The 72,089-nt window shown below is 37.7% G+C and overlaps 2 protein-coding genes across 2 annotated transcripts; both read left to right on the top strand.

The window, feature by feature from the left end:
- Positions 1-35,547: 35,547 nt before the first annotated feature.
- On the top strand, positions 35,548-57,165 carry NT5C1B (5'-nucleotidase, cytosolic IB). The gene is made up of 10 exons (XM_012932931.2): positions 35,548-35,580; positions 37,575-37,664; positions 37,995-38,177; positions 38,986-39,123; positions 40,413-40,910; positions 41,413-41,580; positions 42,750-42,879; positions 47,261-47,383; positions 48,003-48,184; positions 56,845-57,165. The coding sequence occupies exons 1-10, from the start codon at positions 35,548-35,550 to the stop codon at positions 57,163-57,165; spliced, it is 1,866 nt and encodes a 621-aa protein (XP_012788385.1).
- A 3,598-nt stretch (positions 57,166-60,763) lies between these two features.
- On the top strand, positions 60,764-66,180 carry RDH14 (retinol dehydrogenase 14). The gene is made up of 2 exons (XM_004609341.2): positions 60,764-61,269; positions 65,086-66,180. Exons 1-2 carry the CDS (start codon positions 60,877-60,879, stop codon positions 65,701-65,703), a joined length of 1,011 nt encoding a protein of 336 aa, XP_004609398.2. The 5' UTR covers positions 60,764-60,876; the 3' UTR covers positions 65,704-66,180.
- Positions 66,181-72,089: the final 5,909 nt, after the last annotated feature.

Genomic DNA, 72,089 nt, shown 5'->3' with positions numbered 1-72,089 from the left:
ATTGCATTACATAAAATACATAAAATAGACTGTTAAAATTTTAGGAAACATTTCAGTTTTAAATGCATAGCCCACTTTTCTTGGACATCAGGAATGACTGCCTTGAATTTAGCAGTGAAGCACTGTCATCCTGTTGTTCATCAATTTGTTCAAGTGGGAACCAGTAACAGTAACGTCTCCATTGTGAGACTTTTTAATGTTTTTGTCATATCAAAAATGCCATGAGTAGCTTGCCAGGCTCTGCTGTGCGGGTGGGAAACTCTCGGTAGCTTAGCGGGTAGCTTAGCGGGCTCTCTGAAAGGGACAGAGGAATTGAACCCAGGTTGGCAGTGTGCAAGGCAAACACCCTGCCCACTGTTCTATAGTGGCTGACCCTTTAATTTAAGAGAAATAAATTATTTTATATTTCTTCCATAGTTCTGAGACTTAAGATAGTCTTAATAAGATAAAAGTGTATCACATATTTAATTATTAAGGTAAAATATAGGAAAAGGTATGCAGGCTTACTCTCAATATTTATAATTCCATAAAACTATTTTATTCAGCAATGGTATTTCTTAAAAACATCAATGGTATATTTTCAGTCCACCACAAAAAAAGAAGAGTGGAGGGGTACTGAGAGAAGCTGATAGAACATAAGAACAGTTAAAGGGTTTTGTGTGCTTTTGTGGTGGTGAGATAACTATACACATCGAACTATGAGTATTACGATGCTTTAAAACATGTGAATCAAACTCTAACAATTATATATTAAGGAATAAAATTAGCAATGGGAACTACTGGATATACATATGTTATGCCAGTCTTGATATCATTGGAGTCCTCCAAATAGGAGAATTGATGAACAGGAATTATCTGTACTTTTAGATATGTTCAAAGATTTATAGTATTATTATTAAAATAACAAAACAAATTAGTAAAACAAATATTAGCCCTGTCTTCAAGACCCCCTAGTTCATAAAATTAATAAACAATAAATTTACTTCAATTTATTTTACATGGCAAAGGAGTGAGTGATTTTAGGATCATAATAAATGCCTACTTTTGGTTATAGTGAACAAAAGTTCTACTACAACTCATTCACCTCTCTCTAAGCACCAACTGGGTATTACAATAGAATTCACAAAATATTTTTCCTACTGATTCTATAATAACTTTTTATTAATAATACTTTAACATTAATAGTTACTATTTATGATATAATGACTATACTAGAAACTACTGAACACCATATACATACGCACAATCCTCTAAATAAATAGAGAGGTGATAGATAGATAGATAGATAGATAGATAGATAGATAGATAGATAACTATGATAACATAGATAACTATGTCCTTAATCCTCTAGCCACTAAAAAATTGTGGCTAATATCTCCATCTTACTTGATAGGCCCCTTCAATGGTTCACCGCCTCATTGTGGCAAGGGGGTGGCAACAGTGCCAATTGGCAAAGAGCGAACCAATAGGTGCTGCCCAGAGACACAGGCAGGTGCAGGGCTATCCTCCTTGCATCTACTGTGTGATTTGGCCAGTACTTACTGAACATGAGCAGCACATCCATGCATAAGTTGTATGGCATGTTTGTCAGTGTACAAGTCGTTACAACGTGCCAGTCGACCAAAAGCTTGCAATTGATATACTGAGAGCACCTGTAACGGTGATTTGAGGCCACCCCAAAAGCCTCCGTTGCTTTCGGAGACCCAACAAGCTACTCAGGGCATCCCATCTGGATGGTAGAGCCTGGCAAGCTACCCATGGTGTATTCAATATGCAAAAAACCATAACAAAAAATGGGGTTCTTTCCCCTGACCCTGGAAGAGCACCCAGTACGGCAGCAATAAAAGGATGAGCAAGGAGAAGCTGCTAAAAATCTCAGGGCCGAAATAAGTTGCCAAGACGAAGAAGGACTGAAATGACTGCCTTCGCTTTTAACGCACGTACGCTGGCACAGGAAGCATCCATCAAGGACCTGAGGGTGCAAGCACAGAACATCAAGTACAATGTCACTGGGCTAACCAAGACAAGAAGGCATCGATCACATCACGCCATTTTTGACACTGGAGAAGAACTGTTACTTGGAACATGTGACAGTAGAAGTGTCAGTGGTGTTGGTATCCTCATCAACAAGAACTTGGCCATGAGAATCGATTCATTTGAATTCCAAACAACCCAAATTGCATGCTTACATTTGAATAGCTGTGGCTCATTGCCAGGAGTTTCTATCTTCATCTTCTATACACCAACCTCAAACTACGACGAAGAAGAAATTGAGCAGTTCTACCTGTAGCTGGAGAAGTTCTATAAAGAATACAACACCTTCTACAAGGTCATTGTCAGTGATTTTAACGCTAAGATAGGATCAAGAAGATCGCCGAAAGAACTCCACATCGGGACCCATGGCCTAGAATGGAATGAACAGGGTGAGAAACTGTCTGAGTTCATCATGTTGACCAAGACCATTCATGGTAACTCACAGTTCCAGAAGACTGACTCTAAATGGTGGGCATGGGAGTCTCCCGGTGGACAGTTCCACCATGAAAGTGACCACATCATATTCAATCAGTGATTTTGCTTGACCGACGGAGAGCCTGGCAAGCTACTGAGAGTATTGGAGCCTGCTTAACAGAGCCTGGCAAGCTACCCATGCATATTGGATATGCCAAAAACAGTAACAATAAGTTTCTCAATGAGAGATGTTACTGGTGCCCGCTCGAACAAATCGATGAGCAACAGGATGTTGCAGTTGTCCCAAAATTCCAAACGGGATCAGACTACTGTTTACTTCTTGCCGTTTCCTTCAAGGAGTGGGGAGAAAGGTCTGCAAAGTTTAAGAAGAGATCTCCCAGTTCGACCACCAACTGGGAGCTCTTTGGCACTATTGAGGCAACATGGGAAGATACCATCATTGACAACATTGACAAGGAATATGATTGACTGATTCAGCACTTCCATGACTGTGCGAGGAGCGATGAAAGAAAGGCACAAAAAGATGCCTGTCTTCAGAAACTCTCGAGCTCATTCAACAACATGGTTTGGCACGAACCTTAGGCAATCATAAGCCAACATACAAGCTCACAAAGCTGTGTAGAGAAATGATAAAGGAAGATTTCTAAAAGAGAAGAGCAGCAGTGTTGGCCAATGTGGCAGAAGCCAGGAAAAGTATTTGCAACACCCGCCTGTCCTTCACCAACATAAGACTAGATGACTGCCCTCTGACGTCCTGATGAATATATCACATCTTCCAGAAGGGCAATGGAAAAGGTAATCCACGACTTCTACCCGGATCTCTTTGATAACCACCTGTCCACATACCTAGGTCAAGAACACAACATGACAAATAACCTGGCACCTGAACTGCGCAGAAAGAAGAGAACACTATGGAACACCTTCAAGAACATCAAAGAAGTTGTTAAGAGGACAAAGAACCACTGGGTCCAGGCACATCTTTTCGACTCCACCGTTCTTTCTGCACTAACATACGCCTCAGAGACCTGGGCCCTACAAAAACAGGATAAGAACGCTATTCTGGTATCCCAAAGAGGAATCCAGAGTTCCAACCTCTGTCAATGATCAAGAAACAGGGACACTGCCTCATTTGCCAAGGTGTTGAAAATCAGATGGGTGGGCCGGACACACAATGCGATTTGGAGACGACCACTGGACTAAAGCTGTTACCGACTGGATTCCACAGGACGTCAAAAAGAATGTCTGGCCACCCACCTATGAGATGGTCAGACTTATTCCTCACGACCCTGAATGAACAGTTTGATGCTCTTTGTGCTCCTGGAACAAGCAGATGCCATTGGGCTACACTAGCATGCCACAGGGATGAATGGAGATGTTACTGATGTTACTCCAACAAATTGATGAGCAACAGGATTACAAGTGATACAAGTGACACTTGATAGAAAATTGAGATAAAGTTTGTTTCAAAGCCATACAGCTAATAAGCAGAATATCTGGCTCTTAAATTTTGGCTCAACAGAAATTTGAGTCTTATGTTCACTCCCAACTACATACTGCCAATATTATTTAGTGGATAAGAAAATTTTTACAAAGAAATAAAGCACACAGAAAATGGATTCTTTTCATACTTTAGTTTAAATAGAATTATTTCCATTATTTTTCTTGGGTTTAACAAAAGTATACAGCAAAATCTCTAGCCTAGATAATGAAAAATCTGCATTTGTCATTGAAAATATAACTATGATGTTGTGTGTCTTTTAAACATCCATTTCACCTTTTTAAACTTAAGTCTTGAGATCCTTAAAGTAATAGAAGTAGGTTTTACTACATCTAATGTGATTCTCAATTCACCACTGAGATTCTGAGAGCAGTTGACTTGTTAAAAAAAAAAATTGTCTTTGTAAAACAGTATTCTTTATTTAAAGTGTTGGATTGATTTCTAACTTGATAGGATCTTGTAAAATGAGCATCATTTTGGAAAAAATGTGTCATAGTTGATAAAAATGACCATATAAACTATCTATAAAAATAGGAAATTCCAGACACTATTTTTTTCACTAAATCTATATAAATTATTATATATATTCTTTATTTCCATTATACAAAAAGTAAAAAATGCTCTCTAAGAATAAGGGTCCCATCCAAAGTTGTGTAATTCTGAGATATAATTCTTATTTCTTATTCTGTTATGCAGAAAAAGATAAAGGACAGAGAACTAAGGGTTTTATTCAAAGTTATGTAGCTAGAAGGTGCACAAAAGTAATTCATACCCAGATGTTTCCTTGGCATAAACAGAAGTGAGCTGGAAAGTCAAATAGCCTTGACAGTTTGCATAAAACTCATCCTAAAATTGATAGATTGGGACTGAGAGAGCAGAGTTGGTAAGGTGCTTCCCCTGAATGGCTCAAACCTAGATTCCATCTGTGGCACCAGATATTCGCTGAGCATCAACATGGGTGATCTTTGAACGCAAAGTCAGGAGTAAGTACTGGCTACAGTAAAGTGTGACCCATAAACTAAAACAAAGAGTAGCACTGTAGCACTGTCATCGCATTGTTCATCGATTTCCTCGAGCGGGCACCAGTAATGTCTCCATTGTGAGACATGTTGTTACTGTTTTTTGGCATATCAAATACGCCAAGGGTAGCTTGCCAAGGGTGGCGTGCAGGCAGTATACTCTAGGTAGCTTGCTGGGCTCTCAGAGAGGGACGGAGGAATCAAACCAGGGTTGGTCGCGTGCAAGGCAAACGCCCTACCCGCTGTGCTATTGGTCCAAGGAGTAAGTTGAAATAATTTTTTTTTAAATCTATGGTTAATATAATGACTGGCAGGCCTAGCCATGGAAACTGCTAAGTTGAATCATGATACTGAACAGTTATGTGACAAGATATTGACTTTAAATTCAATAAACTCAGTTCCTACTTCTATCAAATTTGATACAGTATCAATTTCATAGTATTAATTTAAATACAAAAATGAGCCATGCTAAACTTCTGAGCAAAATATCTGACTTATACTTGAAAGTGGAAAATTGTTCTTATTTCTCAATGAACATGAAGCACATGAAACTACAGCCACTACATAGTGCTAATGTCCAAGGATTCATCCTGCTCTAACATTATGCTACAAAGACAGTGTGTGTTCATGGTTCAGTAATTGGTCTAAATGGTTTATGCTGTTATTCTAGGTCTGAGAACTAACTGCATAAACAGCAAAGTCTCTAGAACCAGCAAATATATTCATACCATCCCTAGCCCCCCCACTATAGAATTTCTGGAGCTCAATAGACACTATGTCTGACAGAAGGCATCACAGATTAACTAGTAACTTAAACAAACTCTATTCTAAAGTGATCAACTGAGACTAGGAGATATAGTTCAGCAGGTAAGGTACTAGCCTTGTGTGTGCTGATTTCAGTTCCTGGGTTCAAGAGTGATTCTTGAGCACAGAGTCCAAAGTAAGTCATGAGCACAGCCAGGTGTGGCCCATAAACAAATAAAATAAAGTGAAATTTAGAAAATTAAGAGAGAAGGAAATATCACAAGCTGAAAGAGTAGGTTCTTCCACCTCAGTTGTCAACAGATTCTTAGCGAAAGAGCTCTGCCTACAGCTTGTAGCACGGATGATTTATATTAGAAGAGATTTTCTGAAACAATGATTCTTGTTTACATGAAACTTTTATAGGACCTTCCTTGGAAAACATGAATGTTGACAAAATACAATTCAAGTTCTTTCAAGAAATAATTCTAATGAGTAGTATTAAAACTACAATAAAGTTGGCAAGATCTGGCATCATCAGGGAACAATGACAGTATTCAGAAAAAGGATAAATGGCAAGGGGACAATAAGCTGAGATGGATGGAAGTGCGCGGGGGGGGGGGGGATTTCTCTGGGGCGTTGGGTTTCCAACTCTTACCAAGAAGAGCAACTTATTCTGCCCATCCAATCTACTCTGTCATCTCTGCTATTCAACCTCAAATTATGAGTGCCAGGAAGGTGGAGACTACAGCTTTCATCTGTTTGTCTTGAGAACAGGAACTCAGTAAATTCTTGCTAAATGAATGACTGAAATCTGAATAACTCCTGCAGTTAAAAAAAAAAATCTAGATCCATAAATTATACTTTCCTGCTTTTTAAGTTCTATAATTATCATGTCCTACATGTTAATATGGATGAGTGTTGTAGTTTAAACATATGAAAAATATACTAACACATTTCTAGTTATTCAGAGTGGGAGACTGTAGAACCAAATTCTATGTTAATACTGGTCTCACTGCCTCTCGTTCAATATATGATCCTTCTTAATATCAACTGACTCTCCTGTAGAAAAAACCCACAAATGTTAATCTAATTTATAGAATACATGACTATATCATTTCAATGTAAAAAGGCTGTTAAGCTCTAAGAAATATTGGTTTGACTTATTAAACTATGAAACTTGCCCTTGCAAAAACATATACCTGCCATTATTTTGGGTAATACAGGAAAGCAGTCTGGCCCAGACTACAAACAAATATTACAGAAAAAGTAAGATATATTTAAAAAGGTCTCAGAAGTGGAAATTCATCCATGTTCTGGTTATGCCCAACTTGAACTTGAAATGTGAAGTTGAACTTATTTGTCTTTAAAAAAAAAAAACAACGTTGGTAGTGGGAATGTGCACTGGTGGAGAGATGGGCGTTTGATCGTTGTGTGATTGTAACTCAAACATGAAAGCTTGTAATTATCTCACAGTGATTCAATGAAAAATTTAAAAAATTGTTGACATCGTGATGGATCAAGCAATCCTAAAATTCATATGGAACAACAAACGCCCACGGATAGCTAAAACAATTCTTGGGAAAAAGATGATGGGAGGCATCACCCTCCCCAACCTCAAACTTTACTACAAAGCAGTAACAATTAAAACAGCATGGTACTGGAACAAAGGCAGAGCCATAGACCAATGGAACAGGGTGGAATATCCCTACACACAACCCCAAATATATGATCATCTAATCTTTGATAAGGGAGCAAGAGATGTGAAGTGGAACAAGGAAAGTCTCTTCAACAAATGGTGCTGGAACAACTGGACAACTACATGCAAAAAAATGGGCTTAGACCTTGACCTGACACCATGCACAAAAGTCAGATCAAAATGGATTAAAGACCTCAACATTCGACCACAAACCATAAGGTACATTGAAGACAAGGTCGGCAAAACCCTCCACGATATTGAAGATAAAGGTATCTTCAAAGGTGACACGGAACTAAGCAATCTAGTAAAAACAGAGATCAACAAATGGGACTACATTAAACTAAAAAGCTTCTGCACCGCAAAAGATACAGTGACCAGAATCCAAAGACTATCCACAGAATGGGAAAGGATATTTACACAATACCCATCAGATAAGGGGTTGATATCAATGGTATATAAAGCACTGGTTGAACTCTACAAGAAGAAAACATCCAACCCCATCAAAAAATGGGGCGAAGAAATGAACAGAAACTTTACCAAGGAAGAAATACGAATGGCCAAAAGGCACATGAAAAAGTGCTCTACATCACTAATCATCAGGGAGATGCAGATCAAAACAACCACGAGATACCACCTCACACCTCAGAGACTAGCACACATCCAAAAGAATAAAAGCAACCGCTGTTGGAGAGGATGTGGGGAGAAAGGGACCCTTCTACACTGCTGGTGGGAATGCCAACTGGTTCAGCCATTCTGGAAAACAATATGGACGATTCTCAAAAAATTAGATATTGAGCTCCCATTTGACCCAGCAATACCACTGCTGGGAATATATCTCAGAGAGGCAAGAAAGTATAATCGAAACAACATCTGCACATGTATGTTCATCGCAGCACTATTTACAATAGCCAGAATCTGGAAAAAACCCGAATGCCCTAGAACAGATGACTGGTTGAGGAAACTTTGGTACATCTATACAATGGAATACTATGCAGCTGTCAGAAAAAAGGAGGTCATGAATTTTGTATTTAAGTGGATGGGCATGAAAAGCTTCATGCTGAGTGAAATGAGTCAGAAAGAGAGAGACAGACATAGAAAGATTGCACTCATCTAGGGTATATAGAATAACAGAGTGGGAGACTAACACCCAAGAATTGTAAAAATAAGTACTAGGAGGTTGACTCCATGGCTTGGAGGCTGGCCTCACATTCTGGGGAAAGGGCAACTCAGAGAAGGGATCACCAACTATAATGTAGTCGAAGGCCATGTCGGGGAAGGGAGTTGCGGGCTGAATGAGGGCTAGAGACTGAGCACAGTGGCCACTCAACACCTTTACTGCAAACCACAACAGCTAATTAGAGAGAGAGAACAGAAGGGAATGCCCTGCCACAGTGGCAGGGCAGGGTGGGGGGAGATGGGATCGGGGAGGGTGGGAGGGATGCTGGGTTTACTGGTGGTGGAGAATGGGCACTGGTGAAGGGATGGGTTCCCGAACTTTGTATGAGGGAAGCATAAGCACAAAAGTGTATAAATCTGTAAATGTGCCCTCAAGGTGATTCACTAATTAAAAATAAATTAATTAATTTAAAAAATAAAATAATAATAAAAAGCAAGACCAAATTAAATTATTCTAATATTAAAATATTATATATTTTCCCCCAAATCTACTGATTTTTGTGAATATTCAATAATCAACCTCATAGATTTAATCTATCTCAAGCCTAGACATCTAATCATCATGTACACTGCTACAAAATAATTTGCAGACTAATTTTGAACTTCCGTTTAATTATAAAGTGAGCAATAGTATCACTCTATTGAAAATAAGAAAAATAAAGCATAATATCTCAAAAAAATTGTTGACATCGTGGATTATAAAATTACAAAGATATTGACGATTGAGTTTCAGACATACATTATGCCAACATCAATCCCTTTACCAGTGTTCACTACCTTCCACCAATGTATGCTATTGGACTTCTTTATTGCCACCAGTAGGTGGGATGGATTAGTACAGGATAACCTTGAAATATTCTCACATGCCTAAAGCTGAAAAAGTCTGGTATTGTAATTTAATATAAAACCAAATTTGTAGCATCCACATGTGCATTGCTCTTGAATAGAAAAGCACAGAATGTGTGATGTTTATAGTGAATAACTATTAAAAAGAAAGATTTTTAACATTTACAAATGCTCAAAGATATGCCTAACTAAGTAACTTTACCACAAAAAAAAATGAATTTGGATCAAGATATAAATGAGAAAAGATCTTGATAACGGTCCAAAGTAATTTTCTCAACTTTTAAGCCAAACTGTTGAATGAAAATTTAGTAATGTTTATTCAAGATAAAAACTACATGATTTGAACAAGTTGTTCAAATATTAATATCAAATGGAGACTGAAAATTGAAATTATTGCACTTACTCTGAAGAAGACGAAGTAATCAAAAAAATTATAACTTCAAGCACAACAGTGAAAAATAAGTTACATAAGTGTTTTAGTCATTAACAACTGAGAAACTGATAATCAAATACACAAACACAACTACTTCTTACAAAATGGTCTGAAAAATGAAAAATACTTTATCCTTCCCTCTAGAAACACATACAAATAGTTCTATAATGTTGTTAGTGAAATGCACATTCAATATTGGACTTCAATTATCTTAAATATCTAGTCAACCTTCACATAATACTGAATCCATGGAGCAATGTTTTAGTTTCAGAATAGAAAACAATTTCAAGTGTCATGCCAAATTGTGGCTCAGTTTGAAGTTGAGCAGTGTAAACATCAGAATAGAAATTCATAGAAGTGATTTACTTAGAGCATAAAAACACTTATATCTTCTAAAGTCCTTAGGGTCACAAACCTCACACATCCTACTCCATCTCTAGGCAAAACAGGTAAAATTTAAAACTGGAAAGCCTGTACAACTTTTAAAAAACATTTATTTATTTATTTATTTGCTTTTTGGGTCACACCTGGAGATGCACAGAGGTTACTCCTGGCTCTGCACTCAGGAACTAACCCTAAAGGTGCTCAGCGGGGCACACGGGATGCTGGGAATCGAGCCTGGGCTGGTCATGTGCAAAGCAAATGTCCTACCTGCTGTGCTATTGCTCCAGCCTGTACATTTTTGTTTTAGTTCTAAACCACTTTCTTAGACCCCTTTTCTATAAGTTATTCTATCTTCCTCCCCACATCAGTCTAACAATGTGTTATGCACTTTAATCCTTACTGTTACTTTTGTTACTTCAAAATCTATTTACTTTAATAATTTGTTGCATAATTTGTTTTAATTTACCACTGTTCTTTTTTTAAATGTGACTCCTTTAGCATTGAGTGTACCCTTGAGAAGGACATCTGTCCCCCAAAGATACTCTAGAGTATTCCAAAAATGATGGGAGGTATTATTAGCTTCATATGGCACATCAGACCCTACAAGACCGGCATTTTTATAATATCCTAAGAGATGAGATACATTCATGGGTTAATAGCGCTAACTGTTAAAAATGACACATCAGTTTCAGATTACATTAAATATTATCCTATTGACCATGTAGAAATAATAACACATTAATTTGACAATATCATAAATGAGGGTTCATTTAGGCAATAATTGCCAAACATCTACTATATATCAAGCACTATGCCAGGCATTGAAAATTAGAGTACAAAGATATGTGAGAAAAAAAAAAAACTAAAGCAGAGAACTAAGCAATGCTTCTATACAGAATGCCATAAATTGCCACCAATATAACAGAATCTAAGCCATAACTGACTAAGTCACATCCAGTAGCAATACACTTGCCAAAACCTAGATCTCAGAGTTTGTTTCTAGAACTGTGAATTTCCAGAAAATCCTATTTACAGCTTTCAGTTTCTCACACTTAGGCCAGACCTAACAAGCAACTGAACTGCTCACTTACCCAGCTTGTTGTTACCCTATCTGAAAATACTTTCTCTTGTGGCCCCTTTAAATCTCATTCTTATCTTCTCACTATTGATACGCAGAGAATAATACTTTGTTCCTTCCCTTAGAAAAACCATGACCCTCACACATTTACATAGATCTACAGTCTTATGTGTCTTATCTGGTGCTATAAGTTCCTGGGAGGCAAGGACCAAAAGCTTTTATTTTTCATAGTCAATGACTTCATTCTTGAAACTTAACACATTACCTGGAGTATAGTGTTAAGAGATTCAAAGCCTGCTATTGAGAAGTGACACAAAGTGAAAAAAAAATGTACAAAGAGAAGTCTATGAGAATATGTTATGAGTCGATAATTCATAAGCATTATTTTCTTCCATTTGGAAAGCTAACTTGCAGCTCAATTATTTGGCACCTACTCTCTGGCAAAGGTTGAGAGAGGCCCCATTTGATGCAAAGATGAATCAGACCGTCTGTGAGTTAAATAATCAGTCTGTGAGTTATATGTTTAAATAAACAGTCTCAATCTAATGTGTCAAGAAGTAGGTTAGAACTAAATTAGGTTAATTCTATGGAAATTTCAAAGAGGAAGTACTTGAATCCAGGGATCTAGAATCAGGGGTGTGTGGAAAATAGTGGGTTATGAGGAAGGGTGACAGCAATAGCTGGGAACAAAAAGACAAGGCCTCTCACTCTATTTTAGAGGTGACTGTGAACACACAAGCCTATACTGTTAATCTTGGCTCTCCTGGCCATGTTTATTTGAACAATTCAGCATTTCTCTGAGTAGCAGGTGATTAAGCATAAATTTACTGAGGAGAAATCAGTAGGTGGCACAGTTAAGAAACAGCCACCGCCTGTAGTTGGTGGTTACCCCTACCAGGGATGATATCTGAAAAAGCAGCAGGAGGGATGTTTATAATGAGTTTGCAACAGATGGGAATGCAAGTTGTGAGAATGCAAGATAGAAGACAATGGGCTGCCATTAGAAATTGCTCAGAAGGAACTGACCCACTTCTCTGGAAAGGGCTCCTCACGACACTGTTTTGAAAACTCCCAACACACAGGATCCTTCCCTCAAGTCTAAAATTTTGGAGCCTCATTAAGCTGAGCACGAATCATATGTGAAGCAATGGTTCCTTTGCCCACCTCTATTCCATCTGTTAGTGAGGCTTCTTTAGCAAAGCACCATATACTACGTGGACTAAGCTATACCAAAAGAAGGAATGAGCAAAATTGGGAAGAGACAATTTTGGACAGAGTACTTCATCACCGAGCCACAGTGAGAACTGATTTCATCTGAAAACAATGGCAACAAATAGGGCATGTCTTACAAAGGTTGTGATCTTCAGACTAAGTTACTACACTTTCTGAAATACATTCAAAGAGAATAAACAGTGATAGAGATAGTTGTATATCATTAGGGTAAAAGAAAAAAATCAAAAACATAAGTAATGTTTATTAAAAACTTTAAAGTAATAGACCTTTATGTTTTTAAACAACAAAACCAAACTATACGGCTAGGTATATTTCAAATATTTTATAAAAACTATATTTTGGGCTGGAGCATAGCACAGCGGTAGGGCATTTGCTTTTCACGTGGCCAACCCGGGGTTTGATTTTTCCGCCCCTCTCAGAGAGCCTGGCAAGCTACCAAGAGTATCGCGCCCACACAGGAGTGCCTGGCAAGCTACCCATACATATTGGATATGCCCAAAACAGTAACAATAAGTCTCTCAATGAGAGACATTACTGGTGCCTGCTCGAACAAATCAATGAGCAACAGGATGACAGTGACAGATATTTTAATAATACAATCAGAAACTTTTTGGTAGAGTGAGGAATTAAACCCAGAGTCTCGCACAGGTAAGTGTGTGAGACTTACCTGTGTGAGACTTACCTCTACTGCTTAGCTCTATTTTCAGCTTCAGAAATATTTTGGTGTGTGTGAGTCTAAACTTAGTGATGACCATAGGGGCCACACGGGTCACATGATGGGAGAATGGGGATATAAAATGCAAGAAACTGAACCCAGAGACTCATATATGATAGAAATGTGCTCAACTACTACCTGAACTACCCAACCTAAGATAATCAGGGGATAATAACTTTTTACACTTTTCCAGAACACCCAATCCATAAATTTTATGATACTGACTTATTTTATAAACTAAAATATAAAATATAATTTATATTTAAAAATCTATCTCTAATTATCTTTAATCCAAAAATACCAACACTGCTCATCTTATTTCTTTACAAATAAATAAATGTACACACATGTATAGACATTCTTATATTCCCATATATACACTATAAAAGATTAAGTGCACAATTTATCCTACTGATAGAATATATCCAAATACCGGGCAATTATAAAATATATCTATTGGGTTCACTCAAACTAATTGAGAATCAAATTAATTACATTTTAAATGATAAAGTAATATCAACTTTTAGTTATTTATAAATAGTGTTTAGTTAAATAAATACAACATGCTTAATGAAATTTTAACATCATGTGAATAAATTTTCATTGTATGTCCTTTACAGCATTTGAAATGTTCCATGTAATATTTGAAACATTCCTTTACCAAGAATTATTCATTGTTTTTCAGAAATACAAATTTAATTGGCCACCCTGAATTTTTACTTGCTCAATCTGGCAATCTTATTTATGATGTCATTCACAAAGCCACATTCTCTGTTCTAAATTTCTATTGCTCAAATTCCAACATGGGCTAGAACAGTTGAATTAACTAGACATCAGTTCATCAGGCAGGAACTTAACCTTTCTACTTTAGAGCAAAACACTCCCAGAAAGAACATTTGAAGAGATCCCATGCTTATAGAACTCGGTGTATACAACCGCACTTTAATTACCGTTGCAGACCTCTTCTTGTCCCCATTCTTCTTACACAGCCTCAGATAACACAAGAGCAACAGGGGATCCAAGCGTCCTCATTTCTAAATTAATCCTAAATAAATTTGTAGGAATCTCATGGTCCTTTTACCAGTCTCAGAGCTAACCCAGGTGTACCACTGCTCTATTCACAGCTGAAGAAGGTGCAACGGATTGGTTCCTCTCTATAGCACAGAAAGCAGAAAAGTCAAGAACTTCCAGCAGTATAAGTGTTACAGGTGGAAGGAAAGCAGGAAGGGGTCATCTGAATTCCTTCTTGTTAAAGAAGGTTATCTTACACTACAATATATGGAGAATGGTCAAGAAGGACCTTTGGATATTTGATGTTCTACTGTCCTGTAACTGACATGTCATCCTATTATTCCATTACAACTATACATATATGTGTGTATATGTATGTATATATACGCATATATATATATATATTATGAACCAAAGATTCAGACAAAAGATTTTTCAGATTCAGAGCAGAAGTATTCACACCTTCCATCTCACCTATAGATGAGGGCGCTCTGCAAGATAACGTCTTTTGCAGGAGAGTGTCTGGATTTTTATTAAATACTAATCCCAAACTTAAAATAATGCATACTCAATATTTTGTACATTACTTCCAGGAAAGTTGTTTTAGAGTAAGACCAGTAACAATCCTACCCTGTTAATTAGATCAGTGGGAATTTGAAGAAATGGAGCAGAAGATCTCAATGGAGAACATATCAGGAGCCAGAGAGATAATGTGGGTTTGGCCTTGCATGCAGCCAACCATGGTTCAATCTCTGACCCTATATATGGTGCTCTAAGTACCTCCAGGAGTCATTATTGAAAGCTCTGATCACTTCCATGTATGTCCCATCACCTGTCCACTGTGGGGAATAAAAAGTAAAAGTTTTAAAAAAAATAAGGACACTTTTGATATCTCTATAGAAATTATTTAAATGCACAGATAAGGAAGAGGGTATGCAAAAAATAGGAAAATAAAAATAAATATGTATTAGGAGGAAACTAAGATAGAACATCAGAAAGACAGAACAATCATTTCTAAGAAATTATCCAAGGAAGAAGTGAACATGTGTCAAATGCTTCAACTACACAGAATAAAAAAGACTCAAGTATTGTCCAGAACTAGTCCAGTAAAAAATGTTCTCTTTTAGCTGGAGGGAACTTAATTTCTTCATGCATTCAACAAATTTCCTCTCAGGTATACTATGTGACAAGTCTGCACTAGGAACAAAGGGTTAAATATATCCCTTTTCCCACAATCTTGCCAATATTACTTGATTAGTCTTTTTGACATCATACTGTTGGTGAAAAAGTAAATTGGTGTGGTCTCTGTGTAAAACAGCATAGAGAGTTGTTGAAATTCTAAATATATAAATACCACATGATCCAGAAATTCCAGTCCTAAGATTCTATCCAATTAATATAAAAACACTCATTCAGAAACATATATATGCACTCCTGCATTTACTGCAGTAATGTTTACAATAGCCAAGTTATGGAAACAACCCAAAAGTCCAACGACAGTTGAGTGGATAAAGAAGATGTGGTATACCACAACAAAATACTATTGTTATAAAAGAGATGAAATCTTGTTATTTACAATAATGTGAATGGAGTTGAAAGGTGAAATGCTAAGAAAAATGCATCGGAAAGAGTGGCCCAGGGGATAGTCCAAACATTCGGGCATTTCCCTTGAATGTGATCAGCTCCTCCGGCACCACATACATGTTCCCCAAGTAACAGATGGCCTCTGAGCCCAGAGTCAGAAATAATCCCTTAGAACTGTCAGATGTACAACCAATAATAAGTAAATGTCATAAAGTGAAATCAAATATTGTACTACCTCATCCAATAGTGAAATATGAAAAAAATATCAAATCAAGAGTCAAAACCAATCCAAAAGATCAACATTTGGATTCAGACAACAGAACTGAGGTTGGTGGGTTATGGAAAGAAGAGTGACTCGTATGGGGCATACAAGGCGGAAACATCCAATAACTGGCAATGGGAAAATTTCAGTACTTCGATGATGGATAATGTTTAAAAACCTCCTTTCAAGGTTCCAAGGATGACACCTGGAAAACGCATGTATGACAAGAGTTCTACCACTGAACCACAGCTCTGATTCCTGAAGATTTACTTTTAAAGAGTTTTGAGGAAGCAAATTAATCAGTTACATAAATTTTAAAAATGTGACTATGGGATTTTTTTTGGAACAACTTGGATCTGTTGGATATTAAGCCTAAGTGTTTAGGCTTCATCAGTGAATTGTCCCTTTTCATCCCAGAGAAACTTACAGTGCTCTTGTGAGCACTTCTAATCCTCTGAGTTTATCTTTAACTTTCCCTTTGCGCTTTACCTCTCACTGTTATATTCCCTAAGTCAGTCTTGGTTACTTATAAGCCAAAACTTTCTGGTAATTCTGGACTTTGTATTTATGGTGAATTACTTGCTTTTCTATTTCCCCTATAGCCTTTTCATATGTTCCCATAGGGCAATGTTCTTTGCTTAAAAACAGAAATATTTGGGAGTTGATTAAAATATATCTACTTCTGAGCATCTGTCATAATTGCTTGAGCCAGGCTTTGGTTTCTATAGTTCCTAACACCCCACAAAGGGAGGTCCCATTGTGGGACAGAGATCGACCCAGGGCGAGAAGTAAAGCTGCCTGCCCTGGCATTGAAATGGGACAGTCTTGAAAGCATAAAAACATGGTCTTTGATGCAAGCTGTTATGACTTAAGTGACAGGACCCCGACAGGGAATGGCAAGCTGAACTTGCCTGAGGACCTAGTCTGGGATTTACAGTAGAAGTCTAGCAGTCTTACCTTCAGAGCCTGGAGAACTAAGTTTTGGAACCTATATCTCTTACTGTGTTTATCCAAATAACTGCAAATATTAACAAGAAGTAAACTTAGCTGCTTAATATGTACAACCGAAGGGAAAGAGAAAAGAAATATAGATGTCTCTGGGAGACAGAGCATCTCCTTGAGTTAATTCCCCCAAGAGAATTGACTCTGCTGAAATGCTTTAGCTCTGTAAATGATCAATCACACCTACACGCAGTCCTATACCTCGAACCTCTTCACATGTTCTATAAATATGCTAACAGCTCTGCATTAAACTGGCCATTTTTACCATCAGTCTGTGGTTCCCCATCACTTTGTCTCTCTGCTGGGGAGGCTGGGAGGCAGTTCTTGACCCCTGAATGCACGTGTTGCTCACAGACACTTATTGAACTTACAGGATGGAGCTCATGGTGATTATGCTAAGCAGAATGAGTCAAAGAGCGAAAGAGCTGCTGGGTGGTTCCACTCATGTAGAGACCTTTAATAAATAAACTAAACAAACTACTAAAACACTACAAAATAATTCTCAGACTGGTAAAGTTGCTTGCTAGAAGGGGAGAGATAGAAGGTATTGAAGGAGAGAGGGGAAGAAAGATAAATTGATAGTGGTGATGGGCAGGAGGACTTTAGTAATAGGTGAAAGGGGGCATATACACATAACCAGGTATAAAGCTATGTTCAGAAAATATTTATAATGTTAACTACCAGTAAACCAATACATTAATTATAAACAATCAAATAAAAATACCTTCAATATGATAGCTCAATTCACCTTCTTGAAAATAAAGGGGGAAACTGAGGTCAGAAAAATAGTCTTATCCTAGGAAGTTTTTAAAATTTAGTGGTGAGACATTCAAAAGAACAAAAACAACTGATGTTGGTGAGTATGTAGGAAGAAAGTGACCCTTCTACACTGCTGGTTGGAATGCTGACTGGTTCAGCCCTTCTGGAAAACAATATGGACACTTCTCAAAAAATTTGAAATTGAGCTCCCATTCGACCCAGCAATACCACTGCTGGGAATATATCCCTGAGAAGCAAAAAAGTATAGTCGAAATGACATCTGCACTTATATGTTCATCACGGGACTGTTTACAATAGCCAGAATCCTAAAAAAAAAACCCGAGTGCCTGAGAACAGATGACTGGTTAAAGAAATGTTGCTACATCTATACAATGGAATACTATGCAGCTGTTAGAAAAGATGAAGTCATGAACTTTACATATAAGTGGATCAACATGGAAAGCATCATGCTAAGTGAAATGAGTCAGAAAGAGAGAGACAGACATAGAAAGATTGCACTCACCTGTGGAATATAAAATAACAGAGTAGGAGACAAGCACCCAAGAATAGTAGAAATAAGTACCAGGAGGTTGGCTCCATGGCTTGGAAGCTGGCCTCACATGCTGGGGAAAAGGCAGCTCAGATAGAGAAGGGAACACCAAGTAAAATGTGGTTGGAGACCACGCGCGGGAAGGGAGATTTATGCTGAAAGTAGACTTGAGACTGAACACGATGGCCATTAAATACCCCTATTGCAAACCATAACATACATGTACCAACGTTTCTTTAACCGGTCATCTGTTCTTGGGCACTTGGTTTTTTTCCAGATTCTGGCTATTGTAAACAGTGCTGCGATAAACATATAAGTGCAGATGTCATTTTGACTATACTTTTTTGCTTCTCTCTCTCCAAAAGGAGATGGAATTGGGGGGTGGGAGGGATACTGGGTTCATTGGTGGAGAATGGGCACTGGAGGAGGGATGGGTTCTCTAACATTGTATGAGGGAAACACAAGTACAAAAATGTGTGTTAATCTGTAACTGTACCCTCACGGTGATCAGTAATTAAAAAATAAATAAATTTAAAAATACATTAGTGGTGAGAGTGATAGACAGTATTAGCATTGTTAAGTCCTGCTCTTAAATCATTTCAGATTCATGGTAATAAGTTCATATTTTTATCCTACAAATACATACTTGTTCACCCTGCATAGGTCCTGTTCATTTGCAACAAATAAGCATGACTGCTCAGCAATTTTAAATCTACAATAGCAATTTTAGTTCTAGTACTACTTCAATACAAACCAGAAATATAAATCACATTTTGATTGTTTTCTACTTACATATAATGTGTCCCCCCAAAACTATATAGATACTAAACAGTATAAACATTTTAGTTCTATACTGTTTCCAAAAGCGTATTCTTAGTATGCTGCCACTTAAAAGTATGTGAAGACTCTCTTTGTATTCTTCTTCACTCACTGTGGATTCTCAGTTGTTTAACCTCTTTAAACTGATTATCTCAAAATATATGAATTCAAGTTTTCATTTATCCTTCTCTACAGTTTACCTAGTTCTTAACCTATGGGTTATGAGGTCGGTTGTATCTGAGGAGGTACAAATGAATGGAGGTGGTGATATTTTTTTGTTTTAAATTTATTACTTGCAGTCAGTAAAAAATATTAAAAATAAATAAATTGTAAGCAGAGATCTGCGCTAAAGAGACTATAGTGGGAAAGGCACTTACCTTGCATAGTGCCAACCTGGGTTCGATGTATGGGATTCCATATGTTTCCTGGAGACACCCTCTTCCCACCCCCAATGATCCCAAAGTGCACAGCTAGGAGTAGACCTGAGCACTGCTGAGTGGGACCCCCAAATAAACAAACAAACAAAAAGCAATGATCTGAAAGAAATATTTTACAGATATCAGGAATAAGTTCTAATTCTCATATCTTTTCTATTTTGTACTGTTTGCAAAAAATTCATTCCCTATTAAAAATGACAACCAATATCTACAATAACACACTCTTCTGACAAAAATTTTCAAATAAAAATATGATCTTAGAGAACCTAATAGTATGGGCTCTTCATTGATACAACCATTGATATAACAATTGACTATCCATTGTACATTGTACAGTGTGTCTCTTCTTTGCTATATAGCAAAGTGATTCTCAGGTGGGAATGGATTTTTTTCATTTATCTTGACTATTCCTCTGCCGTATGACAAAACAGCATCTGAAGCAAGTTCACTAATGCATCACATAACTGAAAGATAATATATGGTCTGTTCATCAGGACAGTAAATCTCTATTTTAGGACATCCTGAAACATCACCTCGATCCTGAGGCTAGAGATGGGGTACAATGGTTAAGAGTCAGAAAGTCCGGTTGAGTCCCTAGGTATCCAACTGCCAAAGGATTCTTGGGAACAGCCTAGTGTGCATGTCAGATTCCTCATATTAAAAACAGGGATGAAATGCAATTTATATCCCAGGCCTAGAGTAGGAAACGAATGAAATAAAGTATACAAAAACGTTCTACAAATTATTAATGGACTCCATAAAAGAAGCTTACAAAATGTGAGTTCCAGCCACAGAAGACAGTCTGTCTCTTGGATTCCAGTCAACAACGAAATAACTATGATTTTTAAAATAATCATTTTATTTTAATATAAGTGATATAAAACAATATAGACGTAGAAATAGGTATAGATCTTCACAAAACAGGTATTTAATTGAAAAGAAACAGCACACTAGTATTTTCAGTTTGTTTATATTATACCACTCTCAAATAATAATGCAGTTCTCTTTCTATGAAAGTCCTTCCTGACCAATAATACGTTTAACCACAACTTTAAAGAGGATTTTAAATTATCACGATTCTCGAGTTCCTTCTTCCCAAGGAAGAACCACAGAGAAACTTTCTACATATAGCTTTTGTCTGGACCAAATCAAGTTGAAATGCCAGAAATATATTAATACATAGTTGCATTATAAGACAGTGTCATCATAACAAACTGGTGAAAACCAGAGCAGTTTTTATTAACAACAGCAGAACCTAATTTCATTGGTTTTAATTTACCATTTTTACATTTTACTATGACATTATCCAGATATAAATTGTTATGATGAGAAGTCATTCACTAGGGAAAAAAAGTTATAACTCTGCTTTTTAAAAAAGACTTTGCATATATCAGTGAAGGACACACTAATAAAGATTGGTCTGGAACATTTCTCTTTATGACGATTGACTTATCAGCAATAGTTACCACAGCAGAGCTGAAAATTACATAATTGCCAGAAACTATAGATATTTGACTTGGCAAGAACCTTTGGTTTATCTGATTTATTTTTGTAAGAATCTGGCCCGTGCATATTTAGAAATGTTTAACAAAAGAACAGTAGAATACAAATGGAACAAGTAAAGATCCTCTTTTCAAAGACTCCATTTAACTTGATTGTCATTGTTGTGATAAAATAAATAAACCAAACACAAACCTTTGGTGATGTTGTTGGGCAAAAATCCTTGTCTAAATTAAACATGAGCTACTCACATCTGGACATTTTCTCCTGCTTCATTATCATTCTCGCCTACTCTCTGCTTACTATTTATCAATGGACAACGCACCGCATGGCAGTGAGCCTTGGAACATATATACCATAACAAGTAGCATACAACAAGTAGCATGACTAAGGGTCTTACTCAGGGACAGGCACATTACAACCTCTTTCTGCACTGGAAAAGGAAAACTTGAGAAGACAGATAATTAGAGAAGGAATGAAGTGAAGAAAGGGGGAGAAGAGGGCAGAGAAGGAGAGGAAGAGTTAAAGAGGGAGAGAGAAAACTAGGAAGAAGGAATGAGGAGGGGAAAAGAAGAAAGAAGGGAAAAGAGGAGAAAGGGACATTATATTACTTTTTGAATATTTTTCTAAGGGAATGGAGTGAAAAATACAAAGAAAGGCAGGGAGAAAAGACTAAAATAGGTAAGAAAAATAAGTATAATATATGGTTTGGGATTTTATCCTAAGCAGTAAATAGAACAACTATAAAGAAAATTATTTTGAGACAAATTGCAAACATGGGCCTATACCATGGGTTAGATAATAGTAAATTAATGGTATTTATTTTTTTAAAATTTTTATTAGTGAATCACCTTGAGGTACATTTACAGACTTACAAACTACCGTGCTTGCATTTCAGTCATATAATGGTCAAGTATCCATCCTCCACCAGTGCCCACCCCCACCACCAATGGTCCCAGTATCCCTCCCACCATCTCCACCCCGTTCCCCTCCCCCCATTCCACCTCGTGGCAGGGCATTCCCTTTTGTTCTCTCTCTCCTTTTGGGTGTTGTGGTTTGCAATAGAGGTACTAAGTGACCATCATGCTCGGTCCCCCATCCTGAGCGGATCGTCCTAGCACCATTTACTTGGTGATCCCTTCTGTAACTGAACTGCCTTTTCCCACAGTATGTGAGGTATTTCTTGACCATGATAACTAAACCACACACTATTTTTACTATACACAAATCTATAGTAAATGAGTCTATCTTAGATAATGCACACTGAAATGTTGGTATGTACAAGGCATACAGTATCTCCACATTTCAATTTTTTAAAATAAAAATCATCTGTAACCTATTTATCTAACACTTTATTCCTGTTCCTGGAGCAAGCAGATATCATTGGGCTGCACTAGCACATGACAGGGACAAATGGCAACGTTACTAGCACCGGCTCGAGCAAATCGAAGATCAACGGGACAACAAGTGATACAAGTAAAGTGAACCTATTTATCTAGGAAGAGAATTGAATGGATAAAGTATAAACCATCAGTGAATAAAAGATATAAAGGTAACCCAAGAAATTCCCTTGGAATTTTTCTTGCGAAGTTCAAGAAATTTTTTTATTTTTTCCCAAAAGGAAATTTTAACTATTTGCTTTTATAATTTATATTTTTCTATTTACTTCTTAATATGGCTCTAATTACATTATATAAACTATAGCACTCATTTACTCAATTAACAAAATCCTTTTTCTCATTCAGTTTGTGGTGTATTAGGATGATCTAAACAATTCCATGTAGCTCATTGCATTTGGAATTTGAATTGATCATAGTGTCATTCCCAAACAAAAATGGGTCACCTTGGCTTGGGAACTCTGGTGAACTTCATTCAGAAGTTACCAGAAGTGATAAAAACATGCTAACAATGAGGAATTCTAAAAATGCTGTAAGTTGTCAAAGAAGTTAAATCAGCAGAAACTCTAGTCAAATGAATGTTGCTATATTGGTGTTAGGAGAAGCTATGAAGACAAAAACATTCTAGAGAAAAAGTATCTTCAGTTTTGACACATCAAACTGTAGATGTCCAAAGTTTGCAGCACTGACCTGTGTTTAAAGAAAATAATCTGTAAAGTTATCAAATACTAATTACTGAGGACATTTGACTAAATTTGGAACAACTCAAATAGCCATAGTTTCATTCTTGTGTTCTTAGAAAATGGTCTAATTTTAAGGTCATAGAAGTTGTCTTATCAATTCCTAGTCTATCTTCTGTCATAAAAATTCTATCCAACTGGGGACATGATATTGTACATGCACTCTCTTTTTTCATTTAGAAAAAAATTACTTCAAACAGTGGATGATATACTTTGTGATTTGCTTCAAACAGTGCAGAACATATACAAAGAGATAACCCTACATGCCCAGTGCAGTGGTGCAGTCCATGGCAACCAGAACAGAGAGAAAAAATGTGGAAGAAAGACGTGAGCAATGACGGGAACTGCTCAGAGAAAAGTGCTCCCAAAGCCAAACATGAGAAAACTGAAAAATGTCACAGAAGTCTAGTTTTTCCATAGGCATCACCCAAAGTACAGAGTCCAAAGGGGACTAAAACTCATGATCTTCCATGCACCTTCCTTATTGCACTGAAGGACATACATCACCAACCTATAATTTGCAGCAAGCATGGGGTAACTTACCTCCACAAGCAATCTCAAATAGCAGATAAACATGTTATCTTATCACTAATGGAATTTTGAGAAAGTCACATAGACCCAATTTTTTAAAAAAAATCATATATAAAGACAACAAACCAAAAGAAAATAAAAGACAGGGGGCTGGAGCGATAGCACAGTGGGTAGGGTGTTTGCCTTGCACGCGACCAACCCAGATTCGATTCCCAGCATCCCATATGGTCCCCTGAGCACTGCCAGGGATAGTTCCTGAGTGCGGAGCCAAGAGTAACCCCTGTGCAGAGCCAGGTGTGACCCAAAAAGCAAAAAGAATTAAAAAAATAAAAATTAAAAAAAAAGAAAATGAAAGACAAAGAATCCTAGTCTCTTTTTTTATGGGGTACAAAAGTTCAGGGCAATGTCCTCCCTAGGTGGTCACAGGGTCCAGAAAAAGTCCTCCCCAGGGTCCATGAATTTTGTTTATGCAGGTGAACCAGGAGGCGGGAGACTTGGGAAAAGTGTGATTTCTTTTTACCTGTTCTGTGCCTGGAGCAATAGCACAGCAGACAGGGCATTTGCCTTGCCCATGGCCGACCTGGGTTCGATTCCTCCACCGCTCCCGGCAAGGCACCAAGAGTATCTTGCCCACACAGCAGAGCCTGGCAAGCTACTGGTGGTGTATTCGATATGCCAGAAACAGTAACAAATCTCACAATGGAGACGTTACTGGTGCCCACTTAAGCAAATCAATGAGCAATGGGATGAAAGGGATACAGTGATGCAGTGTTCTGTGCCAAGCAATGTGCTTCACCCATCATTGTGTTTCCTTTCTGTCTGTGAGGTTGGTTTTATCACCCCTATCATACAAGTAAGGAAACAGGCCATGAGGTTAACCAACTCACAGAGACTTGTGAGAAGTGTAGCACTAATATTCAACTAGGCCACACAGGACCAGGAGATACATCTGCAACCCTTTGGCATTCTAAGGTGAGCATGCTCCCGGGGAGCTCTGATGCCTGGAAGGGAAGAAGTGAAGTTCTACAAGAGCCACTTCTGCCAAGATGGTTCAGACACTGCAGTGATATTGGAAATGTGTGTGTGTGTGTGTGTGTGTGTGTGTGTGTTGATGTCAGTGCTCTCATTTATTTGTTTGGTTTCTCTTTGAAAATGCCTAATAAAATTCCTTATCAGTCCCACTCAGATTTAAAGTTCTTCAAGTAGGGGCTGGAGTGATAACACAGCAGGTAGGGCATTTGTCTTGCATGCGGCCAACCCAGGTTCGATTCCCAGCATCCCATATGGTCCCCTGAGCACTGCCAGGGGTAATTCCTGAGTGTAGAGCCAGAAGTGACCTTTGTGCATCGCCAGGTAGATCCAAAAAGCAAAAAAAAAAAAAAATCAATAAAGTTCTTCAAGTAGATTCAGAGACTGCTAAAGGTGCCAAGCTATAACGTCCTTTCCTGCTTTGTCGAAGTCTATTTCCAAGGTTGGGCCTTAGAGAGCAAAAGTACCAGATTCCAGAGTCAGTTTAAAGATAGCCTCTGAAATGTGGGACACATCCTTCCTACTGCACGGTAGTTTCAGATGTAACAGCTTGTCCCCGTACCATGAACATGGGGAGTATACACATTTAAGTACTGCTTAGCACTTGTTCATCTGGCTGGCATGCAGCAGGAAACAGTAATATTTTTTTCCCTATGGATGAGGCATAGCAGCCTGATTAATGATGTGAGGGAGAGTGGGCTAAGGAGGGGAGTTCTACAAATGTTTCTTTTCCCAGAGCCACAGCAGGCACAGGGAAAGAAAGGTGCGCATTGTAAGGGGGTGGCAAGCAGTACTGGGCTAATTAGGGTTTGGTTAAAGCTGGTGAGTGTCGAACATTCCTGCTGATGGCTGTTACTAATGGGAGAAATGGGATCATTTGTTAACTTAACTCATGAAAGTGAGTGTTGAAGGCAGGATGGAGGGGGAAAAGGGTGAACATGGGCCATTTCGGTTAAGGAAAATGAAAAGTGGAAAAAACTTCTCATGTTTTTTAATTTGTATAAAGCAAGTCCAGTCCGTATGCTAGTAAGTTTCGAACTGGGTCCAAGTTCTCTTGCTTTTATGAGAAAGTGATCACCAATTTCTATTTAACCTTTTTTTTTTTTTTTTGGTTTTCAAACAGCTTGTCAACCTTCCAATTAGCTGATCTTTAGCTGCTGTTTAACATGCACCTGAAAAAAATAATGGAAGTTATCTTAGAGGAATGTGTTACTAAGAACTTACTGTGAACTGTGCTCTGTGCTTTTATTCACATCATTCAAATTTTGCCAAAAATATGTCATAGGCATATATATGCATTTAATTCCCATTTTAAAGATCAAAACATTGAAGTCAAGCCCTAGTCTATAGCAAGTGAAACTTAAAATTTCTCAAGCAATTGTACCTTACAAAGCATATTTAACTTGACCTAAAACAATTTTAACATATTCTAGAGAACAAATAATTTGCATTTTAAAAGTTCTTTCCTGATCCTTTAAAATTATCCCATTCTAGGGTTTAATAGATTGCACTGAACTGGATAGTACAGTACTTTCCTTGAAATACACTAAACTTGGTTAGATTTCCCGGACTGAAGATGGTCCTCTAGAACTTAACTATTCCTGAACACAGAACCAGGAGTTAGTAACTCCCAAAGCAAAACAAAACAATACATCAAAATTGCATTGGCATCCTCTGCCCCCCTGAGAGCACAGAAATGTCTGAGTTATGTGTATATTCTAAATAATAAGGACTGGACTTATCTCTCAACCCAAACAAGATACCCAACATGAATATTCCTAAGAATCAATTAAACAACTTTCCTAACATATAGCAATACAAAGCCAAATACATCATTTTGTATTAGTGTTTGAGCCACACTTAGTTGTGTTGGGGCTTATTGCAGACTCTGTACTCAGGGATCACTCCTGACAGGACCTGAGGTACCATACAAGCACCTTAACTGCTATATTATCTCTCTGGGCCCAGAATCTTTTATGAGTCTAAGTTCTTCAAAGAAAGCTAATGAGGTACAAACTACCCCCAAAACAGTAGAACACACACATGCATACACACACACACTCACACACACACATACACACACACAAACACTCACACACACATACACACACACGCACACTAAGGCAAAGAGTAACATTTAGCCTTGGTGTTTTGTGTAGTAATAAGCAACCCGTCTGGCATATGATTTCTCTGGGATGGCATAATGAACAACTACACAAACTTAGTGGAGTACTGTGCCACTGGTAAGTGCTAGGCATGTACCACCCATAGAAACATATGCCAATATCTGGAACCATGTACAGAAACTACAAATTAGGAATCCAAGACCAGAGGGCCACATTCAGTTCCTGTTGCTGAGTGCAATGATTCTTGACAACAGACAAGAAAGTTGCCAGATCAGATAAATACCTTCAAATTCCTCCCATGAATGCTTAAAACCATGGTCAGGCTCTCTTCAGAACTACTAAGACATGCTTTCCTGGACTGTAAAACTTGCAATAAATGCCACCCAAATTTCTCTCTGGATCTGTGTCAGTTTTTATTTATGCTGGAAACCAATCAACCCTGGGATCTATGACAGATGGAATTATTTAAAAATATAAATTTCAAATATAATTTATACTACATTGGAAAATGCTTAATGATATACTATTAAGTATAAATCTTCCCAGAAGTTGTACTTTGCAAAGTTAATTTATACAATCAACACTCTGTTCTAACTACCACCTAGGCTGACCCCCTTATATGCAAACTGTCCTCTGGTCAATAATTTGGACAAGGGACTCCCACTTATCAGCTTTTGGCAAGAGCAATCTACCTATGCACCACTAAAAAGGGTGATAAGATATTATTCAATTGTGCTCTGATGCTTGTAGAAATATGGCCTCATAGACAAGGCTCATCGTATGGATATGGATAGGCTCTTATTTAAAACTATGAAGGCACATCTAAACAGTTACTTAAATTATACAATTAGTAGCATAATATTTCAGGTAGACTAGTTCATCTGGGTGTGTTCTGTAGGCCCCAATCTTTGACACTGCATTATTCCCTGAGCACTCTTGGCGCGACCCCCAGAGCATAGTCTAGTGTACCCTCAGAGCACCACCAGCTGTGGCCCTCCAATCAAGACAACAAACAAGAGAGCATAAATTATTTTTATCATTTGTCTTGCATGAGGCTGACCGGGGTTTGATTCCTCCGCCCCTTTCGGAGAGCCCGGCAAGCTACCAAGTGTATCTCGCCTGCACTGCAGAGCCTGGCAAGCTACTCGTGGCATATTCAATATGCCAAAAGCAGTAACAACAAATCTCACAATGGAGACATTACTGGTGCCCGCCCGAGCAAAATCGATGAGCAAAGGAACAACAGTGATACAGTGATATGGTGATGAAACATCAAAACTGCATTCTCTGGTGCCCTGAGGGTACAGAAAAAAAATGAGACTAACACACTGAGATTGCTATACACAACTTAAGGCTCACTTTTGGATGAAACTTAACACAAACTGCTGTATATCATGTATCAATGTACTAAGCAAAGATATAATCCTGTAAGTTTTAGATGCAGATATTACTGAATTAGAATCCTTATTCTACCAACTACCAATTTTGTTACTTTGGATTTAACTTGCTTCACTCTACCTAGCTCAAAGGTTAAAAGTAGTAAATTGTAAAAAATATGTGAAATATCACAATGATCATTAACAATGAATTACTTTGAATAGTCAATCTCCATTTGTAGGAAACTAAGAAACAAATCAATCTATCTTCACATTAAGTTCAAGATTATGCCAGTGAAAAATTACTATTTCTAAAAAAATCTAAATAGACCTACCAAGATGCTCCAGGTATGTATTGTCCCTGTCTCAATAATCACAGACTCAGAATGCTACAGGAATATGTACGCTCCTCAAAAAAATTGTAAACATTTATCAAAAGGATTTACAAACAACCTCAAGAATCTTACTATATTACTTTCACAAACCATACTCTGACTACTCTCCATGTGTTGGCTCTCTCTGTCTCTCTCTCTCTCTCTCATATGTATACACATATATGTATACACATATATTATATATACGTGTGCATATCATATATATGTACATATGGAAGCATTTATTAGCACTCACTTCCTAATGGAGATAATGGTATTCACCAACTTGCAAGATGAAATTTTAGTTACTTTTTTAAAATTTCCCAAAAGAAGGTCAGTTAAAAGGGTATGGGATGAAAAACTATAAAATGACCTCTGACAAAATACAGATGAGCCTTAAAACTATTGTTAACTAACTATATATATTTTTTTAAAATATCGTATATGACTGAAACTCAACTGTTAATTTCTTTGTGAATCAAAGGCCTTAATAAGGCAAGCCCACCTCCCACAGCTACCGCCATGCTGACACACACCGGCCTTGCTCCACTGATCTCCGACTAAGTCGTCCAGGCGATGCTTGCCAAGAAGTTCAGCTTTATGGAATCACTGGTCCCCACAGCTTAAAGCTCTAGACCGTCCACAGGAGGCAGGCAGGCCAAGAACCCACCAAGACAAAGCACTAGCATCAGCACCTCACCCTACCACTACAGCTACACCAAGGGCTCGACTTCACCACTTCATGAATATGCTCTGCAGAAACACCATCTGTGAGTAATTTTAGGTACCCGGTACCCAGGCTGAAAACTCTGGTGTTTTTTCATGTTGGGGCAGTGGGGACTAGCCTTTCCCCAACACCCAATTCCTCCAAAGATCTGACAACCATGTTCCCACAGCCGCCTCCCCAGATCAATGCATTGGTTTGACCATAGATCCTGAAATCTCTGGACCTTCTAAGAAACAAAAAGCTTAATAAATTTTAGACAAGGATTTAAGAACCATGAAGATCAACAACAACAACAAAACTAAAAGCCCCACCAAAAAAGTGGGAAGAGCACATGAACAGACACTTCTCTGAGGAAAACCATGAAGATAATAATATTGCAGCTTTCTTATCAAATCAATTTTAATTCTTTATCATCAGTTGCATTTTTTTCTAAATATTTTTTAATTAAAAATAAATTGAAAGAAAAAGAGAAGCAATATTGCAATAACCAGATAAAGGAGAAGTACAAGTACAAGAATATTGGAAATTTTAATTGAGGTCCAAGTTTGCAAGAACGATGCTATCTGACCTTTCAGAGTTTGAAAATTAGACTAGAAAAATTGTGTTTGGGGTATGGAGAGCTTCGTTTGGGTATCTTAAAAATTCTTAGAGTTTGCTGAATCCATAAAGTACATTGAGGGAAGTATAGGCAGAACACTCCAAGACCTAGGACTTAAAGGAGTCTTCAATCATATGATGCCATTGACAAAGGTGACAGAATCAAAACTAAACAAGAACGTTAAAGGTTTCTGCATAGCAAATGAAAAAAGTGGCAAGAGCAAATGAACAGACACTTCTCTGAGGAAAACCAAGAGGCACATAAAAAATTGGTTGTCATCAGAAATTATTAGGGAAATCCAAATAGAGATGACAATGAGATATCATCTTACCTCAGTGAGAATGGCACATATGAAAAATACTGGGAACAATTTCTGTTGGCAGGGATATGGTAAATAAAGAACCTCTCACCCACTGCTGCTTAATAATCACAGACCTCAGAATGCTACAGGAATATGTCCACTCCTATAAAAAATTATCAAATATTTATCAAAGGGATTTAAAAACAAGCTGCTCATAGGAATGTTGTCTAATTTGACCTCTATGGAAAAATAGTATGGAGGGTACTCAGTAAACTCATTGAGCTTCCATTCCACTTTTGGGTATCTATCACCAGGACAGAAAAACATCCATTCAAAAGAACACTATTATTCACTGAATCACTCAGTATTATAGTTATGATTTGGAATCAATCTCGATATCCAATGACATGTAAGTGGGTCATAAAGATGTGGTATGTACACAATGAAATACTATGCAGCTGTAAGAAATGATGAAATTATTCAATTTTCAGCATGATGTGCAGAACTGGAAGTCATTATGTTAAAAGAAGTAAGCCAGAAGAACAAGGGTAGACACAGGGTAATGTTACTTATATGTGGTATTTAGAATAACTGGATAAGGGAATTTCATGGTTTAAAGGGAGGGGGTTACCTAGACTACCCTTGGCCCCACAATATAGGGAGGATAAGGAAAGAAAGAGTGGAGAGGAAAAGACGAGATAGATGAGAAGCCATAGCAGCCAGACTGGGGAATTCAGGTACAAATTTGTTATGGAATGACAAAGCCAAATATTCAAACCACAGAGTCAACAACATTGAAATGAATGATCCAAACGTTAACAACAAAACTAAGAAATGTGCCTGTCCATAAGGTAAGCGGGGAGAGAACCTGGGAACACTGGTGAGGGCAGTTGACACTGATAGTGGGATTGACGCTACAATATTACATGTCTAAAACTCAATTATGAATAACCTTGTAAATCAGAGAGCTAGCACAGAAGTAAAGTACTTGCCTTGCCTGTAGCCAACCTGGTTCAATCTCCTGGTTTGAGAACCACATTAAGAAGTAGTTCCTGAGAACATAGTCAGGAGTAAGTTCTGAGCAGAGCCAAGTGTGCCCCCAAACAAACAAAAACAGGATAAAATAAAGAGGAAAAACTAGAAAGAAAGAAATTCCAATTTTAAAAAATCCAGTCAATCATAGTTGGCTCTGATGAACTGAGTTCAGACCACACCACAAGTGTGTGTGATGGGTGCTTTCAACTATACTTTTAAGTGCCCTAGTCATTTTGAGGAAAATAGTATTGTACTGAGGAGAATATTTATAATTAAAAACTAGAGATAACCCCAATGTCCAAGAGGATTCAAACCAAGCAATGGCATGAAAATAATTGGATTTAATGTTAGTTATGAAAAATCAGTACCAGTATATTGTTTTATATATCATATAAGTCATTTTTAAAGAAATAAAAGTGACACTGTAGTCAAATGGATAAAAAAATTGAAGACTATGACTAGCTTAAGATAGTGAGTTTATATATGTATGTTTTTCTGTCACTGCCATCCCGTTGCTCATCGATTTGTTCGAGCAGGCACCAGTAACGTCTTTCATTGAGAGACTTATTGTTACTGTTTTTGGCATATCCAATACGCACGGGTAGCTTGCCAGGCTCTGCTGCGTGGGCTCGATGCTCTCGGTAGCTTGTGGGGCTCTCCAAGAGGGGCGGAGGAATCGAACACGGGTCGGCCACGAGAAAGGCGAACGCCCAACCACTGTGCTATTGCTCCAGCCTTTCTATGCTTTTCTAACTTCCATTAAATTCATTTTCTTTGACCTGTTTACACATAAAAAATTATACGCATTAGTAAAATTAATTGATATTTTGACATGATAATTAATTTTCTATTTTAAAAAATCAGAGAACAAAATTTTTGAAGGTAATAAAACCACTTCCCAGTGGTTCTAAATTTCTAAATATCAGAACAAAGCTGGTGCTGCTGGTATTTGTGAAAATGGATATTTGGAGTCTTTTCAGATAACTAGTGCCAAGTTTTATTGTTCAATATATGCTGTGTGTTTAAAAAAATAATAGCTAAGGGGGGCTCAAATAGTGTCTGCAAAAACTCTTGAATAACATCACAAATTCCCAAGAAAATAATAAATACCAGAACATGCAAGCAGGAGTGACATAACCCAAATCAGTCAACAATATCTTTTTAGCAGTTTCAAGAAGATAGGAATATTCATGTGGGTAATTGTAATAATAACATGAATATTTGGAAAAGTAGATGAAGAGAATATACTTAGCTCATCTTGTGGAATTCCAAAATATTTAAAGCTATCTAAAAATTTATACACAACTAGAACTGATAATCACAATTTCATTCATCAAATCCAAATTTCACTAATTTGGGAAGGCCATAAGACAACATCATAGCTTTAATATCATTTTGGTTTTATTATCAATGTTCAAGTCACTGATTAATCAAAGCTAAATAATAGGTAAGTGGCTATGATGATTAATTTTATATATCACAGTATTGAGCTAAAATATGTCCATGAAGTTGATAAATCATTAATGCTAGATGTGTATGTGAATTCTGGAAAGATTAGCACTTGAATCAAAGATGAGTAAGGAGAGGCTGCTAAAATCTCAGGGCTGGGATGAATGGAGATGTCACTGGTCCCCGCTCAAGTGAATCAATTAACAACAGGAAGACATTGATACAGTGATCATTTATTTATCAATAGAAGATTCACTACTAATGTGGCATTATCCAGATAGACCAACAGAGTAGAAAAGATGAAGCCAGGGTAAACTATGCAACTAGAATACCAATCTTATCCTCTTTTATTCGAATATCAAAACTCCTGGTATCTTAGCTTTTGGATTACAGAACATAAACCCAGGTTGTCAAATCATTGACTTTAGACTGGTAGTTAAAGCATCAATATTCCTATTTCAGAATTTTCAGAATTTCTATGAGGACTTAATAATATCACTAATTTTTCTCAGTTATGTAGCTTGAAATGATATATTGTGGAACTTCTTTATCTCCATATCACATGAGCCAATTGCCACATATACATTATATATGTATATAAGTACTACATATAATGTATATATCCTATGTCTTATTGATTTCGTTCTTTTGTAGACACTTGATTAATATAGCTGCTTATATTATATATATAGTTTTCTATATTTAACAACTAGGTTAAGAATTAGAAAATGATAAAGGACAAAAAATCAAGAAATCTGAAGGGAAATAATAGTAATAATTCAATATACCCCTCAGCACTTTAATGACACAATCTTTCCTATGGGCTAGAAGAACCAGTCAGAAGTCAGACTCATTCTCCTATATTTAAAAGAAAACAAATCTCAGTACTTTTCTTTTCTTTTCTTTATTTCTTTTTTTTGGGGGGTCACACCCAGCAATGCTCAGGGGTTCTTCCTGGCTCTGCACTCAGAAATCACTCCTGGCGGTGCATGGGGGACCATAAGGGATGCGGGGGATTGAACCTGGGTTGGCCACATGCAAAGCAAATGCCTTACCTACTGTGCTATTGCTCCGGCCCCAGAACTTTTATTTTGAACCACTACTCTAATATCTGCCACTTTTCAGCTTGATCTCTTTTAATTTGTCTGCATCGCCAAGAATAATTTTGGCATCACACTGTCACACACAGATAGCACAGCGGTTGGGCGTTTGCCTTTCACGCAGCCTCCCCGAGTTCGATTCCTCTGCCCCTCTCAGAGAGCCCGGCAAGCTACTGAGATTATCACGCCTGTGGGGCAGAGCCTGGTAAACTACCCATGCGTATTGGATATGCCAAAAACAGTAACAATAAGTCTCACAATGAGAGATGTTACTGGTGCCCGCTCGAACAAATTGATGAATTTTGGCATATGAAAAAAAAAAGCCAAATTAACACTATATTGGTTACACATGTATGTTGTACTTTTAAACTTCTGTTCCTACAACAAAATTGTAAATTGGGAACTAGACAAGAGATTTCTCTATTTCTCTCTGTAGTACAGCTAAGAAAAGTTATGAATAAAAATAGTAACACTAATCACTTATGAATGTTGGTCATTTCACAAATTTGTTTAATAGGACAACATCACAACTATCAAATGATATCGGTGCCATTATGATGTACTTCCTATAAATGAAGAAATTGAGATTTAGGAAAATTAAACAATTTGCTCAAATCACAGTGAGACCTGGGAGATGGGGGATATAAAATAAAATAGTCAAATCCAGATAGTCAAACTTCAAACCTAAATGTTTTATTCTCTAGAGGATTTCTGAAAAACTTAAAGTTGCCAAAAGCTTCTTCAAATATTTAAGTTAAGTGATTGACTTTGACACAAAATCAGAAATCTGTTTTGATCCATAATAATTTCACCAACTGTGGCTGGCATAACATACATATATGTAACCTAGTGTTTGGGTGAAGATAAAAGCCAGGAGTGTACAATAAAGAACTATAAACCACAGGTAGGATCTTGATTTAACATAGTGTCTGTATATATACAAAATGGGCACATAATGTGCCTTAATATTTAAGAATGAGGTAAGCAGCTTTAAATAGAGGGTAATTATCAATTATCAGTTTGACTGTGGAAAACAAATGACCTCACTATTGGGAAAGAAACACTAAACACTATAGCTAAGCTCGAAAAAACAATATAACTGTCAAACTGGACTTATCATCACTTCTTCTCCAGTCTATACAGAAGAACGATAACAACTGGAGCTACAAAATAGTTTTATATTCATTTTAATTTTTCCAGAAATCATAACAGCAATGGGATTTATCCAGTTGTGACATAGTCACGCTTCATAATATTTAAAAAAGAAAGAAGTAATATTGATATTTTACAGATTAAACACTTAAACTATGATTTACACACCAATTCCTAATAAACCATATAATGGTTATGAATGAATGTACTCGAGTACACAGAAATAGTACTGTTTATTTTTAGTCACATTCAGAGAGTCAGTTTGTTACTATGGAATCACATATGATGTCATGAATTTGAGATTTCACCACTTCAAGCCTGGACTCAGCTGCAGAAACAGCAGGAAATGGAGCTGGGGAAACAAAAACCTGCTTAACAACAAAATAAGTTCGAAGAAATGAGTCAAACATCTTTGAAACCTAAAAAGAAGGTAAGTGAATTGAAGATTTAAGAATCTTGCCAAAGGACGTCAAAGAATTTTCCTCACAAGTGAGAACTATGAAGTGAAAACACAGACTGCTTTTTTGATGACAAGTTTTGATGACTATTTTTGATGACAGCATAGTAAGGAAGAAGATATAGAAAAAAAAAGATACAGTTCAGTACTCAATAAAAATATATACCAAAGAAATAGAAAACACAAACTCATATTTAAAACTATGGATATCTCTCAAGTGACACCAAACTTGGTTTTGAATAACAATGAGGGAAGAGAATTTTGCAAGGAGATATGGGTTGTATGTAGGAAAATACAAGGCATTTTGCATAAGGAAAATAGAGTTAAGGTGTTGAGTAGAGTGCAAGCAAGTTTGGAGGTAGGAAGGGTACATCATGAGACCCTGATCTTTCTGACCAAATGAATGAAGACTGAATCCATAAACAAAGCATAACTAGACTTCAGTTTTATAAATATCACTCTAGATAAATGAGATCACAAATTGGGAAGAGTTGAAGCCATTACACTTTTTTCAATGCTCTTATAAAGAAGGTCTATGAGGGTCCACGGCTTTGAACGATGCAATGAGAAATAGGGAGGATGAAAAATTGTATTTACAATATCTTTTGGAGTTAGAAGATACAGGATTTTGTGGTGATTGGTGGGATGTTGATGGATTTTAGGATTAGTTCTGGGACCACAGGTTGCCGATCTCTGTAATCACTATCTCAGTCAACTAATACTGATCATATTTTTCCTGGGAGGAGGCACAGAACATTAAATGAGGAATATATGCCCCAAGACAACTTGGTCAAAGACAAACACTGATGACCTAAAGATATAAACACTAAACATGATTGCATTATTAAAGCTATTTTTGTAATTAACAGAGTTAGCAAAAAAATCCACATATGTAGCACCAATACAGTAATATTTATTGCAATTGGAACTAGAACAAACAATTGAATAAGTTTCTGTGAAGTGAGTTATCTTGCGCTCTCCTTCATGGTCTTTGCTATATTTAATAATAAGTATTTTTTCCCACTATATATGAGTAAAATTAAGTAACACAAGGAACATGACAGAAGACAGATATGTATAGGAGTAAGGGATTTTAATTAATTTTTATTTTTAAAAAGTATGATTTATTCTTTACATTTTTTTATGAAGTTGTTCATGATTGCATTTCAGTCATGCAATGTTCCAGCACCCATCCCTCCAAGTGTAATTTCCCAGTCCCAGTGTCCCCAGTTTCCCTACCACCCATCAAGGCACCCCCACATCCCCACCTGCCTCTATGGTAGACACCTCTCCTCTCTCTCTTTCTCTTTCTCTTTCTCTCTCATTTTAGGAATGATGGCTTGCAATACAGATGCTGAAAGGTTATCATATATATCCTTTTACCTACTATCAACACTCAGGTCTTGTCCAGAGTGTTCATTTCCAAGTAATGTTGTCATAATGGATCCTCCTCTATCTTAACTACCTTCTATTCCCCCACACCCTTGTGGTAATTCCCTAAATAAGGTATTTATTATAAAAATTAAACTAACTTTGTGAGACTTAAGTTGACACAAAATTGGAGCTGTAGTTTATTAACATAAATTTCAAATATGTATGGCAAAAGAAAAAGTTTCATTAAATAATAATGGAGAAAAAATACTTTATAGTCATTCTATGGGAGCAAATACATATTTTCATCTAAATATTTGAGCCCTAGAAAATTCTACCAAAGAATTTCCATATAATCAGTTTTTAACACTTCTTGCCTTAAATCTATAGACCAATGAACATCTACAGAAACTTTTTTCTAATATTATTTTACTCATGCTTGTCAAAGGGACTATATTTTAAAATCTATATGCTTTTGATAATTTGTGAACATTGACAGAGAAATTCTGACTTATAGATCCTTTTATACTCAACCCCAAGGAGTATAATGTCCCTGAGGTTGAAAATTAATAAAAATTTTTTGTTTCTATATCAAGAATGAGACTGGATCAAGATACTCAAAAGACAGTGTAGACTCAGACAAACGAAGAGATTCTGAGAAATCAGGAGTTCGTCTGAATACTCAGGTGAGCTGAACTCTTTAAAGTTGGTAAAAGAATCAAAGAGCAGAAAGTATAGTAGAAAATATTGCAGGGCTGGGAGTTCTGGGAGAGAAGACTGGATTGTCAATTAAGTTTGTATGGGCTACCTACTGTCCTCATGGAAAGGCTAAGGAAATCTAGAATAAGCAGGTCCTTGACTTCCCCTCCAGTCTACATACCCCTATAGAGTATATGGTGTAGAAAACACAACCATCTCCTCTGCTCAGCCTATAATAGGAGATTGGTCTTTGCTTAAGTCAGGGATGGAAGGGGATTCTGGCCATTGCATTGACCAATTTCTGCACACTCTTTCAGATGAGACGTGCATGCAATCCGAATCACATGCTGAGATGTTGCCCCATGAGAGGTCACACGTCGTGTAGACGCTGCCTTTGTGCAGCTGAGGGAACAGTACTTCTTAGCCCCTGCCGCACAATACGTATTTATATTCACATGTGCCTGTTGTGGCAACAGGGCCAACAGATGACCAGTATGAGGGTGAGCAGAGATCCAACTACTGATTTTGGAGGGGAGTTATAGGCAATCTGGGTGAGGGGAAGGATGTGGGGAACAGAAACTCTTCCATTTGCCTCTCCATGGTCTCCTCTGTTCTCATTTCTTCAGAAAGAAATACTAAGTTTCTATTCCCACTTATTCAACTGCCTTGGAGCTCTGTTGAAGCTCTGTTTAGGCATCAGCAGCCTTTCTCTTGCAGTCTGGGAGGGGGCGGGGGTGAGGAGGGGATGTGGCTGTTATTATATGTGTATTATCCCTTAAGAAATAAGTGGGAAAAGGGAAGAAAAAATGCTCAACTCTACTAAGTTCCATATAAGAGAATATGTGATTAGCTTTCTTGATTTTGTAGGCTGTTTTTAGATGGATTCTACTTTGTTGCTTTCCAGAGAAGCTAGGATTGGGTCTGATCTAGAATATTCTAGAACACAGGGCCAAGGTTGCCATAGACAACCTTGGTTCATATAGGCCAGAGATCTTCTCATCAAGTGCTGCTATATTTTTTCTGACATGGCTCTTCTGTTAGATACGTCCTGGAAAGAGTGGTCATAAACAACCATGAGTCATAAAGGATAGAGATGTTCTCATTAGGTGATGTTACATTCAGTCAGAAATGGCTATTCTGTGAGACACATCATGAATAGTGTGGTCATAGATAACCTTGGGTCACAAAAGCTAGAGATCTCATTAGATGCTGTTATATAGAGTCTAAAATGTCTATTCTGTTAGATACATCAAGCAAAATGTGGTAGTGCGGGGAATTACATCCTTGGGTCTCTTCTCTCCTTCAAAGGGATCACAAGATTTATCATTGCCGAAGACAGATTCTCGAGGTTACATCGTACGAAATCAGTGGTCAGGAACTTCACGAACACCATCAACAAGAGCTCCATCCATAGACGAACACAGAAGCAAGACAGCCAGTCTTAAGGTAGAGATCAAGTTGAAAGGCAGGAGTGCATAATGAAATAATAATAAAAGTAATAGTAGTAAGAGTCAATATCGATGCTTGTTTTGTGCCAGGCCCTGTTCTACACACTTCATTTGCTTTAGTCACTTTAGTCTCCCTGACAGGAAAAAAATAACAACATACCAAGGTCCCATAGTCTAAAACACATAGAAATAAATAATATTTTATACCAATAGTGCTAATGGAGCTAAGTTAAAACAAAATTTCTTAAGTCCATAAGCTTTTACTTAACGATCAAACTCTTTAAAATTAAGAGTTTATTCCTTCATTAATTTAACAACTATTCATTGGGTATCTAAGACTCAGAAAAGAGGGTGATCAGGCAACAAAGGACTAAACTGTTGAATAGTGAGAGTTTATGTGGTACTTTAAAGGGTTAACTAGGCCTGATCACATAAGAATCAGTAATAGTTTTCTATCTAAATAGATATTTAAGAAATTCAGTCACTGAGAAAACATATTCTTGGTAATTCAGTTACATATTTAAGAATTGGTTCAATGACCTAACCAAGAACATGATATCTGAAATAACATAGAGACATAATAATGTATTGCACACATTGGTAAAGGTATCCTTTCTCTACAATAGTTTCTATTTATTAAGTTCATTCGAAATGAGTGTCAGTGGCCTAAGGAGCTATAAAGGCAGTCGGCAGTTATTCAGCTTACCAATAATTACTTCTAGCAGTTTCTGCCTTAGTAACAGTGGAGATGATGCCCTCAAATACTTTGTAGAGTCGTTTGTGACAGTATTTGGTCTTGTTTTTTGTATTAATTGATGGTCACACTGAGAGGCAGTAGTAGGATCCTTTATTCAAACACTGCTCTACCTGGGGATTCTGACCAGTCATACAAAGGAGGGAAGTGATAGAACTTCACAAACTCAATTCAGCTGCCAAAAGGGAAGGAAGAAAAATCTGTGAAAAAAGAGTAAAGAAGTATGAAGTACTGAGAGATAGGAGAGAGGGGGTTAGGGGATGGGATTTCCTCTAGTATTTAATAGAAAGATAAAATATGTAAAAATATCTTGAAGTGTCTGGCCCCTTTAAGTACCAATTAAAGGAAATGAGATGGATCCAGATCCATCTAAAGGCTAAGAATAAAACAAATAAAGGAGTATTCACTGATTCTGTGTTTGTGTGTGTGTGTGTTTGTGTGTGTGTGTGTGTGGTGTTGGGGGGAGGGTGATGGGTGGGGGTAAAGATGCTCCAGATGAGCATCAAATGCAGGTTCCTACTTTACTTCTCCAGGTCCCCAGCAGCTCTACCACCTCCAGGACCTCATCTACATCCCCTAGCCAGCAAGAGTCACCAAAGCTATCTGCCCAGCCTTCACCAGCCACACCGCCTCTGCAGCACACACCCAGCAAGCCAGTAGATTCTTGTCCTCCCACCCCTCCGGAATCCCAACCAGAGCCCATCTCTTCTCGGCGCAGCAGCAAGATGCATGAGAGTCCTGACACCTGGTCTCCCAGTGGAATGCGAGATATGCGGGATCCCCGGGACATGGGTCAACACCGTGACTATTCCCGCACCCCGCCTAGCGAATGGAAGTCCTATAACCAGCCACCGCCCTACTGTCCTCCCCCGCGCCGGCCAGTGTACAACCCTCAGGCGGATCGTGACTGTATGTCGGAATTGGCCAGGCCACCGCAGCAGCGGGAGGAAGAGGATGAAGATGAAGAAGCCTACTGGGCATCTGTGCGGACGCTGTATGAGAAGACACCGAGCTGCTCAAGACCTCGCCCGGTGAGCAGGACCCCTGGCCCCCTCCCCAGTACTCCGGGGACTTCCCTCACGGCCCAGCATAGTCTCTCTCCTCTCAAGGGTTCAGAGAAGTTCCCAGCCTTCTGCTTCTCCCCCACACACCTCCCCTCTGCAGACTCCAGGTCCGCAGCCTTGACTCTCTCCATCATCCTAGGGCTTTCCCTTCTGAGAGCCAAACCAAAGCTCTGTACCTGGGAATCTTCAGTGAAGTCTCAGTTCTGTAACATGTAGAGTAACCTTTGTTCACTTCCCCGAAAGCACAGAAAAAAAGCGCTAAGGAGTTTACAATTCTAAGTAGCTGGATATAGCATTGCCTAAAACTCAACTAACGGAAAAACTTTATAATATACTCAATAAAAAATAAATCTTAAACAACGTGATGTTTGTGTTAGCTGCTCTTCTCCTTCCATGTGACGCTGGTAGAAAACCACTCCTGCTTCTTTTAAGTACCTGACGGTCCTTTCTCTGGTGTTCCTCTCGGCAGCCCAAACCCAAACATGCCATCACCATTGCGATATCATCCCAGACACTCTTCAACATGAATGATGGCAGGAAAGTCTACGAAGAAGAAGGTCTGGAAAAGTACATGGAGTACCAGCTTATGAATGAGAATGTCATTCTAACTCCCGGCCCTGCCTTCCGCTTTGTCAAGGTATGCTGCATAGCTGTCTTTGGCCAGGACCCTTGATGACAAGGGAAGGACAGAGGCCCACACGTGGGAATCTCACCTAGGTTTCCTTATAATTCCTGGCATTTTTGTTATTCTTGACCTTAATTATCTTATGCTTTTACAGAGACTTCCGGTCTGTGGAGGAAGGGATGGCCAAACCAAAGCTCTGTATTTGGGAATTTGAGCTTCATGAAGTAAAAATCCCTTGTTCACTTCCTAGAAAGACCAGAAGAAAGCAACAAGGAGTTTACAATTCTAAGTAGCAGAGCATAGTATGCTTAAAACTGAACTGTGTAAAGCTTTAAAAATCACAGTCTCAATAAAAAATAAATTTTAAAAAATGTTAGTTGCTCTTGTCCTCAAACACAACTTATTAAGAAATGTAAGATGCTCTTGTCAGTGGCATCATTTTAAATATTTTAACAGAAAGTAAGGTTCTCTGAATTTAAACTGAAATGTATAGCACAAATAATTTTGATATTCTAAATAATGTATCACTGTATTACTGTCATCCTGTTCATCAATTTGCTCTAGCGGGCACCTATATAATGTATATAAATAAATTATATGTTATACAAAAACATCATAACAAAAGGCATCTAGAAACTTTGAGTATAATTACTATACAAATGAGTAATTATAGGGCATGGTAGAAGCGTGGGAAAAATCACAAATGAAAAGCCTCAAAATAGACTTAAGTAATCACTTTGATAACACATGAACATTTGAATAATCTAGAAACCATTAGTAAGGTCATGATACAGATAACCATTAGCATGGCCCCCATAAAATTTCAAGATGTCTTTTCATTTTCTCACAATAAGAATGTTCATGATTGATAAAGTAAGTTTCACCAGTCAAAAAGAAAGCATAAGGGGTTAAGCTGATCCAACCTTTCTTTGTCCAAATGATAATCCCAATAAGCCAAAGACGAAATATTTTTCCGTGAAGATCACCCATCAGTAAGCACTAACTGAGATTATGTAAAAATACATGAATGAGTGGCACATCCCTGCCTTAAAGAAGCCATCATCTCTCACGAAAGAAATGTCAGTGTCTTAATTTGACACTGATGGTATCCTTTCTCTCCAGATTTCCAATATTCACCTTGTCTGGCCTTCTTTACATTCACTGGTGTTTGTAACCTACAGGCACTGCAGCATGTCAATTGTAGACTCCGTGAATTGTATCCTGATGAGCAGGAATTATTTGATATTGTACTGATGACTAATAACCATGCCCAAGTGGGAGTGCGTCTTATAAACAGCGTCAATCACTACGGTAAGTAAAATAAATACCATGTGGAAGAATAGCTTGCTGCTCTGGAAGAGAGAAGCCATGTTATTGTGCTAACTGCGGTCTAACTAATGCAGTGTCTTTGATACTGACACCCCCTTCGGCGTGAGGAATGTTTATTTGCCTATGTCAGAACAAGAAGGACCATGTTCATTTTTAACTTCAGCACGGAGTTGAGCCCAAAGCTCTGGATTTAACTTGTCAAGTGTGAATTTCAAAGTCTTAATCCCAGGTCCTGCAATATATTTCTCTGCTTTATGTTTTTCACTTCTGAACTTGACTTCAAGGAGCTGTGAACCTGGAGAATTTTTCTTTGTGATCAAACTTCTTGCTAACCACAGATATGTGTTAAAGGTTTAAAGGTTTTCACCTTTCCTTTCCTCTCTTAAAATACCATCCTTCCTGGCTATTCTCTCTACATACAAATCCAGTCTCCTGCCGACAAAATTGTCTTTATTTCTTCACATGAGAAATCTAATTGGCTCTACTATCTTCATAGCATTTCTATAAGTATAATCTGTCTTTAAGAGAAAAATCTCCCTTTTTCCTATTGTAAAACATCCCAACTTCTTGTTTTGTTTTACTGAAGAAACTATTTTCTAAGTGATATTAACAGTCCTATTGATTTATAAAACAAAAAGTTAAGCTATCTAAATTTTAGGTTTAAATAAGACATTTATAAAAGATCGAGATATATTACACTTAACATTGACAGATGTGGTCAAAAAATCAAAAAGTATAAAAAAGATTTATTACAAGTTACGGGGTTGTTTTTTTGTCAAAATTATCAAACTTATGTTTTACTGAGAAAATGTTTAAAAGTTTTCTCCTAAAAAATGTAGATTTCACAGAATTATGACACAAAAACTGAGAGCATATATAAAAGGCTTACTATGAGTGGCATAGAGTAGTCACTAAATAAACTGAAGGTATTACTTAATTAAGATCCATCATATACCAGTTATTTAGGTTTTTCTATTCACTACACTGTGCTCATGGAGTTACTTAGGTTTATCACACTGTGCTCTTAGAGGAATCACAAATGGTGCTGATGAACTGATTAAGCCTAATCTTCTAGTGCAGCTTCGTTTATGCATCCGGTTCCTTATGATACTCATCTCTATGAGCACAGTGTGGTGAAAAATAAACCTAAGTATCCTACTCCTATAAGTCATTCTTAGTTAAATAATAGGTTCTTTCTATTGAGTTATTACTCAATGTCACACATATGTTATTCCATATATATATTCTATATTGTGTCATACTATAGTGAAGATTACATTATTTAGAAGAAAATTTTTTTTTTATTTTGGGGTCACACCTAGTGGTATTCAGAATGATGTTCAGGTTAACTCCTGGCTCTGTACCCAGAGGTCATTTCTGACATATGGGAACATATGGGGTGCCAAGGATTGAACCCAGGTTGGCTGGATATAAAGCAAGTACGTTACCAACTGAACTATCTCTCTGACCCCAGAAGAAAAATTTTAAATCCTTTCTTATTAAAAAACTCAGTCTGATAATTAGGATAATAAAAATCTATGTGCTCAGAAAATAATCTTTCACTTGCAATAGTTATCCTGTCTCTGGAGGCTGTAAAATTGTAGCACTGTCGTCCTGTTGTTCATCAATTTGCTCGAGCGGGCACTAGTAATCAATAATTTCACCATTGTGAGACTTGTTACTGTTTTTGGCATATCAAATACGCCACGGGTAGTTTGCCAGTCTCTGCCATGTGAGCAGGATACTCTCGGTAGCTTGCTGGGCTCTCTGAGAGGGGCAGAAGAATCAAACCCAGGTCGGCTGTGTGCAAGGCAAACACCCTACCCGATATTGCTCTCTGGAGAATAAATAAAATTTATACTTCTCTTTGCCATGATCTTTGTTATAATTATTTGCTACATACCTTCTCAAGGAACTGTGATTCTCTTGAAAAGAGAAGCAATATATATCAATCATTTTTTTTGAAATCCTATGCAACCAAATAATTTTCTGATCAGTAAATGAATATTATTTAAAGATCTATAGAGCACACTTTTGTGCTACTTATGACAAATCTTGGGTTAAGTGGAAAGGAGGTATTTTGTAAATATCTACCAAATACTTCCATTTCAACAATTGCTGGATTCTGTATACTTAGTTTTTCCTACAAATGGTAAACTTAATTAGAAGTTCTGCTTTATAAATATCTGATTTATCATATATCTAATATATTTTGAATGGATAGATAATATACATAAGGTAAATACTTAAACTACTCTCACATTGTTGAATTTAAATAAAAACAATGTCTGAGAAATTTACTATTTTCATTGCTTCAATTATTCCTTTAGAATAATCTAGAAGAAAGAACTTAACCCTAGATCAAAAGATATTATCTAGTATATGGTTCTTGAATCATATAGCAAATTATTTTCGTGAGGGCTTGTACCTATTTATGTTTTTCTTTTGTCGTTGTTGCTTTGAAGCCACACCCAGTGGTGCTCAGTGCTTACTCCTTGCTCTATGTTCATGGATCATCCTGGTGGTGGTCCAGGAACAATATGGGGTACTGGGGATCGAACACTGGTCAGCAACACTCAAGGCGAGCACCCACCCACTGTATTCTCACTCTGCCCCCAGCTTGTACCTATTTATAATATATCTGTAGTCTACATGGGTATCTTCTTTATAAGACTCACTGACATCAAGTGTTTTTTCTTAACTTCTCGACTAGAAAGCAATGTGATCACAAATTAATATTTTGTATCCTATCCTTGTAATTTCACAAAATGTCAGGAAATAAAAATAGTATGGCACTGAAATTAGAGCAACTTGTTGACTGGCCTTTCCAACAAGTGAGAAAGCTATAGTTTAAGAGAAAAAAGCACGATTAGACTTCTCACAAATCATTGTGAATCCAGGTACCAAATGATCAGGTACCAGATGAGTGGATAAAGATGTAGCATTTACATACAAAGGAATACAACTCTGCTACAAGAAAAAAAATGAAATCTCCCCTTTTACAAAGTCTTAATAAATTTGTAGATTCTAATGTTCAACAAAGTAAGTCAGAAATTAAAAAGACAAATGTCAGATTATTCCATTAGTATGTGGGTTATAAAGAAATAAAGCAAGAACACAAATGACACCAATTAAAAACTAGTCCTTAGATTCTTAGAATATACCTGATGCTTCCCTAAGGGAGAGGAGAAAATAGGGAAACAAAGGCTGTGTGGAAGAGGTTCAATAGATGAAGGCTGGAGGGGTTTCAACACTTTGAAGATACACCTGATGTGACAATTTACTTTTTGAATGGGTGTGATAAAAAACTTCTACTCTCATATTTGGTATGATAGAGCAGTCACTGTCATCCCGTTGCTATCGATTTGTTTGAGCAGGCACCAGTAAGTCTCTCATTGTGAGACTTATTGTTACTGTGTTTGGCATATCCAATACGCCACGGGTAGCTTGCCAGGCTCTGCCATGTGGGCAGGATACTCTCGGTAGCTTGCCGGGCTCTCTGAGAGGGGCGGAGGAATAGAACATGGGTCAGCCACGTAAAAGGCAAAAGCCCTATCGCTGTGCTATTGCTCCAGCCCATGATAGAGAAATAAATCAAATAAATAGACAATACTTAATAAATATTAAAGCCTTAGACTGAACTGAGCAAGCCAAAGTGGAAGGATGGAAGGAAGGACATGAAAGGACTGTATTGGCAATTTGAGGGCTGGAAGTGGTGTGGTCACATTGTACCCTAAAATACATAATATTTAGATTCTTGTATATCATTGTTGCATCAATAAAAAGAAAAGGGACTCCTGAAACAACAGTGATGAAAAACAAGCTCTTGCCTCAACTAAAAAAGAAAAAAATTATATAGCGACAACAGGTACAAAAAGAGTCACTAAAATCCAGTCGTTTAAATGAGTTTTTTTGTGAAGATTTTCTTTTCCATAATGAGGACGACGTTTGCACAAAAAAATGTAGTAGAGTAAATTTGGATGAGGCTGGGAGGGCAGAGGGGTAGTGCAGTAGGTTGATCACTTGTTTTGCATGCGGCTAACCTAGGTTCAATCTGGCACCCTAAATATAATTCCCCCAAATTCTGCCAGAAGTGATCCCTGAGTGCAGAGCTGAGTAAACTCTGAGCATGGCCTGGTGTGGCCCAAACAAACAAACACAAAGTAAATTTGCATGTCCTATATAAAGGTACTTCAAAAGCATCATAGACCAAATCTATCCAACCTCGAATATTAAGCTGCTGAGACATTTTCAGTACCAGTGCATTTTTCAGTATCAGTAGGTATTCAGTTATTCCTAAAGTAACTTTCATTTGCATTTAGAGTATCACATTTAGTTTGTTCTTTGCTTCATTTCTCATTAGGATTACTAATTGACCGCTTCTGTCTGACTGGTGGAAAAAGCCCCGTTGGCTATCTGAAAGCATATCTAACCAATTTCTATCTTTCTTCCGATTGTGAGAAAGTTCAGGAAGCAATACAAGAAGGTATTAATTTTGTTTTCCCCTTTAACAAAGAGGTTTACTCTAGTGATTACTTATAATTGAGCTTCAAATACATTTTATTTGGCTTATTGACTTGCTGTATTTTCCTGTCGAGGTGATTTTACAAGAGGTAGCCATTAAATTTGCCTTTTAGGATTTTCATTTTCCTGGAGATGGACATCTTTAAGGATTGCCCTACAAATTACTGAGTATCACTGTCATCCCGTTGCTCATCGATTTGCTCGAGTGGGCACCAGTGACATCTCCATTGTGAGACCTGTTGTTACTGTTTTTGGCATATCGAATACACCACGGGGAGCTTGCCAGGCTCTGTTGTGCGGGCGAGATACTCTCTGTAGCTTGCTGAGCTCTCAGACGGGCTGAGGAATCAAACCCGGGTTGGCTGCGTGCAAGGCGAACGCCCTACCCGCTGTGCTATCGCTCCAGCCCTACAAACTATTTTATATATTTATCCATCTCTTAAATGGTCAGGGTGTGTGGTTGTGAGGAACTGAGTCAGGTATTAGCGAGAGAGGAAATAAGTTTGGAAAGTTTTCCCTTTGTTTGTGAAATAAACTTGTTGCCTTGATGAGAGCATTAATCAATCTCCATGATCTATCAGGGATAGCTGCTGCAACAATGTATGATGGGCCCAAGGACATGACTTACTGTGACACACAGCTCCGTGTGGCCTTTGATGGGGACGCCATTCTCTTTGCTGAAGAAGGAGAGCATATTGCTAAGGAACACGGGCTGGATAAATTCTATCATGACAGTCTCTGTGAGAATAAGCCTCCTGCACAGGTAGGTTCAAGGATATCTGACTAATTTTAATTGACTTCTTTCTTACATGCAAATATTTATTGTGATGGCTTTTAAATTATTTTAGGCAGTTCTCTTTTCACTAACTCTCCATGATTTTGTGAACTCATTTTTGAAGCCTACGTTGTTGACTTTAGTCTTATTTTACATTCTTTTATTTGTCCTTTGGAAATGTCTCTATGAGTCTTACCAGAATTTTCTCCGTAAAAGTATCTCAAAATGGTAAGATCATTCCAATAAGCAACTAAACATTTGAATTCTCAGTCCATGATTCAAACTCATTGCTTAATAGAGAAAATCCACAAACCTGAGAGCTAGGATTGAACAAAAGTGTTGATAGTTAAATAAGTACATATTAATAATGCCTAATCAACTTAAACTAATATTCCAGTTATTTTCTAATTCATTCATGAATTGAAGTATTGCAAATCATGGTCCAAAATAACAAAATCTGTAATTTCCTAGTTGGGATATTTAAGACAATAAAATTCTCTGGAAAAAAAGGAGAATTATCTTAATCTAAAATGATGAATAAAACGATGAATAATCCCATTCTCAACAATCAATAATTAATTGTCAAGGGTAGTAATTTTTTTCTCAGCTCTTCTTGAAGGTAAGAAATATTGCCATTTATACATCTATTTGTATTTAAGTACAAACAGATACTTAAAAGCTTTATGCAATAGATCTCACAATGGAAAAACTATGTGTATGTGTGTGTTTTGTTTGATTTTGCCTTTTTTGCTTTGTTTTGTTATTGGTTTTTTTTTACATTCAAGTGAATTTATAAACTTATGGCAAGTGACACTATAACTTCAAGGAATGTCTTCTGATTTGATCTCTACTTCTTGCTTCTAGAATAATTATCCTTATGTGAGGAGTGGTGGGGGATAGGATGTCTGTGAATAAGAGTTATAATTTAGAAAAGGTAAAATTAACCATTTAATATTCGTATACCAACAAACACAGAGTCATTAAGCCATGGGCAAATTCAAAATACTCAATAAATTTATAACATCTTCTTTAGCCTCTTTATGGTTATTCACTTCCTTATATCAGGGGCTTATAAAAAATCAACATTTCTACCCCTAGAGGTAAGTCTTTTCCAGATAGGGAGAAATGGAACCAGTCTGATATTTTAAATCAGACCTAGAATTATGCATTTGAGACTCCTCCAGGCCATTCTAACATGCTACTTTTTTTTCAATTTCTGAACATTTTATTTTTTATCGAATCACCATGAGATATAAAATTAGAAAGCTGTTCATAATAGCGTTTTAGTCATACAATGTTCCAATGCCCATCTCTCCACCAGTGTACATTTCCCATTACTAATGTCCCCATTTTTCCTCCCGCCACCCCCCGAACCTGTCTGTGTGTTGTTTTTGTTTCATGTGATAGTATTTTCTATGAACATATCTATTTTCTTATCTGTATATTGCCTGGAGAATACTGTGTTCATGTCCAGATTTATGAATTTATAAATAAGGCCACATTAAGCATTTACATCTGATTTCTGTCTGTAAATATAAAAATTAGGCCTTGTTTCTATTGGGTAAATTTCTAAGAGTCAGATTTCCAGGTCACATGAGAAGTACATATTTAACTTTAAAATATATAAACAAACTAGTTAGCCAGGTGATGTATCACTTAATACACCACAGCATGAGAAACTATGTTGCTCTGCATCTTATCCAGAAGTTGGTATTTTTCTTTTAAAAATGGCTACATAACCATAATTGTAGCTTATTGTGGTTTTATTTTATATTTAATGACAGTAGGTACTGATTAGCTCATGAGTTCCTTATTTATCATTATATATGTTATTTAACAAAAGAAGTCTTTTGCTTTGCGGGCATGTTGGCTTCTTAAGATTTTAAGAGTTTGCTGAATTAAAGTTATTTAATTGATATGTATTTGGAAAATATTTTCCCTCATCTGTGCTTGTCTTTCATTGTCTTAATATCCTTTACTGTCTTTCAATGAGAGAAATATCACTTTTAATTTGATCAATTAATAAATTGTTTTTAGTGCTGTACCTAATAAACATGTACCTAATTTAAGTTCACAAAAATCTCTGTTCTTATAACTGAGTTTCAAATTTCAGGTATTGTATTTTAGAGTTACAATTCAGTTTTCGTTATTTTTTTATTTAGGCAAAATATAGCCTTATGTTCATTTTTAGCACTTTGCTGATAGAAAATTATTAGTCCTAATTGTTTCATCACCATTCAATAAAAATGATTGGCTTTTCATTCCTTTAAAAAAATGATTATCCTTTTAGCAATAGGACAGTCGTGTCATAGGTTTAGAGTAATTCTTGAGAGTAACTAGTGTAAATCTTTTAAATTTCTAAAGATTTATGATCTTCATTTCATCAATATTTTACAAGTTTGAGCAGATAGTTATAATTTTTATTTTTATACCTATGTTAAATCTTGGTGCTGACTATAAATGATTTTAATTTTTTTATTTTGACATTTATTGCTAGTAAACAGTAAATATAATTGGTATATATATGTATTAATCCCATATTTCTATCCTGTGTCTTTGCTACAAAGTCTTCTGAGATATCTACTGTAAAAAAATACAAACGCGCGCTCGCGCAGGAGGGGATGATGTGCTGTGTGTTGTGTTGTTCAGGGGCTCCTGGGGCAGCGCTCTCTCTCTCTCTCTTGCCACTTGCATTCAGTGCTCTCGAGCAGCTGTGTATGGACCAGACTGGGGTCGCTCCTCCTTGTGCTCCGCTTCTGTGTGTGCCGCTATGCTCTCTTCTGTCTCTCTATCTCTGTATCTGTCCCTGTAATCTCTCCTCTGGTCTCTTCCGACCTCTCTCTGTCTCTGCTTCTGTGTCTTCTCTCTGCTTCTGTGTCTTCCCTCTTGCTTCTGTGTCTTCTCTCTCCACTCTCTGTCTTCTCTCCTCTGTGTCTTCTCTGCTGCTTTTGTCTTGCCTCTACGTCCTCTCTCCGCTTCTGTCTCTTCTCCTTGCTTCTGTCTTACTCTGCCTCTTCTCCCTCTCTTCTGTGTCTTCTCTCCACTTCTCTTAAGGTCTTAGTTTACATAGCAATCACATAGGGCCATAGGGCGGTAACACAAAGGTGGGTTGAACACTAACAAAACAACAAAGAGGGGTAAAACCACTCCTCCAAGAGATTAACAAAATCTCATCTAAAGATATTACTCCAGATTACTAGGAGATCTGCTCAAGGGTGGGATCCAAACAAGGGTGTGTTGCTTTCTTCCTTCCTCAGCTAGTAATCCACTTAATTAGTTGTAGTAAATCTACTTCTAATAGTTCTAGCAATGTCATTCTGTATGAGCATAGTAAAAGATATATCAAACTTAGTTTGGATCTTCCTGAGGACATCTCACTATATATTCCAGACCACAGTCCTCAGGTCAGGTCAGTCTAGACTAGACCCCATCAGGGTCCTAGTATTGTGTTACTTTTGAATCATAACAGCATTTGTCTATGACCATGCTCTCAATTTATAGTTGAGTATTGTGGCACTTTGGCCTGGCCCATTTCGATGCCAGGGTAGCTCACAGCTTGCCCTGGGTCCATTCCGTCCCTCATCAGACCCTGCTTTTGGGGTGCTAGGAACTAAGAGAAACTGATTTGAGAAAGCAGATGCCCAGGATTAAATATTATTGGATTCAATCAGCTCCCAGATTACAAAGCATAATATTAACTGTCTTCCTGTGTCCATACAGAATGGACATTGCTTTAAAGTAAACTAAGTTCCCTGTGGCAAGGCTGACAGAACAAAACCAATGTTATTCTACAATCTACTAATACTTTGATGATTATTTAAGATTTTTTATTTTGATAATCTGTGAATAAAGGCACTTAATTTATGTTCCCATTCCTATTTTTGCCTTTTTATTGCCCTTGTTTTTAAAATACAGTATAATCTTTGGTGTGAAATAAATAATAAAACACAATGGTTATCCCTCAAATATGGTATAATGAAGTTCACACTAAATATTATATACAATTTTTCAAGAGTCTTTTATCAGGTTAAAGCAGTTAATTTATAATCTTTAGAGATTTTATAACAAAGTATGTTGAATTTTATCAAATGTCCATTCTGCATTGATTGGAATGTTTCTCTTTAATCTGCTGATATAAAATTTATTTTAGCAAAATTTTCTCTTGATCATAATGTATTATCTTGTTTATATGCTACTAACTCCAATCTTAAAACTTTTACAAATTCTTGTATTGATGAATGATATACTTTACAGTTCTCATGATAATTTTTTTTCCAGTTTTGATACCACTGTGAGCAGTTTTCAGGGGTTATTTTTGTCTCTGTTGTGGATTGCTCCAAGAGGAACTTGGGGAAAGTGCAGGGCTGCGATCAAACCCAAACTACTCATGTGCAAAGCATGCACTAAGTATTTTGAACTATGTTTCCATTCCTGATTTTCTCTTAATTAATCTTATTTTGGTATGATTATTGCTGACCTCACAAAATTAAATGAGAAAAATACTTCCTGACTTATGGTGATGTTGTGTGTAGTTGGTCTCATTTCTTCTTCATATATCTTATAGAGGACTGGAGTGATAGCACAGCAGGTAGGATATTTGCCTTGCACGCGGCCAACCCAGGTTCAATTCCAGCAAGGTACCGAGAGTATCCCGCTCACACAGCAGAGCCTGGCAAGCTATCTGTGGCATATTCGATATGCCAAAAACAGTAACAACAAGTCTCACAATGGAGACGTTACTGGTGCCTGCTCAAGCAAATTGATGAACAACGGGACAACGTGCTACAGTGCTACAGATATCTTATAGAATTCTCCAAAGAAGTCACTTAGATGGACTTTTATTTGTCTGTCTGTCATACCATTGCTCATCGATTTGCTCAAGCAGGCTCCAGTAACGTCTCTCATTGAGAGACTTATTGTTACTGTGTTTGGCATATCCAATACGCACGGGTAACTTGTTAGGCTCTGCCGTGCAGGCTCCATGCTCTCAGTAGCTTGCCAGGCTCTCCGAGAGGGGCGGAGGAATCGAACACGGGTCTGCCACGTGAAAGGCAAACACCCAACGGCTGTGCTATCGCTCCAGCCCTTTATTTGTAATATTTTCAAAAATCAAATCTTTTACGTGCATAGAAAAATCATATTTAAATTTTACCTATTTTATCTTTCTCACTTCTGAGGTTGTTTCTTTTGGGAAATTTTCTCATTTCAGCAAAATCACTTAATTCATGAGAGTAAAGATTTTCATAGTTTTATTATGCTTTTATGCTTATATTTATTCTTCTTATTGAATGTTTTTATTACTATACAAATACATACATTATAAAACATATATACTGGTAATAAAGATGAATTTTGATGCCTGGTTTGAATATGGTGATAGAAAATAATAGTACATTACACTCATTTTTTGTTATTGCTATCAAATTTATATACAGCTATATGTACACATATATGTGTATATCCATGTATGCACACATGAGTATATTGAGTGTATTCCCTCCCTTTTGGGACATGAATTACTTTTAAGTAAGTGAGACCAGTTCAATCCTTGGCATTACATATAATCTTTTGAGGAATCAGCCCTGAGGAGAGTCTTTGAGCACCAAAACATGTGACCCCAAACTTCCCCAATTCCAAAAGAAATTAAGACTAAATAATAACCTAGATAAGACATAACTTTCATTAAAAAGTTAATTCCAAAGAGAGTTGATAAGAGATATTTTTTAATGTGGGAATAGTGTGTATGAAAGTAATAGGTTTTATCATCATTAGAATTTCTTTAATGTGTCAAGGAAACATTTATCTGAGTGAGGAATAAAAAACTTGACCAGTACGGATCAGATGGAAATAAATTATGAGACAAAGGTAAATAAAAAAGAACAAAATATAATATCAGATGAGGAACTATCACTAGAAATAATTGCCAAATTAGAAGTGAAAATTTAGACTAAACATTTAATAGGACTTTTCAAACTTAATAAAGTTATGATGACAAAGTTATACATGAGGATCAGGGAAGCTATGATAAAATGTCAAATATTAGTACTTTAGAAGTGTGGAACTGAAAATATTCTTTAAAAAACACCTGACTAAAAGAATTCAAAGGTAAAGAAAATCCAATATGCACATACCTGAATCCCTAGAGAAAAACACTGAAAGTATGTTCTTTGTGAGAAAAAGAGGGCTATGAGTCTTACAAAGACTAATTTAAAATATAAATAAGAAAACGTCTTGGATTATCAGAAAATTAATAGATGTATTAATGTATTATGAATTATATATTATGTGATTGAGAATAGAAGATAATGCTAATCTAAAATAATTAAACTTTGAGCATATAAAAATAACTCTCTGGAAATGTTATACACATAAATAGGGAAAAAACTGAACTGTACTCAGTTTTATCCATAACACTCAACTTTCAAAATATAGTAGCACACAACTTATGAGACAACATAAAAATAAAAAGAAATCTTGTCAAAAGTTCATTAAATCAACTAAAACTTTACATCGAGTTATTAAAATACCATACTTTCTAGTTATTATTAAAATACCAAACTTTCAAGTTATTATTTCCATAAGTTATTTGGGGAGGTCAAGTATGGTGAACATCTTTTGGCAAAACTGCAAATGACTATTAACTCAGACAGAAAGGGGCATATAATATATTTATACAAGAAACGAAAATCACTGTAGTCACAAAAAATAATAACTGTTAGCTTCCTTAAAAATATAGAAATTACATGCCCTGCAATGCCTCCAGATTTTGCAGTAAAAACATAACAGTCCAGAAGGAATACAGCAAATTTGATGGTAAAGTCCTGTAAAAGCCCACCAACCTCAATGAGTTAAAAAAAAAAAAAAAGCACAGAAGGCTCAACTAGCAACTGTCAGCTCAGTTTATCCCCAAACGAAGATTTTAACTTTATTGACAACATTGACTTTTATTGATCTTTGTTTTGATGATTCCATTTGTCATTTTGTTATAACAAGATATATAAAGTAAACTTGTATGTGTTAATGAGGAAGACTTTGAGATGTGTGGGAAACTGGGACATTGGTGGAGGGAAGTCACAAAGGTGGTTGACTAGTGTTGGAACACTGAATGCCTGAAACAGTTATTTTGAACAACTCTAAATCACGGTATTTAAATTTTAGAAATGAAAATCATAGATATTTATAGCCAATAAAAAATGAAGAACAAGACAGGAAAAATATTTCAGAAATATGTAAAGATGCATAATATCTGATTAATGAATAGCATGCAAATCTAGTAGAAACAAACTAATAATTCAAATATAAGAACTTATAAGTCACTGTCACTGTCCTATGGTTCATTGATTTGCTTGAGCTGGCACCAGTAACGTCTCCATTATGAGACTTGTTGTTACTGCTTTTGGCATATTGAATATGCCATGGGTAGCTTGCCAGATTCTGCTGTGTGGGTGGGATATTCTCTGTAGCTTGTCGGGCTCTCCAAGAGGAATCAAACCCGGGTCAGCTGCGTGCAAGGCAAACACCTACCCACTGCACTATCGCTCCAATCCAAGAACTTATAAATATGAAATAAAAGACTTGATAACAAAGGAGAGGTGAGAAGCATCCTAACTTCATTATTTCATTATAGTAAGATCCTAGATCAAAACAGAAAATAAGGTACTATAAAGTCATACTATAAAGGTAATCAGTCAAAGAAAATAATATAAACCTTCTGATTTTTAGAAGAAACCCAGACATACAAAGACAAAACGACATGCTAATGAACAATTCCTAAAACTTTACAGGCCTGGAAAATGTGCCAAAAAAACTAAAACTAAACCATTAGCTATATATGTAATGATAATAAATGAACTAAAACTGTGTTTGCTTTAAAAGTTAAGACTTCAAGATTGACTCACATACAAAAATCCAATACTGTGGTAACCTTTATATCAGATACAATAAACTCAATGTGTTCAAATAGATTGAAGATAAAACTAAGTATGTAGTTTTAAAGAGCAATTGTAGATATAAGACAAAATTGGATTCAGGCCAAACAAGAACTCAACTGGACAATGGAGCATAGAGTATAATGAGGTGAAATTCAAAAAATAGCAAATTTAAAATTTAAGTGAGGGTGATAGCACAGGTAGTTAGTGGACTTCCCTTGCACATGGCCAATCTGGGTTCAATCCCAGGCACCCTGAGCCCTTCTAGGACTGATCCCTGAGCACAAAGCAATCTCTGAGGACCACTGGGTGTGGTCCCAAAATAAAGACAGATTAAAACATTAGAAATAAAATTTAAGTAAGGACAAGTGAACAATTGATGGGAGAATAATAAGTATCCTATTATTCATTGTTCTTATCCGTTGCCCTGGTTTAATGACTTATAGAATTATTAAACTTATAATAATTTACATTTAAAATGTTTGAAATATGATATATTGTTACCTACATTAACTCTGGGAACACAAGGATGGTCCAATATAAGAAAATATGTCCACCCAAATGCAAGAATTTCTGGCATATATGGCTTTATAGTAATACATGCCTCGCCTCCAATGAGCTTATCATGTCATCTTATAAAATCATAAACTTCCTATGGTTTTTAATCATTCACTTCCTTTAGCTCACTGAATCACAGCACTGATATATGTTTCTTTGCAGGTTCCTATGAAATGCTTTCTGGAAGAACTGGGAAGAATGCAAAAGAAATTTTATGCCAAAGATGAGCGTCTACTTTGCCCTATCAGGACCTACCTTGTTACAGCCAGGAGTGCAGCCAGCTCAGGTGCCCGTGTGCTGAAAACACTTCGCCGTTGGGGTCTAGAAATAGATGAAGCCCTTTTCCTCGCTGGATCCTCCAAAGGTCCCATCCTGGCGAAGATAAGGCCTCACATCTTCTTTGATGACCACATGTTCCGCATCGAAGCAGGCCAGAAATACGGCCCCAACACAGGCCACCCATCTTATGGCAGTCAAAAATGAACAATTAGGGATGGAATCCTTTGACATCAAAGATGAGGAAAAATAAAGCAGTGAGTCTGGTATTGTAGAAGCTACTTCTTCTGGATACTCTAGGGTAATAAAATAGGCATTTAGAAGATTGGACGTTAGGACTTTGCTCATTTGAAAAGGTTTGCTTTGGAATTTTTGAAAATCACTTGAACCCTCATGTTACTACCTTCAGGCTTCCTCTGTTTGAGCCATCAGTGGTGCTGGATGTCACTCTACCTACCTTGTTAGGTAAGTCATAATAATAAACTCTGGCCCAAGTTTAGAAGTTGAATATTTAATCATTTAAAAGATTTCAAAGATTTAATTTTATAAGACACTCCTCATTTTTAGATATTTGTAAGTAGAATGAATTTTTACCCCCGTTATATAAAATAGTGGTATTCAAAGGTAAAAGCGCATATAAATAAGGATGTTTCTGAAAATTAGATCTTTTGAGTCTATAACCAATTTTTTAACTTGCAAAATGAGAATAGCTCAACTTACATGAGCCATACCAATTTGACATACTGCTCAGTAAGAAATAGATCAGATATGCATTCATAATAGGGCAATTTTCATCTAGGATGAGTCCCAAACAGAAGTTGTCTGGGTTACTGAAATTTACATGATTTGTTCATTGCTTCTGATTCAGAAGGCTTCTTATCTGAAGTATCTTGCTTTGACTTCGACAGGTATGATATTTGTTTGGGGACTGGGAGACAAGCCTTGCTCACCACTTCAACATGTGATATGAAGTGCACTGTCTTAATATTTTATTATCATTCTGTGCGTTTATTTTCAAAACCCACTGATTATTGTGTAACATTAATTATTATGTTAACATTATTATCATATTAATAACATAATTATTACATAACATTCTTTAAATAATATTAGGCACAATGAACTAGTTATTTTCACATTGTCCACATTTCTCATAAAAATATTTGTGACATGTAATTATTATTATTTTACTTTTTTTTTTGCTTTCTTGGGTTACACCTGGCAATTCACAGGGGTTACTCCTGGCTCTGCACTCAGGAATCACACCTGGCAGCGCTCAGAGGACCATGTGGGATGCTGGGAATCGAAATCAGGTCAGCCATGTGCAAGGCAAATGCCCTACCCGCTGTACTATTGCTCCAGCCCCATATTATTTTAATTTTTTAATTAATTCTTTAATGAAGAGACTAATTCTTTAAAGAGACTAAGTAGGGGCCAGAATACAGTGTGTAGGGCACTTGCCTTGCATATGGCTAGCTTGGGTACAATATTTCACATCCCATATGGTTCCTGTGGTCTGCTATGAGTATTCCTGAGTATAGAACCCAGAATAATCCCTGCACAACACGAGGTGTTCCCCTCCACACAAAATAAATAAATAAAATAAAATACATTTTAAAATATAAAAATACTAAGTAACTGATCTAAGGATGTGCAGCTAAATATGACACAACTAAGACTCAAATTCAGATGTCACTTGGAAGCTATATATGCTGTTTCTTTTCTCTGTTATACAGCCTTCCACCCTGACTTGTTCTTATTGATTCCATGGCTAGAGTACCCAACCTGAACACTTACGATGTTCCATTAAGTTCTATGAATAATTCACAGAAGTTACCCAGCAGGTTGGTTTTCTTCTCCTTTTCTTCATGCTGTTATTTCTCCTACTACCTACCTCCATCGATATCCCAACCACATAGACAAATTCCATCTCTGGAATGATGACCCCCTATCAGACAGATTTTTATCTGCTTCTTAAGCCAGTGCAAAATATGCCATGGCACATTGGGTATTATTTTCCCAGTCATTTCTAATTGTGAGAAAAAGAAAAACTCAGACATAATTCCATCCTTTAGGAATTTTAAAATCTGAAACTCCAGCTATCCCATGGAGGAAATCAAATGAAAATTGAATTAACCAATACTAGCAAAATGTTGGTTCTGTGCAAGTGAAGTCAAAAGTGAGGTTGAAGCAGCAATCTTCATGGATGAGAAGTAGACCAGGAAATGGGAAGATAACTGAAGTAGCCTTCATAAACAAGAAACAAGTGACTGTTTAGAGAGACAGAGCAAGAGACCCTTATGTGCTTCTGACTCTGAATTTAGGATGCAAATTTCAAATTAAGACTTCATGATTCCCCTGCCTTCTCTAGCCCACAACATTACTGCCATTTCCAACCTGTACTTTCCATTTTTTAGCACTCACAATTCTGAGTGCTAAAACCAAAATTCTACCTTTTTTATTCTTTTTATTATTACTTTGTAATGTTATTATAGTATTTCCAAATGCATGGGACTGGAAGACACTTATCAAGTTATGAAAATTATATCTCTATTCTAGTCCCAAAGATTTTAGTCTCAGGACTAAAACAAGAGTCTCTGTCATAGAGTAAAGCACTGGAAGGCAGATAATATGCCCACCTGCCCCATATATGTCACAGGCCACAGGGCCATTAGATGAACAAATTGTTTAATGGAATGACATCTTAAGAATAGCTAAAAGCTTTGTATTTTTTTAACGGTGATTCAATAAAACAAAAACTTAAAAAACAAACAAACAAAAAATAGCTTAGTCTAAAGCTACTAAATTTGCAGCCTGAAGCTTTTACAGCCATAAGTCATGACATTTCAGATGCAGCTTACAGCAGGCAAAGAACCTTTTACTTCCATTATTCACTTAATTTGTGAGTAGTCTGGTTCAGAAATCTACATTTACAGTAAGTTAATCTTCCTCCCTGGTATTTATTTCTCCTCCTGTCGAATAGGATCTTTTTGTTTGTGGGTCACAGACAGTGATCTCAAGACTTTCTCCTGGCTCCCCACTCAGGAGTCACTCTTAACGGACTTGGGAGAACATATGGGATGTCAGAGATCGAACCCGGGACAGGCACGTGCAGGGCAGGTGGCCTCTGTGTCATGTCAAATAGGACAGCAGACTCTGAATTTTTCTATAGGGAACAGTGTCCTAATGTTCTTCAGCAATTCTCAAAATTGCCCCCAGTTCAGGCAGCATCAGAGTTAGTTTTAGAAATACCAACTGTCAGATCTATCCCAGTCCTACTGGATGTGACTATCAGCCTCAAATAAAGGTTTTTATTCGACAGTCTTAGTGGTAATGTAATACGAACATTTAAGAACCCTGCTATTCTATCTCCAGCTCATTAATGTTGCTAAATCCTTACCCTCATCGAAGCTGAGAGGAGGAGGGATCATCACACCATGTCAGGGCAGCAGGATGAAGTTACCCAAACTGAAAACAGTCCCAAGAGCACTGAACTGGGGACAGTGTCAAACCTAACCGGCACGGGATTAGGACACCACCGTATAGAGCTGTGCTTTTGAAAGGATTCATTAGGCATTTCCGCCAGGGATGTCACCACCTGGACCTTGAAGCCACGGGGTCTGAGCTCACCCTCTGCGCTCAGGCTGCGAACAGCTCCGCGGGGGCTTCAAAAAGCCAGAACGTTGCAATCAACGCCCCAAACCTAGCGGGTGGCCTCGGTAGGAAAACTACAAGTCCCAGCATGCCCCACGGGCTCTGAGGCGGTGCTCCTAAGCGGCGGGGGGGTGGGGGTGAGGTGGGGAAACGACCGGCCGCGCCCCAGAGTTCCTCGCGAATAAGCCACCCCTGCTCGGGCTCGCCGCGGCGCCGGAAGTCGAGCGAGCGCTGGCGCCGCTCGGCCCTTTGCCCCGGCCCGCCATGGCCGTGGCTACCGTGGCGGCGCTCTTGGCCGCGGTGGGTGGGGCGCTGTGGCTGGCGGCCCGGCGCTTCGCGGGCTCGGGCGGGCCGCGGTTGCACGGAGGCGGGGACTCGGGCCTCATGCACGGCAAGACGGTGCTGATCACGGGGGCCAACAGCGGCCTGGGCCGCGCCACGGCCGCCGAGCTGCTGCGCCTGGGCGCGCGGGTCATCATGGGCTGCCGGGACCGCGCGCGCGCCGAGGCGGCGGCCGGGGAGCTGCGACGCGAGCTCCGGCCGCCCGGGGACCCCGCTGGCGGCCCCGAGCCCGGCGGGCCCGGCGAGCTGGTGGTCAAGGAGCTGGACCTCGCGTCGCTGCGCTCCGTGCGCGCCTTCTGTCAGGAGATGCTCCAGGTGTGGGACTCTCCCGGGGGCTGCTGGTCCCGGAGACCCCGGCGGGCGGGGACGGCGGCGGCGCGGGCGGCGGGGCGGGCGGGGACGGGGCCGCCCCGAGTCCCAGCGCGCTGTGACCTTGGGAAGGACCGAGCCTGCGAGTAGAAGGTCTCTGTCGAAACCAGGCGAAGCGTTTTCGCAGGCTTGGGGGGGAGGGGGGAAGATAACTGTCCCCGTCCTAGGGGGTTGGGGACACGCGGAGGAACTAGCCGCGCCAGCACTGGAGGGGGTGTCTGCATTCATCCTCCGTGTCTGCTTTAGTTTTCTTTTCTTTTCTTTTGTTTTTCTTTTTCTTTTTTTTTTTTTTTGCTTTTTGGGTCACACCTGGTTCTGCACTCAGGAATTACCCCTGGCGATGCTCAAGGGACCATATGGGATGCTGGGAATCGAACCCGGGTCAGCCGCAGCAATGCAAGGCAAACTGCCCTCCCCACTGTGCTGTCGCTGCAGCCCCTGCATTCTTTCTCTTAGTTGCCCAAGGTCCCTCTGCACCCACGCCCGCTGGCAGAGCATGTATCGGAAGCTGTGAGCCATGAGGAGCCTGACAGAAATGATTGATTGAGGTCCCCCCTCCACCTCACTTTTTTCCTTGTGTGATTAGAAATGTAGTTTTCGGCCATCCTCAGATGCTGGTTCTCAGGTCCGAGGCCCTGTTAGGTGGTCATGTGCTCTGAACAGGGACTGAGAGAGACTATCTGTTCAGTACTAAAATTACTAAAATAAATGAATACATTAAATGAGGGGAGGCTTCCCAGACTCTCCTAGGCAGGAGGGCAGAGGGGATGAGGGGTTCCTTCGGGGCACTTAGGTTCTAGGTCCCTCGGATGAAGGAGCTGCCTGGTTGCCTGATGGCTGGGATCCCAGGCCTAGTTGCTGGGGTCCTGGGGGATGTGGGGGGGGGGGTAGTTGTGCTTGAGTATCCTGTAGTTCTGGACTTCAAATTTAGCTCAGGCCATGCACCCCTGAGTGCTGAACAATCTCCGTTCTCTCGAGTACTCTCTTGAAAGCTGTTAAATGAGGCCAAAGCAATAGTACTGTGGGTCGGGTGCTTTCCATGCAGGGGCCCAGGGCAGGGGTTCAATCTCCTGCACCCTATATGGCCCTGCCAGGAGTGAGCACCCTGAACACCATGGGTTTGGCACATAAACCAAAACCTAAAAGCTAAAAGAAAACCAAATCTTCACAGTTAACCCTGGGAGCCAAGCATCCTCTCCTGCCCTCTAAGGCAGCTAGAGATGAGCCCTTCCCCCAGCCTAACCGTTTTCTCTAGTGAGTCTGTCTGCCAGGAAGATGGAGGATGTTTCTAGGCAGATAGTAAATATTCCACTGAAGTGTGGATTTCCTCTGTTAGATTGAGATAGAAGGGTGTTTTGTAGAGGGGAGTTGCAGTAAGAAAGGGAAAGAGACTTAAGATGACATGACCTAGGAAAAGTGCTTTTATAGAAAGGAATCTAGAGCAGAGTTGCTTAAACTTCTTTTTCTCCTGGCTCTTTTTTTTGCTGGAGAAATTTTTGTGAAACCCCCAACCAAGGTGTATAAAATAGATATACAGGTCATACGATTAGTGATTACAAAATGAATTTACTTGGAAACAAAAATTTTACTTGTTTAAGAAGCTGGGGTCTAGAGCAGTGTTTCCCAGTTTTATTGTTTTTTTGTTTTTCTTGATGCCCATTGGCCAAAATAATTTCAAGGTCACTTTTCGGTAACCATGATTGCAAGTGGGAACTGTGCACCTGTTGATCACTGCACCAACTGCTCAACCTGGAATCATTTCTTCCTGTCTTGTTCCACATTGAATTTTAACATTGTACTTGTACCTTATTACAGAAACTGACAAAAATTCAAGCTTGAAAAAGCATAAGTATATGTATTTGGCAGCACAGTAGAATGATGACATTGTGACAGCTCCCACCGCAATCCAGAAGTTAGTAGCCTTAGTGTTTGAGCTATGCAAGAATGCCAGGAGGGAGGCGTTCCCTGGACAATTTGTAATGCTTCATAGCCTGAATGTTCCGTGGTAATGCTGAAGAGCGTTTAAGTGCACAGCTTGACTACTATTGCAGGTTTAGGGAAGTTTTTGTTGTTTCTTTTGGCTAGTATTTTATTATCAAGTGATCTAGGTTAAGACCAAATGGTAACATGCAATGTTGGAACCATTAAAAGAATATTTTCTTATTCACTAAAACGAAAAGGTATAGAGTATACTTCTCATTCCTGGTACCTGTGATATTTTGCTCCCTTAACTCCAGGAGGCAAAATCAATTAGAAAGAAAGGAAATGTGGAGAGAATTATGTTACTCTTGCTTGTATATATTAAGTTCCTTCCCAGAGTTCTGGATTTAGTGATTATAAACTATTTACAAAGAAAAGTTGGAATTGTAAATTTCCCACAGTTGGTATTCTTGACATTTATGTCATTTATCTCCTACAATTTTAAAAATAGTAAAAATACTAAATGATAATGTCTTAAAATAACACCAGCCCAGCAAAGAATGATGGCTCCAAAAATGATTAATCCAGGAAACTATTCCAAGGATTCGTGAAGAACAACACTCCTTTCTTTCCCCCACAAGTGAACTCTTGCTTTCTTTTTGAAGTTGACTATTGGGAAAGCTAAAGGTGCTTAGAGACAAATTGATGAGAAATAGTTAATCCTCTGACAGGAAGGCTTTGATAACAGTTGTGAAATTTAACACATTTTTCTTTTCACTTGGCAGATAGGGCAGAGAAAGTTGAAATGAGACATCAAATAAGTTTAATTGTGGGCCATCCATATGTCTTTAATGCCTAAACTACATCTTTTTTTTTCTCTACACCCCTAAGAAATAGAGATCCAGGGGGAAGTGAAGAATGCCTAATAAATTACTTACAATAGAACTTTATTCTGAGACAGTGGAAGGGGATATCCCTGACCCTCATTGCTGTTTGCCCCCAAGTTTAAGGAAATGAAGTCTGCTCTATCTCTGTGGTTCCCTTCACCTGTAGAATGTTACAAGGCAAAAATGCAATCCTAACTCACTGATAATAGTAGCTCTGGGAGTACACGGTGCTGACCTATCTGTCTTCTGTCCTAGTTCCACCACTCTAGCTCACAAAGACTATAGTTGGATATTTAACCATAGTTAAAAATGCAAACATGGGCTGGAGCGATAGCACAGCAGGTAGGGTGTTTGCCTTGCACTCAGCCAACCCGGGTTTGATTCCCAGCATCCCATATGGTCCCCTGAACACCACCAGGAGTAATTCCTGAGTGCAGAGCCAGGAGTAGCCCCTGTGCATTGCCGGATATGATGCAAAAGGCAAAAAAATAAATAAATAAATATAAATTAATAAAAAAATGCAAACATGCTTTGGGCCAGAGTGAAAATACAGCAGGATTTTTACTTTGCATGCTGATAACATTGGTTCAATCCCCTGGCATCCCATACATTTCCCCTGAACCTACCAGGAGTATTCACTGACCTAAACGTCAGGAGTACACCCTCAGCATCACCACGTGTGGCCCCCAAACAAAACTTAAAACATTTTCATTGGCATCAGATTTTATTCTAAGACTTGTTTGCCGCTTAGGAGACCCTTTAGTTGTCAAAAGTGAATGAGATAACGTGAAAAGCTTAAGGCAAGAGACCCCTAGTAGGCATCAAACCTGTTTTTATCCTCATGTTGAAAATCATACAGGATTTTATGGAATCTTATTAACATAGAATTTTCTTCATAGTTTTACTTACAGTGAAAGCCGTGGTTCATATGCACTTCTTCTTTTGGCATTTCTAGGAAGAGCCTAGACTGGATGTCTTGATTAATAACGCAGGGGTCTTCCAGTGCCCTTATATGAAGACTGAAGATGGGTTTGAGATGCAGTTTGGAGTGAACCATCTCGGACACTTCCTGCTCACCAATCTACTCCTTGGGCTCCTGAAAAGTTCAGCTCCCAGCAGGATTGTGGTCGTTTCTTCCAAGCTTTACAAGTACGGAGACATCAACTTTGAAGACTTGAACAGTGAGCAAAGTTACAATAAAAGCTTTTGTTACAGCCGGAGCAAACTGGCTAATATTCTCTTTACTAGAGAACTCGCCCGCCGCCTAGAAGGCACCAATGTCACTGTCAATGTATTACACCCCGGGATTGTAAGGACTAACCTTGGGAGGCATATCCACATTCCCCTGTTGGCCAGGCCACTTTTCAGTTTAGTGTCATGGGCGTTTTTCAAAACTCCTGCTGAAGGTGCCCAGACTTCAGTTTATTTGGCCTCTTCCCCTGAGGTAGAAGGTGTTTCAGGGAAGTACTTTGGGGATTGTAAAGAAGAACAACTATTGCCCAAAGCTATGGACGATTTAGTTGCTAGAAAACTCTGGGATATCAGTGAAGTAATGGTCGGCTTACTGAAATAGGATAAGGAGTTAAGAGAATACCTTATAAAACTGGATGTCAGGGGCTGGAGTGATAGCACAGCGGGTAGGGCGTTTGCCTTGCACGCGGTCAACCCGGGTTCGAATCCCAGCATCCCATATGGTCCCCTGAGCACTGCCAGGGGTAATTCCTGAGTGCAGAGCCAGGAGTAACCCCTGTGCATCGCCAGGTGTGACCCAAAAAGCAAAAAAAAAAAAAAACTGGATGTCAGTTATATCAGTAATCAGGAATGGTGGTGTGGTTTGAGCACTTGCTACTTGAAAATAATTTTGGTTTAATAATAGTACTGCCAAGAACTGAGATGTGTGCATATTTGGAATTTTCCAAATGTTTATTTTTTGAGGCGATATATCAAAATATGTACTTATATATGCAGTAAATATGAACAATAAGTATAATTTAAAACTGTAAGTGAACAAGCATGGGTTATAAATATTAAAGGAGTTATTGACTTAAAACAGATACCTTGAGTTTTTCATGTACCTTTGAGTTTCATGGCCAAAGTGTTAGTATTTTTATTAGTGTGGAAATAATATGCTTCATGTACCTGCGCTCAGATCTTACCTGGAATAAATATTTTGATACAAACTTTCAATTTGCATTTCTTCAGAAACGGAAATTTTCCTTTCATCTCATTAGGCTCTACTGATCTTGGCATGCCTTGAATTTTCCTACGTATTGTAACCACTGCCTTATTTTATTTTATTTTATTTTATTTTATTTTTAAAGCACCATGATCTCCAATCCTATTATCGGTAAGGTTTCACGGGTACAGCGTTCAAACACCACACCCTCCACCAGAGGGTCCACTTCTCTCCACCACCATTGTTTAGTTCTCCCATCCTCTATCCTACCCACCCCAGTGCCCTCAGGCTCAGTTCTTCAGACCATCTCTCAGGTTCTATTACCTTTGTGCATTTTTAAATATTCCCTTGCAATGTCTCTTTATATATCACATATGAGAGTGAACATTCTGTATTTTTCCCTCTTTTTTTCTGACTAATTTTATTCAGCATGCTGCTCTGTAGTTCCATCCATACAAAATTGTATGATTTTGTTTCATATCCAAGTAGTATTCCATTCTGTATATGTACCACAATTTTTTTATTCAGTCATCATTTCTTAGACGCTTGGTTTATTTCTAGGTTTTGGAGTTGTGATTAACATAGGAGAGCAGCTGTCTTTTCTGAGTAGAATTTTTGGGCTTTTAAGGTATTGCTAGGCCACATTATCCACTACTTTAAGAGAAAATGTTTCTCAAATCCAATTGTGTCACTTTGTCATAGCTCGGGTTAAAAAACTATGTTGTGAGGACTCCAAGAAGTACTACAGTGGGTCAGCTGCCTTGCTGCAGCTGACCTGGACTTGATCCCAGGCACCCCACACGTTCCCCTAAGCACAACTGGCTACAGACCTAGAATAGAAAATCAGAACAGAAACACCTGTGCTGGTTTCCAAATTCTCAACAGTAAGTTTTCACTCTTTTTTTTTTTTCACATTATAGAATTGTTCAACAGGAGTCTCACTGAAAGGTAAAATCTGGTTGGATAAAATAGGTCTGAGCAAATGTTTTAAGGTGGAGACCATCCCAGGTTAATACTTATGAGACTGTGAATTATGGTAGTTTATAGAAGTGGCCACAGTTTTACCTTTACTCTGATACTCAGTCTTTGTCCAACAGAACTTTGTACACGATGAAGGAACTTACTCCTCTCTGTAATGTTCAATATGGTAAACTGAATATACATAGTTATTGAGTACTTAAAATTTGAAAACTATTTCTGGTCTTATTTGGTATTAATTTCAGGAACCACAAATATCTAGACATTAATGTCTAGTGACAAGCATTCTTCAACCACTGGTAGAACCAGTGCTGGTCCACTGGTGTAGGAAGGCTGAAAACCACTAGTGCACTATTTAAGCTATAACAGCTGATTTGCAGGCATTCTGAGGTCGAAGAGCACTCAGCACATCTTTAGTCAATTCATTGTACAACGTAGTCTCAAAACAGCCTACTTATTCAATCATTTGCCTCTGAACCTTCTTGCTATTTTCCTTTCAGCTTGGAACACTCTTTTTCACTATTTATAATAAAAAAGAATGTTACCTTTAACATTTCCAGTGTTTTTTTTTCTACTTTAAGCGGAATGAATTCTATTTCTACTGTATTTCCACTGACCTTGAGAGTTTTTTCTAGTTTAATGCACTAATTATTGGTTCAAAAGTCCAGTTTGAGCACACATCTTATCCTCTGATTATCTTTTTAATACTTTTCTTCCTCAAGAATCAAGTATAATTCCTGACATAGTAAACAATGAATAATGATGTTTGAGTGAAATATAAATAATGCATGATTGATGTCCCTAAATATATTTGAACGAAAATACAGTGTCTCTGTGTGAGGGTACCAGAACTGTTCAGTGAATTTTACTTTAGCCATCTATTAACACTTGGAAAATTATTATGACAGTAAAGAAATAGAATGAGGTATACTCAGTGACTATTTTGATAGGGGGAAATCCTTGATTGGTTATTATTATTATTATTTTATTAATGAATCACCATGGGGTACAGTTACATAATTACAAATTTTCGTGTTTGTGTTTCAGCCATACAATGATTGAGTACCCATCCTTCACCAGTGCCCATTCTCTGCCACCAATGATTCCAGAATCCCTCCCACCACCACCACTTCATCACCCACCACCCCAGCCTGCCTCTGTAGTAGGGCATTCCCTTTTGTTCTCTCTCCTTTTGGGTGTTGTAGTTTGCAATAGAGGCATTGAGTGCCTTTGTATTTGATCTATAGTCTACATTCGGCACACATCTCCCAAACGAGCGGGTCCTCCGAACACCCTTTCCTTGGTGTTCCCTTCTTTATCTGAGCTGTCTCCTCCCCCCAATGTGAGGCCGGCTTCCAAACCATGGGGCAAACCTCCTGGTCCTTATTTCTACAATTCTTGGGTGTTAGTCTCCTATTCTGTTACTTTATATTCCACAGATGGATGCAATCTTTCTATGTCTATCCCTTTCTTTCTGACTCATTTCACTTAACATGTTACTTTCCATGTTGATGCACTTATATGAAAATTTCATGATTTCATCTTTTCTAATAGTTGCATAGTATTCCATTGTGTAGACATACCAAAGTTTCTTTAGCCAGTCATCTGTTCTTGGGGACTCGGGTTTTTTCCAGATGTTGGCTATTGTAAACAGTGCAGCAATGAACATACAAGTGCAGATGTCATTTCTACTATACTTTTTTGCCTCTCCGGGATATATTCCCAGAAGTGGTATTACTGGGTCAAATGGGAGCTCAATTTTTGATTTTTTGAGAATCGCCCATACTGTTTTCCAAAAGGGCTGAACCAGTTGGCATTCCCACCAGCAGTGAAGGAGAGTCTCTCTCCCCACAACCAAGCAAGATTGGTTATTATTATTATTGTTGTTGTTGTTGTTGTTGTTATCATTATTATTATTTTAAGACTATATAATATCTTGTTACCAAATCAGTTATCTTGAGAATAGCAGGATCTTGGCAGACCATACAAAAGACCTGTTTTCTGTTAGATTATAAGGCCATGAATATGAGACACTTAATGTTTGTATCAACACTGGTGTGTCTTTGCAGGTGGGGTGGGTATAACTGCATCATATCCTTTGAAATTTATTTTTCAAAAACTAATCCTACAAAGAGACCTGCTGAACTTAAAAATATGGGCAGGAAATACATCAGAATGTAACTCGAAAAAATGGAAACTAATAAATCTGTCCTACACCTTGACTTCATTAAGAAAGAACCCTTTTACATTTTTTTTCTTTTTATTTAATACCATCTTTTCTGGCTACATTTTTATACCTGATGCTTTTCAAGATATCTGGATCTTTTGTAAAAGTTGAGCTCTGCAGAGTTTTTGTTTTTGTGGCACCATAAAAAAATAGGATATATTAATTGATCATGATGGAAAACTACAGACTCATCTAGAAACACCAAATATTGGGGGGAAATGAACTGCCATTTGGAAGATGTCCTTGCCACCAAATATTTGATGGAATCTTAAGGATTTATAACTATCGTTATAAATGTTATATGTATGAATTTTGAAGATTATTTTAGTTCTGTGTTTCCCTCCACCTTCTTTGTTGACTATTCTTACCTTTTCACTAGGGAAAGAAGTGAAAAACCATTGTTTCTTTGATACCTTTTATCGTAATAAATATTAGAGAAGAGTGAGTAATGGGGTAGAAGATAATGAAATAATTGAGTTGCGGCTCCCCTTTCCTATCTTGGTTATTATTTTTATCTTTTAAAATAATAACTTCTGGGTGTGACCTAACAAGCAAAAAAATAAATAAAATAAAATAAAATGGTAACTTTTTTTTCAAGCAGCATTGAGAAGAAATCAAGACATTTCTAGATCTTCTATCTCATTTTTTCTCAGAGAAACAATTTTATGTGGTGCGCTACTAAGTAGTATTTAGTTGAAAAAGGGATTTTACTGCTTAAACACACTACCACTTCGGATTTGATTAATAGTGCCACTATTTAATTGCCTCTGTGACCCTAAAATAATTCTTACCATCTCTGAGCCTCTGTTTTGCCAGGGCTGTTACTGAGTGAGCAATTCAGAAGTATTGCTCAGCGAATAAATGATCAAGAACATGCCAAGCATTTTTGCTCAGCAAATAAATGAACAAGAACATGTAAAGCATTTAGCAAAATACCTGTCATATGTGTATCTTTGTTTCTCTTCCCAACTTACCTACTATACATGTGAATAGTAATAGGTAATGATAATGCTTAGGGTGAGTGCAGACAATGGAAACAAAATTCTAAACCATGATGAGATGATTTCTTAAAAAGCTTATAAATATTTAAGATTACTAGAATATATGTTACATGTTTAAAAAATCTATTCCCTTAGAATGTAAAAAACATCTATAGTTCATGTAGGTTTGTACTTAAGAGACAGTCCTCCAAGCCCAGTTGTTTGTATTAAAGTGTGACAGTTTGTATTCAAAGTTTCACAGCCACTTTGTTTCATAATAAGGTAACTGGTGTTTCTTGATATCATCTCTAACCATAAATGGTGAATTTGCCTGTAGACCCAAGGAACTCTAGAGAGTGTATTTTTTAAAAACCTCTCTCCAACTATCGATTCTGGTGTGAGGAATAACAGTCAATCTGCCTTGAACTGCCTCCCCTCACAAAACTGCTGAGCCTGGCCAGAGATCTGAGAGAATCTGTATTTGAATATTTAATTGATTCCAAATGTCCTAGGAACACTGTAGAGGGGACTGTTACTAATCACCCTTCAGGAGCTCAGCCCCCACAGACAGCGTCAGATGTTTCACAGCAATTCTCTGGACAATGGGGAGTTAAATTAGTTACAGGTTAACATGGCTGAAGGTAATCTGTTCCTAGAGAAAAATTAGATGGAGCACTTGGTTTTTATGCAGAACATAAGGACACGTTTTTGCTATCCTACACGTTTAGTTGAAGTACAGTGAAAGGACTCTTAGCCAACCATCACCTGAAGGATTTGCTGCAATAATTTGAGTTTTTTTTTTTTTTTCAGTAAAATATACCAGCAGAGACTGACAGGCACCTTTCTAATACACTCCTGTCGCTCCTGCTCTCACCAGTTTTAGTACATCCTTAGGAAGAGTAGGTTGTGAATTTCATTTAAAAAAATTGTAAAATGCATATTCTATACTATGCACTATTCTAAGCTCTGACAACATAGACAAAGAAAACCAAACTTATGTGTAAATGTAAATTATTGTATTTATTAATTATAAGTTATTAATCATACAAATCAGTGAAATACAAGTACAAAAATAAAGAGCATTTCTTTGAAAAACAAACAGTGCTTTCTAAAACTGAAAGTAAATCATTAGGAACTTTCTGTGAAATGTTGAAAGTCTTTCAAATACTAAAACTCAAATATAAAAATCTGAAAAGTATCTAATTCAGTGCTTTGCAAGTAAGTTTCAACTTTGTCTGCATTTTAAAGACAAAAAAGCTAGAAATCAGACTAAGTGAACATAATATAAGAGGATAGAATTCCAAGTGAACTTCTCTTTGGGCAAAAATGCTTTTAATGCCTTGGCTTTCTAACAAGATAGGTGTAATGGTATAATGGTTAGTTCAAATAGCAATTTCATGGGACATATAATTCATATTAATGATGTTTTTAATCACATTAATTCTATAGCGAAGGGCTATTGTATAAAATAGAACTAGCAGTAAATATTTCCACTGGGGTGGTTAGTAATAAATGTGTTTAGAACAGTGAATTCTTTTTTTTTGAAGATTCCTAACCTAAATGTGGAAATACATCCTTTCTTAAAATATCGCAGTATA

This window comes from Sorex araneus, chromosome X (assembly GCF_027595985.1).
Source record: "Sorex araneus isolate mSorAra2 chromosome X, mSorAra2.pri, whole genome shotgun sequence".
Lineage (NCBI taxonomy): Eukaryota > Metazoa > Chordata > Mammalia > Eulipotyphla > Soricidae > Sorex > Sorex araneus.
Note: the sequence above shows the minus strand (reverse complement) of the source record. Positions and strands in the feature narration are given on the sequence as shown.

What these genes read in the sequence shown, in the direction of transcription:
- NT5C1B (XM_012932931.2), top strand. Translation starts at nt 35,548, where the DNA reads ATGAGTCAAACATCTTTGAAACCTAAAAAGAAG. An exon ending in GAGTTCGTCTGAATACTCAG is followed by an intron (nt 37,665 to 37,994) that starts GTGAGCTGAACT and finishes ACACTCTTTCAG; the next exon opens with ATGAGACGTGCATGCAATCC. An exon ending in GCTGCTCAAGACCTCGCCCG is followed by an intron (nt 40,911 to 41,412) that starts GTGAGCAGGACC and finishes TCCTCTCGGCAG; the next exon opens with CCCAAACCCAAACATGCCAT.
- RDH14 (XM_004609341.2), top strand. Translation starts at nt 60,877, where the DNA reads ATGGCCGTGGCTACCGTGGCGGCGCTCTTGGCCGCGGTGGGTGGGGCG. An exon ending in TCTGTCAGGAGATGCTCCAG is followed by an intron (nt 61,270 to 65,085) that starts GTGTGGGACTCT and finishes TGGCATTTCTAG; the next exon opens with GAAGAGCCTAGACTGGATGT.